At 38.0% G+C, this 72,089-nt stretch overlaps 1 protein-coding gene across 1 annotated transcript; it reads left to right on the top strand.

Annotated features, from left to right (window-relative positions):
- Nucleotides 1-26,399: 26,399 nt before the first annotated feature.
- LOC148010913 (uncharacterized) lies at nt 26,400-49,718 on the top strand. Its single transcript, XM_087671161.1, has 7 exons — nt 26,400-27,568; nt 29,251-29,588; nt 34,725-34,845; nt 35,150-35,337; nt 35,475-35,606; nt 49,227-49,356; nt 49,471-49,718. Exons 1-7 carry the CDS (start codon nt 26,692-26,694, stop codon nt 49,605-49,607), a joined length of 1,923 nt encoding a protein of 640 aa, XP_087527287.1. The 5' UTR covers nt 26,400-26,691; the 3' UTR covers nt 49,608-49,718.
- Nucleotides 49,719-72,089: the final 22,371 nt, after the last annotated feature.

The following is a 72,089-nucleotide window of genomic DNA, read 5'->3' as shown; positions in this document are numbered from 1 at the left end:
CTCTCTCTCTCTCTCTCTCTTCCAAAGCACTTAGTTTTCTCTTACCTCCACTTGTATACTTCCATTCGAACTCTACCTTTCAAAAATTAGAATGAGATTTTTGAGAATGGAAGGAATAATAAGATCAAGAAATTCTACAATGATTTAAAAAGAGATTTCACTTCAAATGAGATTGTTAACTATTATCAAGAAAATGCCATCAACCACCTACTCATAATAACCTATGCACCTTAGAAAAGACATCATCAATGTAAATATAGTCATTTAGATAGTAAAGTTTATGCTTAAGGGAAAAGGACTATCAAATTCTTTATTTGTGAAGTGATGAACATAGTGGTATATAGTATCAAATATGGGTATCACTAAGGTATTAAGAGAAAATACACCTTAGGAGGCCTACTACAATACAAAGTATTTTATAGCGCATATCAAAACATTTTGATATGATTGTAATATTCATAATAAAATGGATGAAGCTTGGTGCAAAGAGTAAAAAGTTTAGAATTTGTAGGTAGAACAAAAAATCTAAAGCCTATTTGTTATAAGATTGTGAGGCTAAGAAGGTAATTGCCTACCACCATGAGTAATGTGGTGTTTATGGAATAACCGCATGTGCTAAAGAACAAGAGATTCTCTGTGTTATCAAAAACCAGAAAAGTAACCCAGATGTATCTTTTTCATGAGAAATATATTGAATATGCTCAAATATATATCCATATAATCTATACAATACCTTATTTATTGTATGATCACTAATCTTTTGTATAAAATAAATATTTTATATAAAATTAATTATTTAATATAAATTTTTATTAATTATGAAAGAGACACTTTTCCTATATAAGCTCAAAAATTTGTACTAAAGACAAAATTCATATATTCACAATTTGAGCTCATAGCACTACAATCTTTAGTAATATTAGCAAACCTGTACTTGAATAAAAAAATAGTTTTAATTTTATATTTTCTTAAAATATATTTAAACTAAAAGTAATTAAGAAATTAATTAAATATAAAATGTATATATACTTAGAACAAAATTCACTCAAAGCAATGCAAATGTTCATAAAAAAATTCCCCCATCATCATTAAACGTGTTGCTATCAACATCTCCATAAAACTGTTGCTACATGCATTGCAATTTTTGTCGGTTTTGCGATACATATAGCAACAATTTGCGACACATTGCAATGCCAATAACGACACGTGTAGTAAATTTGCAACGCTAATAGCGATGATTATAGAGAAAAAAAATTGCCACATAAAGCACCATGTGTTGTGTTTATATTCCACAAATGAATTACATGTTAGGTGCGCAATGGTTGTCAAGATGACCTCACAATGTACATGAACCCCAAGAGTGATACATAGAATAAGTAGAAGATTGCTCATGAAAACTCATGAAATTATGGCAAGATACAAAGGATGATAAGTACATAGTACATACAAGATGCCTGCATAAATTACCAGATCAAAAAATAAGAGGATATGCGCTCCAAAAATCCAAGAACGAGCTATAGATCCTCGCCATCTGAAATCTTGTCTCAAAGCAAAGGAGCATCAAACGGACTTTGCAAAATGAACAACTACACATTAGTCCACCATACATAATGCATTTTTTGAAAAAATAGTAACTATGGACAACAAAGTTGATTTACTTACTGGGGCGCCACGTGCATATAGTCTATCGATCAATGTAGTGAGATTGTTTCTCTCTGCATATCGAGTCTCCAAGCCGATGGGATTGCAGTATGTAATGGATTGCTACAAAGAAAATAAAATACAACTGTTAGAAACGCAATTGTCAGTACAAGTGATATTGCAAATAAAAAAGCAAGAAGAACAAAATAAAAACTTACAAAGTCCTCAAAATAATTCTTGTGACCGCTTCTCCCCAAATGATGCATGACCCCTGCCTCTAATCATGCCCTTGCTACCTCCTACTATTGCCAACGTCCTAGAGAATATGTAGCCTCCTCCCTGAGTCTCCACCAATCATCTACGTCTAGCCACTCGGGATTTGAGAGACACCACTTGTGAGTGCCTTGCATACGTCTGATCGTCTATGTGACATGTACGCATGCATACACTCCATCATCCATCGAGTGCAAAACCTCTCTTTCGTGGTAGGTACTGAAAACTCCTCGTGCAAGTATGCTACTATATAGTCCTTGCTCCCCTCAGGTATGTTCTTCCAATGGTCCAAGACATTGTGCTGAAAAACTTGTTGGCACAACTCTCTCATGCGAGACATCACCCTCCTCCCCTCATCATTCATGATCAAAGCTCTTATGTTGTCATCTATGAGGTATCCATACCTCTCAAGGGTGTGTCTAAGGTGTGTCCTCTTCCACCTACAATCGCACTCCTAGGCATAACCAAGAGACTCCTATACACCTGGTATATCCACATGGGTAGTATCTCTTGAAGTAGCACTCATAGGGGTCTCACCTATAGATGGCTGAGCAAAAGCTATAAGCAAAATCTAGAGTCATTGGTGTAGATGTCCCCACAGGTGTAACAAATCCTACAGGTGACATGCCTCCATTAGAACGACAAGACAAAGACATTGTATCAGTACCTCCACAACACCCACATAAGCCACCCTCTCTCAAGCATGTACAAGAGTGAGGAGTACTACCCCTATCTTGAGTTGAGTGTAGGCTCACAGTATCCACATCTCCGCAGTATCCTCGAGAATCACTCGCTCTGTCTGGGCCTAGTCTAGAGCATCGACCTCATCTACTAGAAATTGAAGCATCAAAGCGTGCCAAAGTAGATATGATGGAATGACCCAATGATGTCCAAGATAGCTCCTAGTCTACCATATCTCTAAATTAGGCCATCTGATTTGGAGACATACATATGAATATCTCCTACAACTCCTCATTGCTCATTCCTCGACTTATCTTGCTCTCCAAATATCGTCAAAGGTAACTTGCACAGATGGAAAATCATATTGGAATAATCAATATAAAGATTCAAGTAAAGCACTATAATATAACTCTTAAAAAATGATGTTACTTAAAATGCATATTCTAGAGTACCCTTATAATCGATTCATCGTTGAATTGAGTAGGTGGATGCTACAAGTATGACGTAGCCTATGGTCCCATGTCAATCTCTTGGCACAACTCCACATACACTAGAAGTTCTATAGATAAGTCACTACAAAGAAGGAGTCCACTTTGTTCTCAAAGAATTCGTGGCCTTCTATCTTTCCGTCTTGGTTACCCAACTCTACCTCCTCTACATGCTCCAAGCCATCTTTGACCTCCACCCCTTGTAATATCGGCCCCTCCACATGCATACTCTCCTCATCTACGATGGGAACATTTCTTCTATCATACACTCTCACACTTCGAGAAGCTGACGTCACAACATATGACCATAGAGGTTGTTCGGGGTTTGGATAGAAAATTACATGTTCAAAATCACATATAAGAGAGACTCAATATTTGTGACTATTTTGTGTCATGAAAAGTTAAAGAAAAACAGTTCATACACCTATTCACAATGGGCTGGAAAGACAAACATGTTGTGCAGATCCATCCATCTTTTCTTGGAATATATTTTGAGAAATCTAGATGGACCTCAAACCGAATGGTTTCCCCGGCTCCTTCCAATATTAATTTGAACCATTGTACAATATGATCATGGAGAAGCTACGGTAATACACTGAGATAACAATTTGCAAGTTTCCAAAATACTCCATCTCATATATAACGGTGTTTGGATGCATGGCTCGCCGTCGACTCTCTTGCTCAAACTTTGCCATGACACCACAATCTGTTGTGGAGCATATTTTATCGATACACTCGTCGCAGAAATATTGACCATGCAACCACGCCGCACTGTATATTTTGTAATTTAGATTGAAACAATTAGATTAGTTTTCACATATAAAATCTAGATAGGATAACTTATGACACATGTGGTCACCTTCTGACTACAACCCCTCAAGAATTCCCACTCCTCATGTAGAGACCTCAACCCCTTTGTGATAAGTTGCGATCAAAGCTCCATGTAACCATCACATAGACATCAACTACGACATCTCCTCCATGCCCTTAGGATATCGAACTGATCCATGGTGCATACTACGTTGAAATTCTAATCGCACTTCTTTCCAATCTTTCTTGGCGTGCTCATACCTAGCGAGCCAGTCTCCATGGATGCATGATGCAACATACAAAAACAATTTACTTTTTCCTCCATTGCAGCATCCATCCTTTTTTATATCCCATTTCCAACCACCACATATCCGATCATTCTATGATCATCCTTCAGCGACCATAGCATATTTTGTCTAAATCCACTGTTGGTAGCCATTGTGAAATATGCACTAACGCCTTCGACACAAGCCAACCTTCAACCATGCTACCTTCTGGCCGACCTCGTTGTCACACAAAGCCTTTCAAAATTATCATAAAGTGCTCCAAGAAGAACATCCATCACATATGGACGGGTCCCGCAATCTCCACTTCATCTACAAGATGCACCAGGAGGTGTGTTTGTATTGTGAGCATGATAGTAGGCAAGTACTTCTCAAAGAGACAAACCATCTCCACTACTCCCCGCCTTCGAATTCAATAGAGGATGTCTTGATCTCTTTCTATGACATCCACTGCACTAAAGTCAACAACTTGTAAATCACCCTGCATATTTCTGAAGTGAGGCATCCCGCGAGTACAAACTTTCACAAAATGAAGAAGCATTACCAACACTAACTAGAGACAAAATAGAAAAATACGCAAGACACTTTCAATAAATTCCAATACAAACCTGACATCTTATACCAATCATGGGATTTTAGCCCTAATAGTTCGTCGTCTTTAGAAAAAGCAGATCTCACGAAACACATTATACTCATCTGAGTGTAGATAGACCTGATCATTTGCTTCACAATATGCTCTTCTTTAATGGATAGAACCCAAGGAGCGTGAGGTAGTTGGCAAGTGATCACCATTAGTGCTCGACTGTGGCTAAAGCACCTCCATCTTGCCTAGCTCCTTCAAATCCATTCATGTCTCTACAACATGACTCTCTTTCCTATGATGTGGTCCCATAATAAGCTGCCCACATTCTTGAAAGTATGCATGGGATCTAATAAGTGGTTGATCTGTAAGTGGGTCCAATATGGCAATTCATAGAAAATGGAGGACCAACGTATTCCATTTGGATGTGAGTCCATGTGGATGATTTTAAACTCATACCAACTTTGGGCGTTCATTCGTGTTGGAGGTCGTCCAAGAAAACCTTCCCTTAGTTCATGACCCACCGGCAAGAAAGGAGCGTGTCCTTAATATACAATCTTCTTCATGGTTTGTGACCTTTGCAAGTCTAAGTATGGCCCACACACTGGACATGCATGATAACCTGAGGTAACCAGACCTGTTCCATTACCCCTATTTAGTCAACACAAACTTGAACGAGCTATATTAGATATCACAAACAAGGAGAACAGAAGCCTACTTGCTTGAGCACTCCCTGAATCTTGAAAATTCATGCATGGTCCACATGAGAATGGCTCGTATATTGGCGGATCGTCGACCATCACACTTACTCATATCTTCCATGATGATCTCCTCCTCCCACAAAATCTTAAGCTCATCAACTAATGGATACAGATAGACGTCCATATTCTTGACATTGTAGCACCCAAGAACAAGCAAACTAAGGATTAGGTGTCATTTCTTTGTAGAAAGCCATGGTGGGATGTTGTAGTTAACAAGGACTACAGGCCACATTACAGTATAAGAAGTTGAGCGGAGACCAAATGGGTTCACTCCATCCATAGTAAGACCAAGCCAAAGATTCCTTAGCTCTCGTGCAAAGCCAAGAAAGGTAGAGACAATGTGGCTCCATGCATGTGAATCCGCCGATATTCGTTGGACTCCATCTATGAATCTATTATGTGTATGCCACATTGTCAAGCTCACCATGCCCGATGTACAAACATGTGACATATACATGGGATAAGTGAAAAGTGTCTAAGAACTTTCTGAGGGATGGTTTGCCCTTGAAAGTCCTATTGATACCTGTAAGCACCACACTTTGGATGTGTCTCCATAGTCCCGTAGTCCCCTCAAAACAGCACTCAATCATTGACACATACATGGATGTTGTTGTAGTCCATGCCAAGCTTTTTTAAAACATGTTGTGTATCACAAGACTCATGCATGGTACTTCCAAGTAGTAATATATGATACTTTAGTAACCTGAAAAAAATCATAAAACACCTTGAAAAAGCACAATTATTTTTTATAATGGAGTTAAAAAAATCAACAGAGCGTACGTAGAATGTACCTGAACAACTCATTCACACTCTCATCGCTCCACCCATGGCATCAATGCATTGATCATTACCTCCATCTCAAGCTCCAAGATTGGAGGAAGGTCTGAAAGATTGATTGTCTCCTCTGGTATTGAGGGTATAGACTAAGCGTACCTTCCAAGTGGTGGATTTTCTCAAGCACTCCATCCATCACACACCTTTGAACTCTTATAATGGGCCTCAATAGGTGCATTCCTCCTTGGGATGAGACGTCACCTCCTTGTATAAATTTTACAAGCACGTCTAATGTTTTTGTATATGATATTCAATTCCTTTGTGAATATAAGACATGATTGATACAATCTTTTCTTATCATTCGCTCAAGGTTTGAGATTGTCTGATCAATGATCTTCAATTGGAACTTGCCAAAGCAGCGTACGTATTCTCTAGACAAGCGAAGCTTTCATGTGATTGCTAGCTTGCATTGAGAGCAAGGACACATGACATATTGATTAAGATACACCTTGTGATCTTGGACATCACAACCATCATCGTTTTCCATTTTGTCTACATTATGACAAACAATAGGTTTTTGTTCTCTTTCTCTTTTTCTTTTTTTATTTGCATCCCTTCATCCTTCTTTGCTTCTCTCTCCCCCTCTATTTCTATAAATGTTTCTTTTCCCCCACCTTCCCTCACCACTCTCAATTCTTCTCTCTTTTCCTTTCCCTCCCTTCCTTTCTATATGTATTTCTCTCGTTTCCTCTTCATTCGCACTCCATGCATTTCGCTAAAATCAAAATCAAATATAAAAAATAAAAAACTCATGAAACAAGGCATCGAAAGACTCTCTTTCCCCACCCCTCTTCGTGCCTCTCTTCCCCCTCTGACATTCTCTTTCTATAATTTTTTTCTCTCTAATTCTCTCATTGTTTCTATTTTTCTCTCTCTTTCTCTCGCTCTCTATTTGTTGTTTTTTCTATCTCTCTTTTTCTCCCTCTTTTTTTCTCTTTTTCTCCAAATCTCTCTCTAGCTCTCATTTTTTTTCCCACTATCCTTCTTCTCTTTACTTCACCCTTTTATCTACCTCTCCCTTCACTCTCAATTTCATGTTCTCTTCCCCCTCTCTTTCTTTCTCTCTTTCCCTTTCTTTGTTGCCCCTCTCTTTGTTTCTCTCCACCCCCTTGTTGTTTTCTCACTCATTCTCCTCTCTTCCCCCCTTTCTCTCTCTCTTTCTCTCTTTTTTTGTTATCTTTCACTCTCTCTCTCTCTCTCTCTCTCTCTCTCTCTCTCTCTTCTCTCTCTCTCTCTCTCTCTCTCTCTCTCTCTCTCCGTCAATGCATCTCATTCTCAAGAAAATAAAAAAAAAGAAAATAAGAAAGCATAAGAACAAACCAAGAGGAGGCAATGTACTTACAGCAAAGACTTGAGGATTGATTCTTCATCTCCTCTTTAGGACGTCCCCTCTTTCTCTTTCATGCACTTCTCTCTTCTTCGCACATACGGCGGCAGTGGTGAGAAGCTCTCATTCTCTCCCTCTCTCCCTCCAAAAGCCATGATCTCTTTCACTCTCTCTCAAACTATTTGCGAAAAATGTCGCGCTCAAGTTTTTACTACTTTTTTTTTCTCAGAGCAGCATCGCTATTGGTGTTGCATTTGTGACCCAAATAGCAACGCTGCTATTTTGCATGAGAAACCACTCTCGCTATATCCCCATTCCCTTGTAGTGATTTGTTAGTAAGCTAATCAAGATAACTATTAATGAGCCCTTAATCAAGGCACCCGCAACTTTTTATAACATTAGCACTGCTTGATTGCATGGTTGGGGTACAACTTTTGTAATTTCTCTTGTCTCAATGTGTACTTCTCTATCCATTTTACATTTTTGAGCTATAGCATCCAATTGATTGAAGGTCCAAGCAATTAGGATGTGGCTTTCTTAGTGTTCTCTTATTTGGACTGTGCGCCTGTCTTTCCACGTCGCATTTCTTGAATGCAATAATCATTGATCAAAGGTCTAAGTACTACAATGTGCACTTGTCTTTTCACTTCACATTTTATAGCTAGACCAACGCCATCGATCAAAGGTCCAAGTACTATGGACCTTCAATCATTTTGATGCTATAGCTCCAAGTGTGAAATGGATTAACAAGTGAACATTGAAATAATAGAAAGTAAAAAAGTCGTACCCCAACTAGGCAATTAAGGAGAGCTAGTGTAATTGAAAATCGAGAGTACCTTGCTTAATGGTGAATTAATAGTTTTATGTACTAGTCTACTAACAAATTTCATTCACCTAAATATATTTTAAGATTCTTTACTTCAAATAGAAATTAACATTAACTTATCGATTTTTAACCTTAAAGTTTTAATTGCCTTAATTTCTTAATCTTATTAGCCCCAAAAGTGGCCTTTGAGCTATATTTCATAAAATAGATGATTACATCTTGGTTTTCTAAATTTCTTTACCTTTGTCATTTCAATACCTTGGTTCGTCATGATTGATACCACATAATAAGCAGATGTGTCAAAAGTAGGCAAGATTAGATACCAATGATTTTGTATATAGACTTGATCATAATAAGATTTCATAAGCATCGAATTCAAAAGACAATAACAATGTAGATATCTTCGTTTGAAATGATTGTATCATGGCTTAGGCATTTCTCATGAAACATTAAGAAATCCCAAAACACTACAATATATGAAGGGTATATCAAGAACACTTTCTATGAATTTAGTCACATAAAACTTTTAGAATGTCAAGCCCTACACGGATGTATAAGTCAAACTATGTGTCAAGAAAAATGCATAAGTACCAGGTTTGGAAAGATTGTTAGAATGCTCAAATTATATCAACACATCTACGAAACTCATATACTAGCAAACTTAGAGAAGCTTTTTAATGAATATACCAAAAATTATAGAAACAAACACTTTAGATGGGATTTGGTCCCCTTGCAAGTGCCAAAACCCTTGTGTCCATGTCTCCTATCTTGTCAAACATGAAATAGTTGTTTTCGTGTACAGTATCTAAAAACATTTGGTCTACTTGAAACAAAATGCAAGACTACTTGAATGAACTAAAAAGAAAAAATATATATACAAATTAATTCATTCACTCCACCATTAAAGTAAAGTAGGGATGTCCTCTCTCAAAACCAATTTTTGGATTATATACGAATGAGATATTGGATGTACCTCTAGGGGAGGAGATAGAGCAATTCCATTGGCAAGTACTTAGATACCCCTCTGCTTTGTAGATGACATTGTGTTGATAGTTGATTTTGATGAGATGTAGAGAGAGAATATATGTAGAGATGTGTGTGTGTGTGTGTGTGTGTGTGTGTGTGAGAGAGAGAAGAGACACACCATGTACACTCCCAAAGACTATTTCATATTGATCACAATCTACATATATATAAGTGAGATGTATTCTAGATAGGGTGAGCTATATATAGCTCCAACACCCCCACTCAAACAAAGGTCTCTAGTTGAGGATGAAAATCCTAGGGGGCACAAGGGAAAAACCCAAGCTCCTATAAAAAAATGTACAAACATGATCAAGAAGGATTATTGTGTGCATGTAAAGTAAATCTGTGCATGTGAAGTAAAATCTAATATGTATGTACAAAGATGACTAAGATGTTTCAAGTGTATGGGCATCTGTGAAGTGTATGATGTCTACAAGGAGTATATATAATGATACTACAATGTCATAGTAGATTAATTCCCAAATATTGAAGTTGAGACAACTCCAAGTTTTGAGTGAAAGAGAGCCAAGCATGCTTCATTGAGTCCTTTGGTGCATATATCTACAGTTATCTGATCACTTGGACAATGTTCAATCATGATTATGCCTTACTTTACTTCATATCAAACATAATGATAATGCACTACTGCAATATGTTTAGACTTGTTATGTTGAACACAATCTTTAGCAAGACTAATAGCACTTTGGTTATCACATCGAAGCAATGTGCTAGAGAGAGGAGGATGGCCAATAATATGATAGAACTTGTCAAAGCCATACTAACTCTCAAGCTGTTAAAGATGCATCTACATATTCAGCCTCTGTAGTGGAAACAACAATATAACGTTGTTTCATGCTAGTCCAAGAAATTAAATAACCATTGATAAAGAAATAGTTTCCACTTGTAGAATGCATAGATAAGTGAGAGCTTGCCTAATCTACATTTTTACAACCCAAAAGTTGAAGTGAATGTAGAGAAACAAAGTTTTGTTGGTGCTGATAAACCAACCCAAAATCTTTAGTGTCTTTAATCAAATACTTCAAAACTTGTTTAGCTGCAATCCAATTTTTAAGGCATGGAGAACTAAAATATTTTTCAAGAAAATTTGCAGCAAAAAGAATGTTAGGGTGAGACTTTAAGCCAACAAATTGAAGACATCTAACAAGATTAGTATAAGATTAATGTAAGGCTAATTTTCCATCATTTTGAGAAAGTGAGTTTTTGGTAGAGTCCACAAGAGGAGTACTAGCAGGATGTGTAGAATCCAAACCAAAATTTTGAATAATATCTTCAATGAACTTTGTTTGACATAGTAATAATGATTATGATTACAAAGACATGAGTATATGTCTCCAAGATCCACCATGTCAAATGCAAAAGATAAAACATTATTTACTTATTGATGAAATTTGAGATTATTAGAAACAAGAATGGTATCATCCATATATAGAGCAAGAATAACAAAACTATCATTGCACCACTTAACATATAAGTTAGGATCTGAAAAATAAGAACAAAAAAACTTATTTTGTAAGGAATAGATCAATCTTTTGATACCAAGCTCGTGAAGATTGTTTGAGATCATAGAGTGCTTGATGAAGTCTATAAGCAAGATTTTCCTTATGTTTGACTCCAAATCCCTCTGGTTGCTCCATGTATATTTCTTTCTTTAAATCACCATTAAGAAAAGCAATTCTCACATCCATTTGGTGAGCCTCGAAATCAAACTCAACAACAAAAACTAACAAGACCCAAATATTGGTAATACAAACAACAAGTGACAAAGTTTAATCTTGATAATCAACTTTTGCAATTTGTAAGAAACCTTTGGTAACCAACCTTGCTTTGAAATTTTCAAATGTTCCATCTACTTTGGTTTTAGTCTTATAAACCCACTTGCATTTAGTAGGAGTACATCCAAGTGGTAACTCAATTAGAACCCATGTATCTTTAGAGAGAAGAAATTCATACTCAGCTTCCATGGCATCCTGCCATTGTTCCTTTTGTGGGGATGACATGGCATCACTATAAGAGTAGGATCTTCACAAATATTGAGGGCATTCTCAAGAATACCAGCATCATAAAATGGCAGGTACAATGCTCATTATTGATTGGAAGTTTAATGCCAAGGTCATCATTAGCAATAATAGATGCAAGTTGTGAATCATGATTTGGAGAGAATATTGTTTGGTGAAGGAGGTTTAGCATCATATAGAAAAGGAAAAGAACTTAGTAATGACTTTGTATCATCAATGTCCCTCTAGTGACAACGTCCTCTCAGTATCCTCTTGAGACCATGTGTTGCCCATAAGTTGCTCATTGAAAATAGCAGCATGACTTATGATTACCTTCTTGGAGGATGGATCATAAAACTTGTATCCCTTAAAAATTTTTGAATATCCAATGAAAATAGCTTTCAAATTAGGAGGATCAAGTTTTCTACGAGTCTCTTTGGGTACATGAATATAAGTAATACATCCAATGGTCTGAAAATATGAAACAAAAGGAGTTTCACTTATTTGAGTAGTAATCGGTATTTTACGAAAAGGAGTAGTCATAGAAAGATGATTTTGTATAAATATTGTTGTTAAGACTTCTTTAGCCCATAAACATCGAGATAAGCCTAAATGAATGAGCATGCATCACATTACATTGAGGACAGTCCTATTTTTACATTTACTAATACCATTCTATTGAGAAGAGTAGGGATTGTATACTCATCATGAGTACCCTAATTATTGCAATAATTATCAAGTTCATTTGAAACATATTCTCCACCATTATCACTTGTGAAGTTTTTTAATGCAACAAGAGTAGTATGAAGTTTTGCAACTCTTTGATATTGCTTAAAAGATAATAAAGCTTCTAATTTGTGTTGCAAGAGGAAAACAGTCGTGTATCTTGAGAAGTCATCAATAAAAGTCATGAAATACCAATATTGAGAATTCAATGAATGAAAATGTCAATAAATATCAGTGTGAATAAGATCAAGCAAATCTTTGGAATAAGGTGTGGTAGAAACGAAAAAGGGTTTGTTAAAAGGCTTTCCAAGTACACAATATTTACAAATACCCATGTGAAGATGAACTTTGAATTCCATACATTGAACAAGGTCATGCTAATAAAGATTAACAAGCTTAGAAAAATTAGAGTGAACAAAGTGATGATGCCATATTTTGATGTTAAGATCTCTAGGAGCTCTAACAATATTTGCAACATCTTCATTTAAAGGAAGATAACTAAAAAATATTACCATTTTGAGGAGCCACAACGATGGTTTGGGGCCGTCTTTCTTAATGCGACACTTAGTACGGTGGAAATTTACAAAGTTACCAAGATCCACAAGTTTTCCTAAAAGAAGATTCATTTATAAATTTGGGACATGTAAAACTCCACGTAGAATTCTTGTTGAAGAAAGAGTACCAAGATATTAATCACCTAGATCTTTGACCTAACTCATTGTGTCATCAGCAATATAAACTAATTTCTTGACAGGAATAGAATGATAATTATGTGACCATTGGGAGTGATATGTCATGTTTCTAGTAGCACCAGAATTAATAACAAAAGGAGATACATCATGAACATGAAGTATCCTTTCCGGAGAGATAGAATAACTCACACAATTTTCTTCTTTGGTAGTGTTGTTATGTATAGCAGCATATGCTCTATTACAATCTGGCAAAACACATCTTGAAACATAGATGGGTTGGATGATCACTATTTTTGCAGTAGTCACAAGGACAATAATCTATGGACAAATATGGTTGTTTATTTGTAATGCCATGTTCTTCATCATATTGTTTTGTCCAGAAATCATATGTAGTGTGACAATTTCTATTGCAATAAGAATAATGTCTATTAGGAAACTTGATGACCGGGAAATCGGTGCAAATAAAGGCATCAAAATGTGCTCACATGGAAACAAATTTTTGTAAAATGACTCATTGCAATTGTACCCTTTTGTCAAAATTTCAAATATGAAGCAATGTAAAATGTGTAGTCCAGAAGAGACACACTATAAAATATTTCTAGGAAAAGGAAAGGTCAAACCCTTTTGTCTCATGCTAAAAAAGAAAGGTCCTTAGACCTTAGTCCATGTATGCAAATTTGAATTTTATAATGCAAGAAAAGGAAAAGGGTGGTTGCAGCTGTGGTATTTGGGGAGGTGGGAGGCTGAGGTGGTTACACCCTCTCTCTTCCTTTATCTTCTCTTGTCACGGTTCATTTCCCTCTCTCCCATTTTGGCACAACTCTTGCCTTCTTGTTCTTGTTTCCCTTTGTTGTGATCCTTTGCAAGATCTCATGGAGAGTGAGGAACAGGAAGAGGGTGAGGATGGAAGAATTTCTCTCAATTTCTTGTGTGCCTCTTTCTTTTGTGTTTTAAGGATATGGTTTCTTGGTGAAGAAGAAGATTTCTTGCAGGTTTTTGTGGCCAGCAAGCCATTTGCAGCCTCTACTCAGCCGGTTCGTAGTTCATTTTGTGCCGTGGCGGGCAGGGTGCTCTTCAAAACTTGAGATGAGAGAAGTTACCACCACAATGACTCCTATGTGTAAAGCATGGAAAGGAACGCCTTCTTCGAGCAAGTAAATCTTAGTCGATTTGTTTTGACTATATGTGGTGCATAGATCGGATGTTATATGCTCGCGTAGTGAATGCCAGAAGGTCCCCAAGAACAAAAGAACTCTACTTTTTGCACAAAACTCAAGGTCGAAAGCATGCACAACATGAATAAGAAACCAATTGGGTGCAATCTCCTCCATGCCTTGTATGAGCACTCCACAAAGCATGTATTTTATATATTAATCATCTTCAAGCTCAAATAATAGCCCAAATTACAAAATAGCACGCTTTTGGCTTTTGAGTTTGCTTTAGCACAAAATAGAAATAAAGCTAATGGGCGGGCACCCAAAGAGTCAGGCATACCTAATACAATGTCCAAATACAAATATCATAATCATGCGCCCATGCGCATACAAAATAATTAATAAATATCCAACGCCTTAATAAATAGGCGCGACAAAATATGGGCGCCATGCCTAAGGTATGCGCCCATCAAGATATAAGTGATAACTCGAATACACGCTATCCTCCAATGCTTTCCTCCGCCACTGCTCTTATCTCTACACATCAACTAAAGCATTCACAATCGTTAGTAAAATAATACAATTAAACCGACAAAAGTGAATACCTAGCAATCTTCAGCTACATAAATAAATCAACTGGCTAGAAATCAATCCTAACATTAATTTATCACGAGTGCGCACTCTAAACTCATAAACGTTTATTAATTTAATATGTATTTTGCAGAATCACTAGCTATGGAATCACCCATGTACACACTAAATTAATGAAACGCCCGAAAAGGATAGACGTCCCCATCAACTTCTCGCACAAAGAATCCACTTTGCGTATGAGCCCCGGTCAACAAAGTTTACAGAATCCACCGTAAAACCTCACGGAATCCACCGTGGCACGAAATCCACCGTGAAATATGCCTCCTGGCATCATACCCCCGGGGTGGGATAGCAATTTTCCTCAATTGCTATTAGCTCAATGTGGAGCTAACAAAGTGGGGAAAGCATTTAAGTCTCTAGCGTGCATCCATTGGGCCTCTTCAACATGATGGTTTTTAAACTTGACCAAATATCTAGAGTATATATGGCCAGTTCTAGTGGTCATAAAGTCAGTATCTATGATAGCTTCAGGTTCAAGTATCTCAGTCTCTTCATCTAACAAAGGTGGGTTTTCATAAACAGGGTGTACAGGTAATTGGCCTCTAAAGGGTGGTAATAAATTAATGTGAAAGGTGTTGTGAATTTTCCAGTGAGGTGGTAGTTCTAACTTGAATGCATTGTCATTGATTTTGTGAATGATCTTAAATTATCCATAGAATCTAGATGCTAATTTCACAACTGGGTGTTTATCTACACTTTGTAATCTATGTTTTTCTATTCTTAACCAAACATAGTCGTCAACTTTGAAATTCATGGCCTGTCTTTTCTTATTGGCTTGTTTTGTATATGATTGCTGGGCTTTGGCAATCATGTCTTTAACCTCATCAAAAATAGTAGCGTGCTTGTTAGCAATATCATCACCACTCTGAATTCTATTTGATAAAGATGCAACAGGTGTAGACAATCTATAACCATAAATTACTTCAAACGGTGCTTTCTTTGTAGCTATGTGTGGTGTATTGTTATATGCAAACTGCAATAAATGTAAATGTGTGTCCCATGTCTGTGGTTTAGAAATAGTGTAAGCACGTAAAAGATCTAAAATAGTACTGTTAGTGGCTTCTGTTTGTCCATTAGTTTCAGGATGAAATGCAGATTAAAAATCAATCTTTGTTCCTAGGTTAACAAACAAAGTAATCTAAAAATTATTACAAAATCTAGAATCACGGTCAGAAATAATAACTTTTGATAATCCATGATTAGTGAAAATAGTTTTCAAAAATAATTGTGCTGTCTGAGATACTGTTAAAGTTTTCTTACATGGAATGAAATATGCTTGTTTACTAAACATGTCTACAATAGTCCAAATCATGTCATGGTTAGCTTTAGTATTAGGTAAAACAGTAATAAAATCCATAGAAATATGTTCCCATGGTCTTGATGGAATAGATAAAGGCATAAGTAAACCATACTATTTACCATGATGTCTCTTAACTCTTAGACAAATCAAACATTCAGAAACAAAGTTAGATACATCAGTGTCCATATGTGGCCAATAAAAATCTTCAGTCAATATGCGTAAAGTAGATATGATACCTCTATGACCTTGATATGGAGGACAATGAATCTCATTCAAAACAAAAGATCTAAATGGTATTGTAACACATAATCTCTTTTCATAAAACATGAATCCATCATTGTAAGACAGTGAATCAATATGAATCTAGTTATTTCCAACTAATTTATTCCAATCAGCATGAAAAGCAATGTCCTGATGATAAGTATCTTTCATAGGGGTTAGAGAATCAAATGATATAATAGAAATATTATGAATGGTCGGTCTTCTACTCAATGCATCGGCTACTACATTTTCTTTACCTGGTTGATATTGAATAAGGGGATGAAAACTCTTAATAAAAGCTACCCATTTGATATGTTGGTCAGATATTTAAGGTTGACTAAGTAAATGTCTAATACTTTGTTGGTCAGTCTTAATCATAAACTCAGAACCCACTAAGTAATGTTTCCATTGTCTTAAAGCTTGTACAATAACTAACAATTCTTTATCATAAGTGAAATATTTAAGTTCGGAAGGTTTCAGTTTACAGCTAGAATAGGCTATAGGATGATTATCTTGCATAAGTATGGCTCCTATTCCAGATCCGCTAGCATCAGTAACTACTAAAAAGAATGGTCTATTAAAATCAGGTAGTTGTAATACAGGAGCACGGGTTAATGCATGTTTCAATAAATCAAAAGATTTCTGTTGATTATTGGACCAATGATAAACAATACCTTTCTTTAAAAGTTTAGTCAAAGGCAAAGCAAGTAACGAAAATTTTCGCACAAATTTCCTGTAAAAACTAGCAAGACCTAGAAAAGAACGTAACTCATGCACATTTTTAGGTATAGGCCAGTTCAATATTGCTTCTATCTTCTTAGGGTCAACCTTAATACCTTCTGATGACACAATATGACCTAAATATTCAATTTTTGTTTGAAAGAACTCACTCTTTTCCGGATTAGCATACAATTGATTATCTTTTAACAACTTGAAAACCAAAGACAGATATTCATAATGTTCTTTCTCATTTTTATCGAATACCAAGATATCATCAAAGAATACTATAACACAATGCTGATATTTCAAAAATATGCGATTCATCATTCTACTAAATGTAGCAGGTACGTTAGTCAATCCAAAAGGCATCACTAGAAATTCATAATGACCAAATTGTGTTCTAAATGCAGTCTTAAATATGTCAGATTTATCTAATCTCACCTGATGATAACCAGGTTTAAGATCTATTTTACTAAATATAGCAAAACCTTGTAGTTTATCCATAAGATCATCGACCCTAGGAATTGGATATCTATTCCTTACAGTAATCTTATTTAGGACACGATAATCTATGCACATGCGATAAGTATTATTCTTCTTTCAGTATATTCACCGATTTGAATTTCTAAATCATGCACCTCTTGTGTTCCATTATACCTTGTGCCTAAGAATGCTGCTTTAATGCGATAATGCATAGGAACAGTTTGTAATTTCAATTCTTTCACTAACTTTGCAGAAATAATCATGTGTACTACCATCATCATGCAAAATAATCTTTTCTTTTCCATGCACTAAACATTTCATTGTCAACAAAGAATGTGGAGTTGGCATACCTGGTAAAGTATCCGAAGGAGTAGTAACGTCATCCTTTTCTTTCGTAAAGTCAGGCATTTCTTCATGTTCTTCATCTTCCATTGCTCCAAGATAGTTGATATGGACAGGTGGCTTCTTCGATTGGCAATTGGCTGCTAGATGTCCAGATTGATGGCATTTGTAACACATTATAGGTTTGGCTTTAGATACATTGTTTGCAATGGTAGGAAGTCTAGGAATATTAGGATTTGGCTATGAAGATGGCTTAGGGTTTTGATTGGTATTTGATGGCAAAGTAGGTGGTTTTGTCCAAGACTTACGGAAAGATGATGAAGGAAATCAACTTTGACTAAATCTTCTAAAATTTGAATTGAATTGCTTAGAACCATAGTTACCATTTGTTTGAAATTGTTGTGGACGCTTGTCTCTTCCTCGAATCTTGTCTTCAGTGTCATGAGCTAAAGAAATTGCATCTTCAAGAGTTGCAGGCTTGAACATATTGACTTCAGCGTAGTAATGCCCAATTAATCCAGACATATACTTGCACTTGTGAGTCGCTTCAAGTACATCTTCAAACATGCGTAGTTGGAGTAAGGCATTCCAAAAGCGTTCGGTGTACTGAGAAATAGGCTCACGATCTCTTTGCTGAAGAAGGTCCCATTGCTTTATGGCTTTTTCATGGAATTGTGGGGGAAGGAAATTCTGCATAAACTTCTTCTTGAAACTCTCCTAGGTAGTGGGACAATCTATGCTCTTACAAACCACGGTCCACCAAAGAGATGCTCTATCCACTAAATGATTAGTGACACACTTGATTTTATCTTTTTCAGCGTATGTTTCCTCATGAAAGTAATCATTGAACTGACTGATAAATGCAAGAACAGTTTTTCCATCTCGAGTACCATTGAAAGTACGGAATTTGAAATTTCTTTTATTTATCTTTGTTTCTTTGCGGATGGATTGAGCTTCGAGAGTCGCATTGATGGTTCGTCGGATAAGATCTTCAGGTTGTGGTTCCTCTTTGTCGGTATTCGATCTTTGTAAATTGGCCAATTGAACTTGCAATGCTTACCGGGCTCTTCGTTCTTCGTCCAACTGCATCATAATTAAATACAACTTTTGTTCCATGGTAGGTTCAGGAAGATCACCTTCAGCCATTAAATCATCCATATTTTTTTCCATCATCTTGTAAAAATTCAAAAGACCTCACACTCTCAAAATCCAATTAGCGGAATGAGCGTAGCTCAAAATCGGGTGTACAAGGCTTATAGATTTTTTGTTTGGCTTTCACGGTCTTCGACTTTTGCAGTTGCGGGATTTTAAATCTTCGTGAAATCTGCGTATAACCTTCTGCATGTACTGAAACTGGTTCAGCATGTCTGCGTATGCGAACAGAGTCTTCCAGGGAACAATTTTGTAGTTCTGTGCTTTTGTGCAGGAACAGTCCTTATGGGAGTTTTTAGCATAAGTTAGTTTTGACTTCTGGGGACTTGATTGAATTGCAGAGTAAGTAAATTTAGACTTACAAAACTTGCAGGCTTTGGAGACTTGCAAAACTTAGGAGTTTAAGAAGCTTAATAGCTTAATAAAATCTACATGATTATCGTGGACTTGAGGACGTCTGATGCTGTTTTGACGCCATTTAGTACATACTCTTGCCGTTTTTTGACGGATTTAATTCCTGAAGCTTTTTAAAGCTTCTAACTAAGCTTTTTACTAAAGCTTTATTGACTTTGAAGTGAAACTTGGAGATATGGAAGTTTATCTATTCTCTATTGAAAAACGACTTGAAAGGAGAGATATTGACATGGTCCTCCACTTCCCAAGGCCGGTCCTTTGCGGTCAGAGGTTGTAGTCAGAGGTTCTTGACCACCAGGAATCCACCCGTATCGACCGTTTGCGATGAGACTGACCGTAGAGCTCGATCGTTCTAGGAGCTCCGCCTTCACACAAGATGGATAGCGATTAGAAGCTCTCGATCTCAGCTTCGCTCTGATACCACTGGTGCACAGATCGGATGCTGTATGCTCGCGTAGTGAATGTCGGAAGGTCCCCAAGAACAAAAGAACTCTACTTTTTGCATAAAACTCAAGGTAGAAAGCATGCACGACATGAACAAGAAACCAATTGGGTGCAATTTCCCCCCATGCCTTGTGTGAGCGCTCCACAAAGCATGTATTTTATGTATTAATCATCTTCAAGCTCAAATAATAGCCCAAATTACAAAATAGCATGCTTTTGGCTTTTGAGTTTGCTTTAGCACAAAATAGAAATAAAGCTAATGGGCGGGCGCCCAAAGAGTCATACCCAATACAATGTCCAAATACAAATATCATAATCGTGCGCCCATGCGCATACAAAATAATAAATAAATATCCAACGCCTTAATAAATAGGTGCGACAAAATATGGGCGCCATGCCTAAGGTATGTGCCCATCAAGATATAAGTGATAACTCGAATACACGCTATCCTCCAATGCTTTCCTCCGCCCCACTGCTGCTATCTCTACACATCAACTGAAGCATTCACAATCGTTAGTAAAATAATACAATTAAACCGACAAAAGTGAATACCTAGCAGTCTTCAGCTACATAAATAAATCAACTGGTTAGAAATCAATCCTAACCTTAATTTATCACGAGTGCGCACTGTAAACTCATCAACGTTTATTAATTTAATATGTATTTTGCGGAATCACCCGCTATAGAATCACCCATGTACACGCTAAATTAATGAAACGCCCGAAAAGGATAGAGGTCCCCATCAACTTCTCGCACAAAGAATCCACTTTGCGTATGAGCCCCGGTCAACAAAGTTTACGGAATCCACTGTAAAACCTCACGGAATCCACCGTGGCACGAAATCCACCATGAAATATGCCTCCTGGCATCAGTATGTCCTCCTATGAGATCATAATTGTTTCTTGAGTTTTGTCTCGTCATTCATGTCATTATGAAAATTCAATCAAAGATATACAAGATTGATCAAAATTGATCCCATCTTTGTTAGATAATATGCTAACAATATTATCATAAGCACGATCCTTTATAGTGTCAAAAAGCTATGTTACCAATTGCTTTCATGGAATGGCATCACTAGCAAGCAGCAAGCTGATTGATAATGTTCTTGAATGATTCGATATGTGTTGCCAGAGAAGTTCTGATATTATAGTGTAACTCGATAAGCTGGCTATGAAGATAAAGTATTTGTATAATAGATTTCTTCTCAAAATTTACTATCAAATACTCCCATATAACTTGTGAGGTTGAAAGATTACATATATCAAGCATAAGAGATTCTTGAAGAGCAAAAAGGATATACCGAGAAGCTACTCTGTCACATTAGACCCACTCATTATAAATAGTTTGCCATTCTTCAAAGATAAGCCCTTCAATTACAAGGGTATTATCATGAGCCTGATCAATTGGTTGAGGTAGACATTCATAATTACCAAGAACAATATCATGCAAGTCATCACCTTCAAGAATTAGCATCATCTTGATTTTCCATCTGAGGAATCCTCATCCTTGAAAGTGAGAGACATAACCTTGTCTAACAATTATAGAATTGGATATATTTGGCTAAGAGAATACATGCAATATGAGATCACTAAATGTAAACACCATATATGAAATGATGATGAAAGTGTAGCACAACAAGCATACTCCAAAAGAAAGAGACCCAAGATAGACAAATGTGGGCAAGAATAAAGCGATCCAAAATAAACAAAACATATGTAAGAATAAATCAGCCTAATATAGATGAGAAATATAAATAACAATTAAAATATTATCACGTTACTTTTTGGCCAAGGATAGATAATGATCTAGCAATTTTTGGCAAAAACTTAAGAGTGAGTAATCACGATGAAACCTGTGTCGTTGAAGTGTGCACGAAAAACTATTGTCCTATTTGTTTTCCTATTTCAAGTCCAGATTACCTTAATTGACATAACTTTTGACACAGAACTCCAAATTGAGCATGGATTTGCTAGGAAGAAAGCTTTTGAGTCCTAGCACATCATAAAACTTTAGTTTTCTTGAGAAATGTATTTGTTTAAGAGTTTCCCAAGTAGAAACTTTTAGGGTATCAAAGCAATGCATAATTATAAATCAGCATATCTACAATCTAGATGATGATCGAGTGAACTTCTTCTATGCTTAAATTTCATAACATAAGATGCTCATAACATACACAATACATCAAATCTAAGTATGAAAATAACAAGAATCAAGAATTGAAGAGATACTACATAGGTATACTTCCTGATTGTCTTCTTCAAAGATTTGGTTGTAGTTGATTGTGATAGCTCTAATATCATGTTGAGATGTAGAGAGAGAAGACATGTAGATATGTGAGAGATAGAGAGAAGAGACACACCATGTACACTCCCAAAGACTATTTCATATTGATCACAATCTACACATATATAGGTGAGACCTAGTGTAGATAGGGTGAGCTATATAAGCTCCAACAGATTTTCCATAGAGGCTATAGAGACATATTATGAGTGCACTATATTCCTACGCATCATAGTGGACACTCAACCAACCCTAGCAAAATGTAGTTCTATTCCCTATCACTATATTCTTAGTTTTGATAGTGGACACTCAACCAACCTTGGCAAAACATATTTCCCTTCTCTATCACTAATCAATTCTCACTCCTATTTCTAGTGTCTCATCATGATTCTAAACTTCCATACCTTTTTTTGTTGTTTCTTAAATGGAGGAATTAATTCTAGGACTCTACTCTTGATGGACATGGCTTCATTAGATTCTACTCCTGGAAAAATGTAGGAACAAAATTTACCCTAGTGGTTATTTTTTGTACTTTTTTTGGGTTGATGGGGCTAAATTTTTTGCCTTAAATATTCAAAGGCTAGATTAACTAGATTTTCACCCTATAATATTGAAAAAAAGAGGTTTTCATAACTGTATGATCCCATTTTCTAAACTCTTGTCCTTTCATCCACAAAAGATTTGACCACCTCATGTACACTCAAGAATCGTGAGGGTCCAATAATTCTTACTATAATTCCATTTTATGTTTGGCATGAAGTCTCTGTTCATAGTTCTATGCATTTATTCTATTTTGTTGTGCTCTCATCTTCTATAAAAGTGCAAATGTGGTCCAACATGTCACTCAAGGTGATGTAAGCTTTCTAATTCATGAGCCCCTCTGTAAAATCAAAGATCAAATGAATCCTATGAGGAAGCAATCTCTGAGTGAAGATATTTTTGGGATTCATCTACCCTTGGTGTGCGGCTGTTGAGCTTGTTCATCAATGCAAAAGGGTGCTTGGCCCTAGCTAGCTATTATGCATTTTTTGTCCTTTTGTCAAGGTTAAGTTCTCTGATGCACCTCTTTTCTCCTAATCTCCTTATAGGTAGTTATTGCTTCTCAAGAGTAAGAGGTAGGGTTGGGTCTTTTCCCTTAAATTGGGCTATCTAGTCAAAGTCATCTATTTTTTATCGATTAGAAGGTCCAATATGTTTATAAGTCCCCTTTAGTTTGACAATACAAGGTTGGAAATCTAGTATAAGAAATTGGAATTAGTCTCTACTAATGTTTTGGGTCAAGACCATTAGTTTGGTGTCTAGTATCATTGGAAATCTTTTAGATAAAAAATGAGTACTTGATAGTAATCATGTATGGTTCAAGTTATTATTTGTACGTAGGAGGTGATCTAGCATTCCTAATGCCTTCTCAAGGATCTTTATGCTCATTGTACACTACTTATAGGGTTTAGATCAAATAAAGGAGTTCAAAAGTGTATTGCTAATTCCTCCCTATTACTAATTTGGTCAAAACCTTGAGTGTATGCCTCAAAAGGTTGGTGGGTCATATTTGGAACCATATTTTAGTATTTTCTTGCATTTTTCAAAGGTTGGATAGTCCTTAAGTTGGTTATGTTAGTTTATCCTTAGTGGCCACACAAATTTGGAGGTCTCAATGTAGATATTATCCATTTGTTAACAAATTTTACCTCTAATGTCTGCAAGGTAACAGCTTAAGTTTTGATCATTAACATATCAAGGCAAGGTACTTGTTAGGAGAAGGATACCAATATTGATGGACATTAACAAGTATTAGAAGGTTGTGAAAAGTCTTACCTTTTCATGTGACACAATGTTCTCTAACAAGGGCAAGAGAGCATGAACATTGCAATTGATATTGGGAAATATTTAAGAACTAGTTACTAGATATTTCTCTTTACGAGCTCTTCACTTGGTTTGGGAGTCCTCTCTTAGATTAGTCAGAAGTACTGATTCACAAACACATTAGTACAAGGCATCATTCTTTACTACTTCTACGGTAGTTTGGTTAATGAGTACTTTGAAAAACATGGGAGCTCTAGTTAGAGGGACAACAAATGTAAGGTGTGACAATTAAAGCTACATGGAGATCGCAAAGAACCTATCATGTTCCACACTTGCACAAAACATGTACAGATCCAATATATTACTATGTTTGGAAGTTCATTGAGAATGGAGTTGTAGAGATGGAGGATTTATCTATAAATAACATTTTTTGACATATTAATTGTACTTAATATGGCATATTCACTGAGGCTCTTTGGAAAGATCAACATGGTCACTCCATTTGTTGTTGGGCTAGCCAAGTAGTTCCGTTTTAAATAAAAATTGGGTCGAGGGGTGTGTGAGTTCATTTAAATTTTTGTTTATTTATAACTTATGCATCAAGCACCCAACATTATTAGACTCCCACATGAGGAGAATCCATGAGTGCACATGACATTAGTAGGGCTCTTAGATAGTCACTAGAAAGGTTCTAACCTTTTGTAGACCAAATAGTCTAGGTGGACGTGGCTATTGGGTTAAGCTAAAAGAGTTAATGTAGGTACTAGAGTATACAATCAAGGTACTTTAGGTACACCTAGTAAATGGGGTACTACATAGCTAGTCATAGATAGGGTATTGAATCATGGAGGAAATGGAGGAGGATATGCTTGACATACTTTGCACCAAGTAACAAGTTATAAAAAACATCTACCCCATGCAAGTTTAGCAATAGTTCAAGATAGGCTCCAATGCAAAAAACCCCTAGCTTGATGTATAGGAAATGTTCTCTAGATTGTCATATGTCATAAATGTAGATGGTGGTGGTTGGTCCACACAATCAAGGCAATCCTATGTGTCTTGGACTAGCCAACCTCCAACACTAGGTTAAAGGGGCTGGTACTGTGGTATCTAGGCAATCCTATGTGTCTTGGACTAGCCAACCTCCAACACTAGGTTAAAGGGGCTGGTACTGTGGTATCTTCTGAGGCTCGGCCTCAATATGTTACCTAGATGAAGATTTCTATCACCGAGATGAAGATTTCATTGAATCCTTTGAAACAACCTTTCCCTTGAATAAATTAAAGGATTTCATTGAATCCTTTAAACCAAGATGTATTTGGGACAAATGAGATGCTTGGAGCTACGTGTTTATACTAATACCGCAAAGGAAAATGAAGGATGTTCAAATGAAATGCTTGGAGCTTCGTATCTTTTCTCGTACGCGTCAAGGAAAATGGAAGGATGTACAAATGAAGTGCTTGGAGCTTCGTATCTGTACTAGTACCGCAAGAAAATGAAGGATGTACAAATTATGAATTGAAGGGTTGTATCTTAGGAAGGCATGTTTTGTAACCATACATGCTGGTGTTATTAGTGTCATGTACTGGTTGGGACACGTAATGGTACCAAGTATTGGAAATACCATGATGCCTTGCATCATTCCGAGTCCCGACAAGAGGCTCATGTAAGAATTAAAAATACTTTAGTCTCATAAAGTTAGAAACCTAGATAAATCGTGCTACGCATGTCTTTATATCTCTTGTAAGTATGTCTCATTCAGAAATTAAGAAGGCTGCAAACGTCACAATTTTACTCATAAACATGTCCAAAATGGTGGTGCGTAGGCATGCGTGCAGTGCAGTCACTTTGGTGCTCACCTCCCCTAGGAATGTCGTTGTAGAAGGAGGCTCTTGAATAAACGGTATACCCCTGGGCCCTTAGATTCAAGATTGGAAGAAATAAGAGGTTCTTTAAACGAGGAAGTAAATGGCATGTAGGATGGTGGTACACCTTCAGTAGGAATTTTCTACAATACTTAATGGGGGCAAAGGAGGCTCTTAAATATAGGCTTAGAGGTAAATTTAGGCAAAGATAAGGTTAGAGGGTGACGGGTGGATCTCAGTGTGTGTGACAATAGGCTTTAAATTTAAAAGGTGGAGGTTTTGTGAGTAATCAAAGATCAGACAATAAAGAGAAAAGGAGAACATATCCGATGAATATGAATGGAATGGTACCTGGCTGGCGAGTGGCCACTTCCAGTCTCCCCGGTAGTTTAGTGAGAGTGTGTTCCGTGAACCTTCTCTTCTGGCCGAGAGATAATGATGGTTGGTGCGAAAGGGACCGACTGAGACTCTGACTTCCTCTCTCTCTCTCTCTCTCTCTTTTTGATCTCGTTCTCGTGTCCATTTAAACGCTTACGAAGCTGCGCCTGCAGCAGGCTTCCAGCATCCTCCCCATCGCCATTTTTGCAACAGAAAAGAAGGTGACTAGCTGCGGTGAGAGCTCAGGTTCTTTTGTTCTTCTGTATGAAGAAGCTTCTTCGGTAGTTTATCAATATACTGCATATTACTTTAGCTTCCCTAGTGTCAAACAAGATCTGCCTCTCGCTGCCCTAATTTATACCAAATAACGCCTAGTCCATCAGAGCAGGCACCACATTATCATAGCCTACTCCTGCAGATCATAATTACGATTACACAATATCTCGCCTAATCCCCGCCTCCTCCCCTCCTTCCTAGATCATGAACAAGATGGCAGCTAATCCTCAGGATATTGACCGTAATATCACTGCCAATTACGATACCGAAGGTCGCAGCTGCCATGAATATGATCCTGACAATGATCAGGGCGTGAGCTGCCGCGGCGCTGAGGATACAACGAGCCGCGACGATATGCATCGATCGGGGGGCTTGAATATTCACGAGCGGCGTCATCATGGCATTACGACCGCAAGGCTCGAGTCAAGCCAGCCAGCAGCTGCATGCGCTGGTACTGTAACTAGCCAACTGAAGCTGATCTTGCATGATGATGATGATGATGATGATGAGTTACTATATGCTGATGCAGCTCATACCCTCTCGGCTGCTGATAAATTAACAAACAGTAGTGCTGTCGCAGCAAAGCAAGGCCGTCACCATGACGATGATGACCCTCATGGCGGGGGGTTTACTATAGCTAGTGTCACTAGTGCTACTGGAGCCGCTGCTGCCGCCAGGTTGGCCTCAAGCGCAGCTGCTAAAGATAGTAATGCCACAAGCTGCCAGGACGATGATGTGGCCTCTGCTAACTATATGGCAGCTGCCGCCAAAAAACCGCCCCGGCTGTATAAGTGGTGTGGATGCGCTGCCTCCTCCGCTTGCTCTCACTCCTTCGTCCATATAAACAACACCACCACCCACCACCACCACCACCACCACAACAACAACAACAATGAGTACGTCGCTACCACCCCTCATCATCATACCTCCCTCCATCGTCCTCATCAGCTCCCCCCTCATATCGTTGCTCCTGCCAAGCCCCCTTCCTCATGCCCACCATCCTCCTCTCAGTCCCTCCCCCATCACCCTCTCATGAGCCGCTACCTCCCACACCACCACCGTCCATCTCAACATCAGCAAGGTATGTCATTGAGCCCTTAGTACTTTTACATCAACATCATCGTCCCACCACACATTTTTATACATCATCCAAACACCATCACTAGCATGCTCTCTTCATTGTGACACTTTGTACATTAGGAGTATCATCATTCCACGGTCTTTGTTTTTACTATCATCATCCGTGTCATCATTAGCATCATATTCATCACCATTGTCATAGTCGGTAGTGTCGATCTCATCAAACCATCTCTTTTATGACTATCATAATCACCATCATCTTGTCATCATCACAGGTCTTATCAAGTGGTTTCTTCTAGCCATCATTCTTATAACTAAATTCATGCAATTACTATGCATCTTATGATCACAACATCTACACTCTAGGGCACCAATAGCTCTTTCAAACAACATGAACTTAGTCTTTATATAGTTGGAGATGGATACAAAATCCAAGCTAGCCAACTATAAAACTAATGACAAAAACTTTATTTTCCCGACTTAAGGATGCCAAATAAACTAGCCATCTATGAAGCTAATGACAAAAACGTTCTTTTATCAACATAGGGATGTCCATTAAACTGCATCCATTTCTTTTCTAAGTAAAACCTATGCACATATGCCCACTTTAGTAAAAATCTCATCCTATTTTCCTTGTATAGGTTACCAAACGACCAAGAATATCTTTCATGTTACTATGCACATTATGATGTTAGGGTATTTTATACTACTAAATTTTCCATTTCAGAATGGCAGGAGTTATAATAAGACCTTTACAAGGAATATTAACATGTTTTAGAACATTAGGAATCGTTATTCTATGGACATGTATGCCATTGATCATAGCGTTGTTAATCCTAACAAAATTATGTATATGTACATGAAGAATATATTGTAATAAGTACTAACTAGTTACACTCATGTATTTTTGGTGTATGTGATATTATTTGCCTTGATAGCATGTTAAATTAGGTGTTACTACTGCAATCCCTTGTCATAGTATAATATGTAAGACTAATAAGCAAGGGATGTGGGCATTTAGACTCAACACATGATATGCCTTGAGCTTCACATTATGGCTCAAATGCTTAATGCATTTTTTGAGTTCTAAATCAAAGCGCTTCCAAAGCATGTGTGAATCATGATGTGCATAATATTGCTATCAAAGGAAACATGATGATTAGCTAAAAATTGTTTTAACATTGTGATGAACTTTGAAGTGGTAATGTGTGTATGGTCTCTTAGACATTCTTTGGACAAAAATTTGAGACTAGTTTTTAAAAAAGGTGTAAATTTAGGGGGGAAAAGCGTTACAATTTTCATATCTATAGGATGTTTTCAAGTTGTCAATCTTGAGTTAACCTATAGCTTTGTAAATTCATTCAAAGACTTGGAAAGGAACCTATAGTGTTTTCTAAAGCTTTTCGCTTAGTTCTCAAGCTAGGATTTCATGAGAATTGCTCTCAAGAGCATCAATGTGTGGTTTCTTTTTAGGGTTCACGAGAGATATTCTTGAGAACATATACAAAAACCTTTAATTCAAAATTTTGGAGGGATTTTCTACCCAAATTTTCTAATTTACATGTATTTGGTATTTTCATAACTAAAATTGCTGCAAAGTTCATAGTTACATGTTCATGATAACTGAATTTTGTAGAGAAAGGTTTGAAACCTCGTTTTTCCGTGAATACATCGTTATTGCAGGGTGGTGGATGCATGAGGGCGGCATGATGAAGCCAGTCATTAGCAACTTAATTAATGGCGGTTCGTCAGTGGACAATCACGATCTTAATAATAATAATAATAATAATACGAGAGCGCTGGCCAGGCTGAAGGCGCACATCTTGGGCCATCCCATGTACGAGCAGCTGCTGGCCGCCCACGTGGACTGCTTGCGCGTGGCCACACCCGTGGACCACCTCCCAGCCATCCAATCCCAGCTTTCCAGTGTCCACCACGTGGCGTCACGCTATTCGACAGTAGCCCGCTACGACATCGGGCCTTTAACCGACCAAGAGAAGGAAGAACTCGACCGCTTCATGGTACGCCTGTAGGCTCTCTCTCTCTCTCTCTCTGTCTCTCTAGCCTCCTCTCTCTCTGTCTCCATTAAAATCACAAATATGCCATTTCCTACCTTTGTACCAAGCTCTTTATGATCATGTGTCCCTTCATGCAAACTTCATAGTATATTTACTACTAGTTGCAGCTAGTCCTTATAGCTATATTACTTTTGGTAGCCTAGTGCTCACATGAAGGATTTTGCAATATAGCATTGTCCTCCATCACTTCTCTCGCCTTTCAATTTGAACTCGATTGAGACCATCTAGAATGGGTTTAGGATACCCTAGGTCGTGGAATTTATTGGACAAAGCAATCACATCCAATGCAGATTTGACTAGTTCCCTTCTTAATGTTTGACATATGTTACTAGTCCAAATATTACTAAGTCCCTTCTTAATAAAAGAATTATGGTCCCACCTTCCCATCTCACTTGACACATGAGGTTTTACATCTCCGTATCACATAAAACCCAATAACTCTTCCAAGGGAAGTCAAGGATTAAAAAGCAATTCAAATGTACCAATTATGTAACACAATCTCATGCCATTGTCCAAATTTCGCCAAAGTGATAGTGTGGAAAGTTATAAAGAATATTCGCCTTTAAGAGTTTATATCAACTCCTCAATGCTCACATTTGCTTCAAATGTTGGAAAGTCTTTCCGTACCAAACACATGGATTCTAAGGAGCCATAATTACTTTTAAAAGGATTCATTATTACATTCCAAATTGGAAGTGGTCAAGTTGGATACCTATATTATAACATATCCTAGGTTTCTTTGTTCTTATCTATTAAAAACCCTTCCTCACATTGCTTTAAAGGCAATACATTGGTCTTTATATACATAATTGCTTGTGGCATGAATGTTTGCATGGAGAGGTTTGAAAATGTGTGAATTCTTGCCATTTTCCATCTTCCCTAGTAGGTTTCTCTACTTCTTACCAACTTGTGTTTGTCAATATAGGCTATTCTAAGGATCATAGTTCCTTTTAATATATAGTTGGACTCTTCACAAGGATTGTGTCTGTGGGTCTATGTGTGTGTGGATACATACATGCGTGTGTGCATGCATTCATGCACATGTGCATGTGTGCGCACATAGTTGAGAAGGAAACATAGACATGAAAACAAGTGTTTGTTTAAGAGCCTTATGCAACTCTAGAAAAGTGAGCCATTTGTGGTACTAGTCAATTGATAAATTTTAGGACTCCATCATGGTAGCATCTTGTGTATCTTTAAACATTTGCTTAAATATGCACCTCATGAGCCCTTTCTTGCAACAAGTAATCTAGAGGTGAATATATAGAATTAAGTGCAGATGTTAATACATACATAATTTCCTTTTACTGAGATGAAGAATGAAAAATGAATACATATTATAACATATTCTACCTTTCTCTCATTTCCTACTCATCTAAATGAAAATGCACAATCCTAGAATATATAGTTTCTCTCATTTCATGCTTATCATCACAATGATAAAAAGTACAATTCTATAGAATAATTCTATGCAACCAAATGTATTTTAAATTCTCTAATAGGGGCTATCTCATATTAGATGAATTATGATGAATGAAAAATGTTGCAAAACTTGAAATTTCTAATTGACTTGACAATATAATTTGAAACTTCATATGCAAAAAGTTAGATGTGAGCAATTAATTTCTTTGAGCAATTTGAGTGTGTCAACCAATTTCCGTAATTCTATCTAGATAAAAGGTACCCACCTATAATATTATCATGACATTGTCTTTTAAATGTTTTTAAATCTATCTTAAGTTGAAAATTTTTATCATATGTAGGGTCATAAAATCTTCCCCTATTGTATGCAAGTTTTTTTTTTTGGTAATCTCTTAAAAAGATAAGTAAAGCAATGAATTATCTTATAGATATTTGCAATAATATTTGTGGTGGCAATTCCATTTATGATTTCTAGGCATTTCTACTCAGAGAACCAACTTTCCAAAGTAGTCTCTTGTTTTATAATATTTCACAAAATGTTCATTGAAATGTTAAGAATGACTTTCTCAACCCAAAGAAAAGAAAGACTTTCTCAACCTAGAGAAATACCTTATTTGGTTCTCCCTCATATGAATAATACACAATCAATATCACAATGCTTGTCAAATAGAAAAACTCACATAACTTATATTTCATGTCCACATGTTTCCCACCACTTTACCCTCACTCATACTTTAATGCTTTAAACTAGTGTAATGAATGATTCATTATACTTTTCGTGATTAAAAACTCAAGGGCCTCATTATTTAAAGGGAAACTTGTACTAACTTCCATTTCATATGTGTTTAACCTTACTAATACATATATTTGTGTGCTTCACTTATAGTTGTCACATGACCCTATTTAGTCACCTTACTCTATAATGAAACTAAGACTTCAACCACACATGCTTGAGATATTTTCTACTTTATCTTGTCTACCTATCATAATGTTGCTAGGAAACCATGGTTATGCTAGGAATGATGACTTATGACACCCTATTACTCCCACATTTAAGTGGTAGTCTTCCCCATTAATAAGAACACTCTCATCTCATATATTTAAGTGGTAGTCTTCCCCATTACTAGGAACACTCCACTCTTCCATAGTTAAGTGGTAGTCTTCCATGTTATGAGAAACACTCCACTCTCCATGTGAAAATAAAACTACCTAGTCACATTTTCTTACTATTCTCATGAATTGCACCATATTGCACCTTGCATTTGTGATATACAAATCTAGAACCTTGGTCAAGTCTATCTACCTTGTTGCCTAATAGCAAATTTCTATTGTGTCCATTCTTAGATCGTACCATAAGATGCTTGTATAAAAATTTGTGTTGCTCATGTTAAGGCATTCAAACTTTTTAAATAACTATGCAAAATGGATTGTGTAATACTACCCTCTCATTTAAGACAACGTCATTTGGACTTATTGAGGGCCTATTCAGTTTAAAATACCTTCCATATAGCAATTAATGACCATTAATATTTTTCAATTGTGTTTTTAGGGAGGTTCCATGTGTATGACCATTAATATTTTTCAATTGTGTTTTTAGGGAGGTTCCATGGACTTTATTAAGCACATTGACCTTGTGCTTTTATCATATTTAATGTCCCAATAACAAGCACAATGTAGTGTAAAACACCCGACTTACATATATTGAGGCTAGGTAGACCCCTTACACACCTCTTTCCTTGATAAAGTACCCTAGTATGTATGGAATATCTCTTTCAAATTAAGAGTACATTTTGACCATATACATTACTTAGATCTTGCATGTAACTCCATAATCAAAACCCTTTGATGTGTTGCGTACCTTTCTTTTTTTAAAAACCATTAAAGAATGCAATGGAGGTTAGTTTTTGTGTTTTAATGTCTACAATGCATAGTTAAGTCTCTTTTTAAAGATCATTCATGCCTTTCCTAGTTAAATTTGTACCTATCCAATAGTGGAATGTCAACATGTGTCATGGTTTGTGTAATTGCATATATCTAATGGTGTATATAGATTATTCATGAAAGAATAAGAACTAAGTGGGTCACTTAAAATGGAAGTAGAATTTGTAATGTTCTAGTCACACATCCTATTCCATATCTCGTGTCTTTAGCTTTCTTGTTTTGTGAAATTCACGCCTTTATTAGATCTTTGTCCCATTTTTCATAATTTATAATTTGTGATGCTAAAATCACATGTTCTTACTTAGATTCTGCATCATGCCAATCATACCATACACATTTTTAAAACTTTATTTGTGTAATGCATGTGTCATGTGATGGTAGGTTAGCATTTCTTTATATGATGTAAACTCCTTTATTTATTCGTATTTTTGTTGTCTTTCACTATTTCCGCCATGCTACCTTGCATGTATAACACACACTCTCTCATTATATCATAGGATCCATCAAAGCTAGAAGCAACAATGACCCAAAAATGAGCCATTTGTTTATTTTATATATGATCTAAAGCAACTTCTTGATCAACTACACTTAAGATATTATCCCAATCATGGCTAGATATTTAATACACAAAACAAATGGTTCTCTTTATTCCATCTTAATTGAGACAAAGAGACTAGAGTAGACCAAAAATGCTACAAAATGTATGTGATCCTTCCACTCTAAGTTGAACCTAATGTTTTCTACCTAACTAAGGCAGTATGATTAGGAGAAAGTGATGGTGAAGTGAAGGTTAAAGTTCATAAGTAAGAAAAGAGAACCAAGTTTGGAAAGAGTTTGTCACATTATCAATATAAACCAAATAGTTTGCCTTTAACTCTCAAAAACGAGGCCACAACTTGGAGGAGTCATTCACAAATATGTAAGTGCATTATGTAGGTTCAATGAAAGGGATGTTTGAAATCCTTTAGAAAAAATCTTACGCATATAAGGGTATCATTTAATATGGTTGTTCATAGCTTGAATAGAAAAAGGGTATGTTTTATGCATTAAAACTCACGATTAAGGGTTTTTACACTAGGCCTTGAACACACATGATAGTAAGGCTTATATCGACATGTTGAGGGAAAAAAGAAGTTGGATGCTTGTGTCACCAATGTTAACTAAAGAATGGGATCCTCAAACATTAAGGTAGATTGATATTTTTTGGGTTATTAATTCAATTAACAAGAAAAATGTAGGTAATCATGGCAATGAGATGAAAATGGAGGCTCTAAAACCTCATAGAATTAATTACATCTTAATTACTACGCATCTAGCCTTTGTTTTCTTGTTTTCAAATTTTTATATGTAGTTAAAGATAAAGCCCTCATGCATATTTGTAATCATATTCCTACTAAAATTTATTATATTGAAGTAATGTTTTGGCTATGGTTACCCTTGCTTTCTCAAATAGAGAGGCCCAAAAAATTTATCCTACATAGTTCCTTACATGTAGGGCTTAGCAACTAACCATGTTGTAGATAGTTGGTTGTTATACTCTTGTAATAAGACACGGAGGAGAGAATATAATAACTTCATGCACATTAGTTTCCTTCATTGTTCTGCTAATTACTTAGCAAATCACATAACAATATAATTAGACCAAGGCCTTAAATAATAACCTTGATCATCTCTATGAAATGGTTTACCAAATAATGTATTTTGTTGATATTTTAGGCAAATTATATAAACATACTCCATTCTTTCCGTGAACAATTGGGAGAGCATGTACGAGTTCAAGCTATGGAAGCCATTGTTTCTTGTTGGGAGTTTGAACAAGCATTCACAAGTTTGACAGGTAACAACTTAATTTTTGGCTTGGATATGGAAGGATAAATTTGATTAGTATACTTGTAATAGATCACTTTACACTTGTGAGTCTATAAAGAAATGTACTATCATATTTAAAAGAGTTGTTTGTCCTTAATAGTATAGTCATTTGGAAGAGAAAGCATGAGAAAAAACAATCTTTGAATAGGATTTATAAATTCTATTTTCATCTTTTGAGTTAACTAAATGAATGTTTTTTGTGGACAAGAGTTATCATGACAATAGAGACCACACCTAGTTCTCTAAAGGGCATGATGGTTTTTGAAGTGTAGGAGTGTTGTTGGGGGACATAGAACCAGGAGCAACAATGTCAGATGATGAAAATGAAAGAAAGGCAAGATATAATCTTGATTTTTTGGAACGACTTGACAATCTAGGACTTGGACCTCTTATCCCTACAGAATCAGAGCGCACTCTAATGGAGAGAGTACGCCAAGAACTGAAGTCAGAGTTGAAGCAGGCAAGCCCTTATGAGCCCCTCTTAAATAAAGTTAATGGTATAGAATCTCAAAAAATAAGCTAATTTTGCATCTTGTGGTTTAGTCATTTTTTGGAAAATGTTTAAAGAATGGTGTTTCTATCCTTAATGATTTTTAGGGCTACAAAAATAAGATCGCTGATGTTAGAGAGGAGATCTTAAGAAAGCGACGAGCAGGAAAATTACCTAGTGAAACCACTTCAATCCTTAAAAAATGGTGGAATGCACATTCAAAGTGGCCATACCCCACTGTAAGATCTCTCTCTCTCTCTCTCTCTCTCTCTCTCTCTCTCTCTTTCCCCCTCCCTCTCTCTCCTTGTGTGTGTGTGTGTGTTAATAAAGTGGTAAATTCCCATTTCAAGCTTGCACACCCAACAATGAAAGTCACAAGATGCAACAATGGGAGTCCTTGAGAGTTAGAAAATCCAAGTACAAGACAAATTCCATATGAAAGTGTAAGGGAGAATCACATTTATGATACACTTGTGCTAGGGAGCATAGTCAAATTTTAAAAGTAGATATCATGAGTCCGCACACACACACCCACATGCACATACATAAACATACAAAAAATGGTTGGGCAATTAGACATTAACATTTACAAAAGAAAATGAGAAGAAATTACAAGAAGTAGCTTGTGCTATTGTAATTAAGTTCTTGAAAAGAATTTAGATATATATATTTTGAGATATATTTTTAATAAATACTTTGGTGCTACAACTGCCCAAGTATAAAAAGATGCAAGAGACTCATTTTCAACTTTACCACATTAATACATTGAGAAATCTCTTCATCCTATACCTTATCCAAGCTTTCATGGTTTCCTTCTACTTTCTTTCTCTTTTTTGGTATTCTTTATCCTCATCTAGTCTATGTCAATCCTCTTTCTCTCTCTAGCACTTATATTTTCTCTTTGTTTAATTATATTTCCTAACAAGTGGTATCGAAACTATGCCTTTGATCCATTTTATCCACATTTATTTCATCTCTACATCCCATTTTCAATATGAATTCAGGAAAATCTAAGAATAAAGCTACACAATTCCATTTATGTTACATTTTGTGGCTAAAGGATCTTTTACACTTAACAAAGCACAAGGTTGGAGCTACTTAGAGTAGATTAGATATAATAAAATATGGAGAAACATGGATAATTTTAGTAGGCCATGACCTATTTTTAGTTATTTTTTGTGGTCATTTTTATAAAAGAAGGTTAACTAGACTTGAAAGAGGATTTTGTCTCTACTATTGAAACTCCATACTTCTCAAGCTTCCAAGGGCTTTCCAAGCTTCTACCTATTCATTCTTTCATCTTTGGCACAAACGGACAACACATAAGCCTTCTAGGCATCAAGCAACCCATTCACACGGTATTGAAGATATTCAATCGGGGATTCAACAAATTTTCTCCATCAATCAACTAACATGATTTGCACCAAATCTCAATCCTATTTTCTTCCCTTTTTTAGTAAGAACCACTCTTTTTAATCATTTCTCAACCTTAGGCATCAAAGTTGGCATTTTTGGCCTTCATTGGTGGCCATTAGTATTCCTTTTCTTGGCATTCTCCCTCTCTTGACAACCCAAAAAGAAAGGGCATCCATGGATTATTTCTTTAATATTCAAGATTCTTAAGGAAGATCTATTTCTTGGTTATACACCTTCTCTACATCAAGTACATTGAAGGAGGATTTAAGATTTGAAAGATTGATGTAATGAAAGAAGCTGAGAGGAGAGAGAAAGAGAGCAAGAAGAAGAAGGAGGAAGATTAGAAGAAGAGAGAGAAAGAGAGAAAAGAGGAGAGAAGGGAGGAAGCCATGGAAGCTGGAGATGAAGGTGAAGAGTATGATCTTGTTAATAATTGGTTGCCCTAATCTGGGCTTCTTACACCTTATATACCCCGGTCAGTGTGACGGGGTGTCTAAACCCTTGTCGGTGTGTATCCCGCTTGTTACAATCAATCCCCACTCAGAAGGTTTTTGCCCTAAAAAACAAGGAGAAATAGAGGGTGCCCTCAAAAACAAGGAGAAATAGAGGGGAGTGATGGGTGGGCTAAGGGAGTGTTGCAGAGTACTACTCAGAGCCCTTTGACAATGAAAATTGGGTGGGAAGAGACTAGGGACAACATGCAGTTCGGGACCAGTCTGCTGAAGTAAACATGTCATAAATTTTGATATGCTGCTCCAAATAGGGCATACCATGTCAAAACGGAGCTTATCACGAGTATGCTCAGCCTATGTAGAATGCACATGCTTGAGATTTGAGTAAGTAAAAAACTTTTCTAAAACAATGTGTAGTCTATGGGCAGAGGGTGGTCAATTGGGGCATGACCGGCTAGTCTTCCAGCCATTGGGCCTCACACGGAGGTAGGGAAATTCATTGATGATTGTTGTTGGATGCCAAGAGGCTTCTTCCAAGGGTAGGCCTTGCCATTTGATGAGGTATTCTTTAATGGATCGGGACCGTAAGTGCTTATCTCGTTGTCCAATGATTGCTTTAGGGATATATTGAGTGATGACTTCTTCATCTATGGGGGGAAGCTCTTCCATATAGTCCACTGAGGAGCCTACAAAGGGTTTCAACTGGCTGACATGAAACACATTGTGGATTTTGGTGGTAGGGGGGAGTTCTAAGCATTAGGCCAAGTCACCAACTCTCTTTAGAATTCGGTATGGGCCATAGAAGCAGTGGGACAGCTTGTTACTTCTGCCCTCTCTGAGAGTTGAGTAGCGGGACTCAGGTATTTTCAAAAGGACCAATTCCCCTTCTTGAAATTCCAAATGCCTTCGTTTCTCATCAGCATAGAGTTTCATGTGTGTTTGGGCCTTTGAACGTTCATTTTACATTGCTGAAGTAAAGCTTGCATGTGATCCAACTCAGCCTAACTCTGAGGATTGATCTTATCATTAAATAAGACTATGGAGAGGGGAACCTTATACCCATATAAGGCCTCAAAATGGGAAAATATAATGCTAGAGTGCGTGGAGGTATTATATGCAAACTCAGCCAAGTGAAGCCACGTATCCCAACTATGTTGTACATCATGGCAAAAGTGCCTCAAATATATCTCAAGCCATTTTTTCACTCTTTCCGTTTGGCCATTAGTCTGAGGGTGGTATGCAATGGACGGTCCCCATGGAGGTAAAAAGTGTCTTCCAGAAGTTACTCATAAACTTTGCATATCCTGATCATGTACTATGACATGTGGCAAGCCATGCAACTTGAAGACATTTTCCATAAACTGAGTGGCCACCTGGGAGGCAGTGTATTGGATCTTAGTGGGGATAAAGTGGGCAGCTTTGGTGAGGAAATCAATGACCACATAGATACTATTCCACCCTTTCTTAGTCGTAGTAAGGCCAGTGATAAAGTCCATTGTGATGTGAGTCCATTTCCCTTCAGGGATAGGGAGAGGTTGCAAGAGGCCAGCGGGCCTGAGTGTACTATCCTTGTTCTGTTGGCATGGAACACATTTGATCACAAAGTCCTTGACATCCCTCCATAAGCCTTTCCAATGAAAGCTTTTGGAAATCCTGTCATATGTTTTGAAAACACCCAAATGACCAGCAGCGGGGGAAGAATGCATCTCTTTCATGATCTTCTGCATGAAGGGAGAAGGGTGGGGGATGACAATCTTGCCATGGCACCAAATAAGGCCATGCTTAAGCTGATATTGGGAGTTTTTAGCCATGACCCCATGCTGTAATTTCTCAAATGTGTGGCTGAAGTGATCATCTAACAAGTAAGCCTCTTAAAGCTCTTCAACCCAATCACTGTGCAATTCTAAGATAGAGGACACTCTGTATGCCCACATTCGAGAGAGTGAATTAGCCACAATATTATCATTGCCCCGAGTGTGTGAAATATCAAAGTCATAGTTCTGTAAGGTTGACAACCATTGCCTTTGCTTAGGAGCCAAAGTAGACTGAGTCAAGAAGTACTAGAGGACTCAGTGGTCACTTTTTACTTGGAAGCAGCTGCCATACAGATAGTGGTGCCATTTCTTGATGGGATGGAGAATGGCCAACATCTCCTGGTCATATACATTCATTTGCATCTCCTTATCATCAAGCTTGCGGCTCTCAAATGCAATCACACCATGATCTTGCAACAATACTGCACCAATACCCCGGCCATTGGCATCACAATGAATGGTAAATAGCTTAGAGGAGTCAGGGCAAACAAGGATGGGGGTTGAAGTAAGTGCATCCTTTAACTATTTGAAGCTATGATCCGCAGTGGCATCCCAAAATAATGACTCCTTTTTCAAGCAATCAGTCAAAGGTGTTGCAATGGTGGCATGATGCTTAATCAAGCATCTGTAGAATGAAGAGAGACCAAGGAAGCCATGCAAAGAAGTGGTGGTGGAGGGAGTGGGCCAGTCTCTAACACTTTGCACCTTCTTTCGGTCAGCCTGTATACCTTTTTTACTCACAATGTGTCTCAAGTACTCCACAGATGTCTGCATGAATATGCATTTGCTCTCCTTAGCAAAGAGTCGATGCTCTCTAAATATGTCAAACACCCTCTGAACGTGTGTCAAGTGCTCCATGGATGACTTGCTGCAAATGAGGATGTCATCAATAAAAACAAGCACAAACTTGAATAGAAAGAGCTGTAGGATTTTGTTCATGAGGCATTGAAAGGTGACGGGGGCATTAGTCAACCCAAAAGGCATCACTAGAAAATTATAGAGTCCAGGATCAGTCCCAAAGGTCGTTTTGACCTCATCTCCTGCCCGCATACGAATCTGATGGTAGCTAGAGCGCAAGTCAATCTTAGTGAAAAAGCATGCCCCTATCCAGTAAATCATCAATCTGTGGGATGGGATAGCAGTTCTTCACTATAATTTTGTTCAAATCTCTGTAGTTAATGCACATGCAAAAGGAGCCATCTTTCTTTTTGACTAAGAGGACGCGGGATGCATAGGGGGAAAAACTCGGTTCAATGAAACCCATCTGTAACAACTCCTTGATTTGCTTTGCAACCCCTTCACGCTTACACTTGGAGAGTCTATAGGGGGTTTTATTCACTGGCTTGGAATGGAGCTTTAGGTCAAGTGGGTGGTCCACTTGTCTCTTCGGAGGGAGGGATGTAGGCATCTGAAATAGGTCATTGTATTCCTTAAGTAAGTCCTGCAAGTTTGAATCATGAGATACTCCAAAGGGTTGATCAAAATTTTCCTTATTTAATTGCAAAACAAAGATTTGTGAGCATTTCTTAAACTCCCGTTTAAGTTGCTTTGCTGTAATGAGCTGAAAATCAGCATGATCTTGAACTTGCTCTACGTGGATAGGCTGTCCATGCATCATAAACTCTATGTAAAGCAAAGAGAAGTCCAAAGTAATCTTCCCCAATTTTTTGAGCCAATCATAGCCCAAGATAATGTCAATGGGGTCTATATCTAGGGCAATCATGTCAACCAGTGCCACATAATTTTCAGCCAAGCATAAGGGAATTGTAGGACATACATGTGTGCTAATTTCTTCTTCTCCATTTTCTACTTGGACCTTGAAGGGGCGGTTTAATGCCATAGGGGTGCATTTCAATTGATCAATGGCTGATTTATTGACAAAATTGTGAGTGCTTCCACTATCCACGAGGATAAAACCATGCTTTCCATTGATACTGCCTTGAATGCGAAGGGTACTGGGGCTACGGGAACCCATCCAAGCATCCAAGGAGATCGAGCAAAGGGAAGTGGGAGGAGGATGGGATGTCAAATCAAGTATCTGTGATGGAGCATCACCCGGGTCAAAGGGAAACCCGTCCTCGAGGTTATAGAACTGCTCGTGATCAACATCCTCCGTAGGCTCAGCCTGGTCAATGGGCAGGTCATCCTTCTCAATGTGCCAATCTTCCATGACATACATGCTATGAACTTTGACCTTAGCTGTCTTGTACAGATATTGGGAGGCATGATCAGCAATGTACTTATTTCCACACTTAAAGCATGGGACCTTTTCCTTTTGTTCCTTTACAACATTTGGGGGGATGAACCGTTGGTTACTGGATCCATGGTACGGTGATGTCATGGAATGTTTATTTTTAGCATACTTATTCTCAGCATTAGAGCCCGATGTTGTCCCAAAACGCCCATTTTTCTTTTAGCATGGAACACGGGGTAAGTGGGTACTTTGGGGTTGTTATTAGGCATAGAAGTGCCTCAAAAACCACCTTTTTATGGGGCTGATCATGAAGGAATGCGGGGTTGCCCAACACCTTGCTGAAAATGCTTATTCTTATGGTACTTTCTTGCATATCTCTTAGCCAATTCAATTGCATCAAACAGTGTGGTAGGTTTTTGGGCCATGACATCTGTCGATAGGCTCGGTTCCAACCCATAGATGTACTTATGCAATTTAGCATCGTTGCTAATGCTCTCCACATACATGGTCAAGTTCATGAATTGATTTGTGTATTCACATACAATGAGGTTACGTTAGTCAAGAGTGTACCATCATCTTGCCAACCATTTGTTTTCCATAGGGGACACAAAAACTTGGACCATATGCATTTTAAAATCTTCCCAGTCACAATGAACTACTGATCCTCTCAATTGATATAGTGACACCATGTGTGGGCAAACCCTTCCAAGTGGAGAGAAGCAAAAAGTATTTTCTGATCGTTAGTGCAGGGGTAGATATTGAAGTAGCACTCCAACTTGGACATCCATTCCTCCAAGTTAGATGATGAGGGGGATTGCTCATTGTACTTTGTTAGGATGACCTTGTCACGCAAATCATTGGAGCCTTGCTGCCCATGAAATCCTTGCTGTCCATACATCCCATGGTGGCCATACATGCCTTGCTATCCATACATCCCTTGTGGTGCATTAAGCCCATTTTGTCCATTATAACCATGCTATCCATGATTGCCAGGCTGGCCATTTGTACCATTTTGTCCTTGATGGGGTTGATTCATATGAGGTGCATGGGGGCTCCTAGGGAGAGCGGGGGAAATCCGACCCAAGGTGGGGGAAGGCCTCAAATGGATGTTGGCTGCATGGTAGACAAGGGAATTCAATAGGGGCTCATCATCCGTATGAGAAGGTTCCCCGATCTCATAGGTAGAAGGGGAAATTCCCTTAGCGGCAATTATACCATGTGGACCATGCAACGATTCCTGATGTGGAGGATGCCTAGACTCATGCCTAGAGTCATTGATCTTCTCTTGGGATGAAGCGGTCGCTAATTGAGCAACAAGAGTAATGAGCTGCTCCAAGGTCTGTTGAGTCTTTGAGTTTGAGATAGCCATGTACTTGATCACTTCATCATACTTGGACATCATTTGGCGTGGTTGGTGACCATATCATTATGTCGTTCCATATGACGGAGCTCATGTTGGTAGAGGGCGTGATTGAGAAGGGTGTATGTGTCCGTTTCAGGCATTTCCTCTTGTATATCACCATGGTAATCTTGCACCGAGCTTGGTTCATCATTCATGGAGGTTCAGGAGTCTCTAATCTCCCTCTGAAGTTCCTCTTGGGCCTTTCTTTTGCCTTTCTGGCCAGCCATTTGGATGCAATCCACAGGACTTGCTATCAGTAAAAAGGGGTGTAACTCTTTGTAGGAAACTCCAATTGGTGAGGTTTTGGTCTCAAGTCAGAGGGGACACAATTATCTTCAAGATGAGCTATTAACCTTTGTGACAGAAAATGATCAAAATTTTATGTAATGGGTTTACTATGCCTGTCCTCTGGAGCGGTCTGCACCCTCTCCACAGTGACCCTAGTGCACAAAAATTGGCATTACTTTCAAACCGTAGCTCCCATTAGGGAGGTTTTTGATTCAAACTTGAGGGGGAAAAGCCCTCTTTGAGGTGAGATGTAGGGTTCACTCCCAGATTCAAAATAGAATTTTTTGCAATGGGATCTTCTTGACTCTCCTGTAGGACTATGACAAAAAATAGTGCATGTTCCTTATTAGTACCAAGGTCTTACATGGATAGAGCATAGTTCAAGGGGCCTGATCAGCCACATCAATAGTATACTGAGCATACTGAGCATAATCACAAGCATCATTGCATACCCATTGACTTTGCCATTAATGCATAAGTACATTAACTATCATACATCTCCTTTGACTGCATGCACTTCAAGTGTCATACATGGGTGCCATTAGCATTGTGGGGTATCCAAGAGGGATCATTGGGGTAGGGGAGTGGAGCTCATGGAAGTACGTACACCAGAATACAAGTATCAGCTCCGGATCATTGAGAGGTGGGAAAATTTCCCCTCGGGCCGGGTTGTGCCCCCCTTTAGGGTCTTAAGTGGTAAGGGAGGGTCGTCTCTCTTTTCTCTTACCATCTCACCTAGTATCGGCCTTTTTCCTAAGTCAGAGTATACATGGCAGACATTTTTAGTAAGAAATCAGCATGAAATGCATTGCAAAGAAGATTTTTGGCCTTTTCATGAGATGCAAGGAATGACAAAGATTGGGGTAGGGGTTACCTTGGCAATCCACTGACTCACTAGCTACTACTTACCCAATTTACAATGGCTATTAGTCATTTTGGGTTCATCCAAGATCACAAGACCAAATAGGGGTTAATGTCACCCATTATAATAAATTTCAGGAGAGGTATGATGCATGCACATAAAGAGGATTGAACTATTAAACCTATGCAATCTTAAATCTCTCCAGCAATGGATTAAGCTTAGCAAGTGGCTAAATTGAGAGATTAAGATCAAATTGGCATACCTCTTTAATACTCGGGAGGACCTTGAAGCATGAATCATCGATTAAGTCCGGTTGGTTGGGGCATCCATGGAAGATTACTTCAACATTCGAATGCTCCTAACAGATGAGGAAGGCTCCCATTCTTGTCCCCAAGCTTGAGCTTTAAGAATGGGAAGCTTCAAGTGAAACTTTCATGGTTGCCCCCACAAAGCTTCCATGCATGTTGAACTCCATGTCTTCATCCAGGTGAGAGGATTCATTCCTAGGCTAAAGGGCTTGTGGGGGTTGAGCTCTGAGGGTTAGAGATGGATTTAGTTTGAAGAATCCATGGCTACCCCAAACTATTCCAAAGAGTCCAACTGTTGTCCACCTTGGGGGCTGAATCCTGGCGGCAAGAGTTTCAAGGAGGAGAAGGTCAGTGTGCTGGATCAGGAGCCTAGAGTGGCAGAGGGAAGCAAAGGGAGGAAGGTTAGGGCGGAGGGGGGGAGGCAGGAGGAGTAGGGAATAGCATCCCAACATGCATCACAAATTGCAGGCTATTCCCTGAGGTCTCTCCTGACCTGCGACCCTTCTCAAGGGTATGGCATGTGGTCAGGGGCAAGTCTTGAAGGCTCTTGGGGCTTCAATTTTGCACTCCCATGGCTGCTCTAAGGAAAAAGAGGAGTTATCTCTGTTGTATTGCTATGGCAGCTTGCCTAGGAGTAGAGGAGAAAGGGGTTGGAGCAAAAAGTAACTGAGGTTTTTCCCTCTTCCAACTCTTGGGACTCTAAACTTGGCCTTGAACCCTTAGAATTTGCATGAAAAGAAGTGACAACCTGCTATTTTAACCATTTTACCTTTAGATATGTCTGAATCTCCAACCATAGCTCCTACTTGTTCCAAAAAACTGAAGTTAACTATAGTCCTTCTTACTGTACTTGTACCTATAAGCTGAGTAACTAGGGTTTTTGGGATTTGAAAAGGAAGAAAGGGGAAAGAGGAAAAGGACCAAAGACTGAAAATCTGATACCACTTGTAATGAAAGAAGCTGAGAGGAGAGAGAAGAAGAGCTGAGGAGAGAGAAAGAGAGCAAGAAGAAGAAGGAAGAAGACTAGAAGAAGAGAGAGAAAGAGAGAAAAGAGGAGAGAAGGAAGGAGGAAGCCATGGAAGCTGGAGATGAAGGTGAAGAGTATGATCTTGATAATAAGTGGTTGCCCTAATTTGGGGCTCTTACACCTTATATACCCTGGTCAATGTGAGGGGGTGTTTAAACCCTAGTCGGTGTATATCCTGCTTGTTACAATTGAAGCTCCAAGTTTGCAATAGGCATTAATGGTAGAATCTTCTATTCTAGCCCATTCTTTGTGAAAAAGGTGTTCAAACTAAAGGAGGAGCATTCAAAGAATGCAAGGAAGGCATATCCAAAGTCCCATATCAATGAAATTGTTCTACATGAAGTGTTTTTCTCTTACAAGCTTTTCTTGGCTTCAATAAGAGAGGTATCCTTCAAGTTATTCCAATTAATATCTTATAATCCACATTTTGAGCTTTCCCAATTGTTGAAGAGAGAGAGAGGTATTTCAAAACATATCTCTTACTTTAGCCCATTTGATTGTCTAATCACTCTAAGCATCATTTTAGAACTTCATTGTATAAAAAAATTTAAATTTTCATTCCTAGTATGAAATTTCATCTAGAAATTGGCTTAATGATGCTTATATGGATTTATTTAACTTTATTAATTGTGATTCCTTCTCTTCTTTGAGGCAAAATATGATAAGAGGTCAGTAAGTGATTAGTAAATATTTCTAAGGTACATTGTTATCCTTGCCATTCCAATATTAAAAATATGATTCCCATTGAGTAAAAAGGTGGATGATGGAGGAGATAGTGAGATAAAAGAGATATGACCCTCTCTTTATCTTTAGGATATCGAAGGGGTATGAAAAATTTGACCTAGAGAGAAGTTTGTATACCTCTTAGTGATTTGGAGTCTATGTAGAGACCCTTTCCCACCATTTGATCCCTCACACATGCACATCCATGTTGCATATTTATCATGATTAAGTTTGGAAATATAGAGGTCAAGTAGGGTAGTTGATACTTTAGATAAGGAAATGGAGAGCTTTTATTAGAAAACAAAACAAAAAAACTCATTTGATACAACCTTAAAAGAAATTATCATATCTCCTTAAAATCCCATACATATAAAGGTGGACAATCATATAAAGGCCACAAATGTAATTCATCTCTTACATTATCATGAAGTAGTAAAGTCCATGTAAGTTTCTATAAATGATTGAACTAGTTTATGTATACCAAGATAGGATTTGTTTCTATTTAAAATATTGGAGAGAGAAGGAGTAACCTTACTTTGTAAAGCTATCAAGTTTTCAAGGGGAATTATATCTTCCTAATCATATGTTTTTCTTGTATAGAGATAATATGCCACCTTTTTTGTGTCTTTTAGTTTCTAATCTTGACCCATAATTTACAATTCATTTGCATTTTCCATGTCCAATTTTAGAAGCAAAATGTGTTGATCTTAATTCATACATACTAAAGATGTGTATTCTTCTTACCTTCAAGGCAAAAAAACATTTTTCATGTTAGGTTTCATCTTTTAATGATATAGAATATACATAAACTTGGTAATAAAAAAAACCTTGTTATATGAACTTTCTCAAATGTAAGGAGCCTTAAAGACAAAATTATCAAAACTTTGTCTATAATATTCAAAAACCTCCAATCTTTAGAGACTTTCCTCTTTGGAGGTATAGTTTTATCCTAATAAGGTAGATAAAGCATTTTCCTTTCCATAACTTCATGATTTTCTCTACTCTTTGAGTACCCATTTGTGATCCCAAGATACACTCCAATAGTATTCAAAAGATAACTGCAAAAAGATCCACTAATGGTGTTGTCATCAGAAACCACATTACCTAGCTCACCTTGAACCTTAGAAAGAGTATCTTGGGTTCTCCTTCTTTAACCAGTGAATTCTAAAATACTTGGAGTGTGACCTTCTCTTGCTTCTCCAAATACTTAATTCAACAATGAACAATGCAAAAATAATATCTTCTCCTTATAGCAAATCTAGCATTCCCATATTCCTTGGAAGCATGTGTCATACCAAGAAAAAAAGTAGTAGTAATCTAGCCTTAAGGGGTTTCCTAATTATCAATAACAACCATACATTTATTCTACAAGACCAGAATGAAGGTGGATAAGAAATGGAATGATTCATTCCCTTAATTTTCCACACTATTCTTAGTTTACTAGTCAAAATCTAATATCATTTATGAAGATTTTCAAACTACAGCAATGCTCTTTACATTTATACCAATAATGAAAATAAATTCTAAGCTTTGTGTGGACTATTTGAGTACTAGGGCAATTCGACATGGAGTATATTGGTCTTGAAAAAGTATTTATGCTACCCTATTGGAGTTGCTATATTAGTGAAAGAAAGCTATTTCTAGGTATTGGATAAATAAAAGGAAAAATAGATGCTTGGAGACTTTGTCATGGGACAAAGAAAATGAGGTTTTAGAGTCATTGAAGGTCATTATTGAAAATTTTTAATGGTGTGAGAACATTGTTAAACGAAAATTCGCTCATGACTCTTAATTTGGATAAACAATTTGGTATTTAATGATGCTATCTCTCATATTGTTACCTGGCCCAAACTATCCAAGACCATACATGATAGGAAATTAAATAGTTGTCTTGATGTATGAATTGGAAACTCTCTAGATTGGAAAAGTCTATAGTGCCTTTCAGGGACACATGCTAAGGAAGAATATAATTGGCTTTAGAGAGTTTTTTAGAGGAAGAAAGCCTACAACTTACAATGTGAAATCACATCATAAATTCCTAGATAAATTGAATACCATGGTTTTAGGGCCAAATCATTGCTAGATTAATACAATTAGATCTTATTGGTCAAATTTTGGTAGGCTATTACAAGAACTTAGGCATATTGAATAATAGTTAGAACATTGTGGAAGGTGACTCCCTTTAGCAACTTGAATTTGTTATGCATGAGGTTCTCCTTTTGAAACTTCCAACTAGGAATAAGCTATGTAAGTGGATGCAAATTCCCACATTATTGTCATTTTTCCATGTGGAAAATAAAGATGTTTATCATATTTTTTTGGGCTACAAGAATATTTAAGTATTTTCAAGGAAGGTTAAAGAATGGTTGATAAGGAAATTCTACATGACAAAACTACCTATAGGAAACTTCTTTTGGGCACTAAGGGTCCAATATTTCTTGGTATTTTAGTCTTTTGGCATATAGTTAAACGTTTAATACAACATGGGACTATTAAATCTTGATTTTATTTAAAGTCTTTACAAGTATATTTCTTTTTGACAATAGTCTAAGCAATTTTACAATTTTCTACATGATAGAAATATCTAGAGCATAAGGATAAAGATGCATATAAGCTTTAGAAATATTTGAAAGCTTAATTGTCTTTTTCACTTTGTAGATATATCTTAAATCAATGCAATCATGTTTTTGCATTTAGATAAATAAACTTGGTTATTTGTAAATGAAACATATTAACCATTAGCTCTCTCCATTCTTGATCTATTTGCAAATTTGTTTTTTGACTTAATTTAGCTAGACCAAGACATCACAACCTTATCTTCCATGATTATGTTATAGAAGAGGACCATGTAAGTCTTTCCAAAGCTATCTACTTATGCATATGCCCATTAGACTTTGGCATAGTTCACATATGACTTAATACATCCAAAGTGTTAAAAATGAACATACTAACTTACTTCAAGGTAGCTACAAAATATTATGACATTGATCTTTGAGCATCATTGAGTATTAATAGCTTTCACAATACATATGTGGGTTACAATGAAAGACATTCAAACATTTAAGGGTTTCCAATAGTAGAAAATGTGTCTTTTTAAAATCTTGCTAACAATTCATAGATTCTCCAATGAGTTTATGTTTTTGTGTGTGTGTGTACTCTTACGTTAGTTCAAAATAAAAATTTTGAATACCAATATGGAGTGTTGTCATTAGTAATACCAATATGGAGTGTGCTGATAGTACCAATATGGAGTGCCTTTTAAAAGCTCCCATGAGAAATGCTTGCCAGTAGTAATTTTGATGTGGATTTGTGAAGACAACTTCTTTAAACAATGATGTTAAGGGGCCTTATGAAACTTTTTCTTTTCTTGAAGGAAGAAGAGAAAGCGAGACTAGTTCAAGAAACTGGTTTGGAGCTCAAGCAAATAAATAATTGGTTCATCAACCAAAGAAAGAGAAATTGGCATAACCATGCAATGACAACCACATCATCTTATCTTAAAAGTAAGGTGAAATAGCATACCATGCAGAACAAGGAACTTGAATTTAGCTTCCTTCTCCTTTTTTACATTAAATCATCAAAAATGCAATATTGAATCTTCTAAATTGTGTGGTTAGATGAGACAAGTATGGTTGGTGGAGCTACACAAGCATCGAACATGTCATTAACTTTGAGTTGCGATACTACTGAGAGATTGCAAAGTGATGAAGATAAAAACTTTCATATTGTCGAGAACTATAAAGAGAGCATATGAATACAAGTATTGTAGCCTTGATCATTTCTTCTCTTTCTACCCATGATTTGTGTTTTATCATGCTTGTATTCCACGTTAAGAAGCTTCCATTTTTAAAATTTTAGATCAACATCACCAATTATGTTACAAGCTCTAGTGCATATGTATATAATCAACCATACTTTCCAATTAAAAATATAACCATAAAGTTCAAAATTTCTCAAATCACATATAAGTCATGTTCTATGTCTTACATAACATGATAAACATTTACAACTAATATCTATTACTCAATTTCTAGCAATTTATAAACAACCACAAACTTGGTGATCATGCATACAACTCTAAATTTATGAGCTAAAGATCTAGGGAGTCCACCATAGATAATTTGTGGAATCACGTAAGTACAATGGAGTAGATTTTTTTTTCAAAAGTTCATAAGCATATACATTAGGGGTAGCCTCCCGTTAATTTCCCCCTTCAAACTTAAAAATAAGGAGGGAGAGGGTTCAAGGATGGAGGGGGGATGAGGTTTCGGGGGGGGGGGGGGGGGGGGGGGGTGATTGTGGGGGGTCAATTGCATAAATATTTCCATACTTAATATAGCCCTTTCTTTCAATATTTACGGGCTTATATATTAACAAATTCATAGGCATTATCATTTTTGATACCTTGTATCACTATCGACCTATCCTTGGCCTCAATGAGTCATGCAAGAACACTCAAGATCATGTCTCATAAACATTGTTATGTGTAATTTGATTGCAGCACTAGCATAAAAGATATAACACTATATTAGGAAATTTGGAAATTTCTATGCACATTGGGAACCCCCAATACCTTTATTGTTTGACCACATGATCAAATCTTGTTGTTTTACTTAAAGGTGGAGCTTTACCTAAATGCTATATAAGCTACCTTCCCAAATCCCACTTTCAAATATGGATCAAGATTTAGCCATGTGGTCAAATATTTATCACTTATTTGAAATCGGAACTTGAAAATTTTCCAAATTCTCTAATACAGTGTTATATGAGAGTCCAAATTTAAAATTCCTATATTTTAGAATGTATGCCACCTACCATAAAGATTTCATGATTAAACTTTTCATATGTTGAATAATAGTTACCATGTATATAAAAATTGCTATAAAGAAGAAATTCAATTGAGACATTGATATGGGATTGATATTTTGAACAATGCAAATGAGAGCATTGTATATATCTTGTTGTAATACTTTGAAACTTTGATACACTCTTATGTTTTGCTTGCACCAAAATTTAGTGTGGTAATATAGAGAAATCTTAATATAATGTACATGTCCATAAGTTTTACAAACATATAGTAAATTTTTTTTAAAATGAAGATAATGCATTTAATTCATGTTTAAAATACTATCTTTTTGGTTTTCAAAATAATGTACTATCATAAGATACCACTTTTAGAGTGACATGACAATGTATCACCTTTAAAGTGTAATGTGTAAATCTTGTGTTAGAAATATTCTAGTCTTTTAGTCTTAGTCAATATAGAGAAATTGAACATAATAGATGATATTATATCTAAAACATGAGGTGCATAATGAGTTTTTTTGATAGATCATATAAATGTAAAAAGGGGAGGCCAAATCACTCTTGCATGACTCTTAGATAGAGGGTTTTCTAGGATTCTTTACTTACACATGGCATGCCTTTTTTACAAAAAGTGAACTCCCTAGGCCCAAAGAGATGTACCTTTATCAAAAGAAATGTATTTTACAAATATGTTACTAAGTATTGGTAAATCTATGATTTTCAAGGGTTTCTTCTAACAACTCATGTAGGGGGAAAGGGGGGGGGGGGGGGGGGGTAGGGGGGCAGTGCGGGGACACTCATATATATATGACACTATCACATGATTTCAATTGATGGGATTTTAAATATCTCTATTTTAGGCCTTTTTACATACAAATAGATATTATCTCCTAGGGATATTCACATGTTCAATAGGAAAATGGTGTCTCCTTCCAAAATATGAGCTAAGTTTCATAATGGAATCATAGTTCACTAGTTTCAGTGCCAATCGAGTTCATCACATGCATGACGTTAAACCCTTTGGCGTACATCTCCTAAGACATACTATGAATATCTAGTAGCACTGAGTATATGAGCTTACTTTGATTGTAGCACTGTGTATATGAGCTACTAAAGCATAGTCTCTTTTCACATCTTTAGGCAAATCCTTCTCTATTTCTACTTATTAATTTTGTTTCATTTCCACCACATTAAAATATTCATAATAAGTACTTTGAAGCACATAAATGAATACCCTCATAGAGTATCCTCATGATCAATGTAAATTTTATAGAAAGTTATATCCATAAATTTTATCATCAACTCTTAATATTCACTAATTATGCTCTAAAAATATCCCAAAATTTTCATTTTCACCCTTAGAAAGTAATTATCTTCATATTCAAAAATCTATTATGACTCCATATTTATTAATGGGTTCCTATAAACATATTCTAACTCGTTTAATAATCTCTCATTAATCTCTTAATCATGCCTAAGTACCATAAAAAGTATATTTTTTATTACTAAATCTACTATATCTTTTAATGTATACATAGTACATGCATGGAATTTTTTTCTAGGTCTATCTTAGGTTGATTCCTTTATTTTTAATACTTTACCCAATAAAAATCCATAAATCCCTTATTTTTCACTAATTAGGGTCTAAAATTACAAATTTTTGACAATTTCTTATCATTTTTTTCATTTAAACCATTAAAATAGAGAAAATAAAATTTCTTTCATTTTTTTATTTGTAAAATTAAGGAACACTCATTATACTAACATTTCTCATTCAAGCACATGCTTTTGCTTCAAATTCAACTATACAAAAAATACCCAATTAATTAAGAGTAGAAAAATAGAAGACAATATTTAATTATGCACATATCTTTTCCCTCCTCTTTTGTGTCCAAATCTCTTCACTTCTCCCAATCTCCCTGTAAGAGAGGGCAAATAAAATAATGAGGATAAAATACCAACTACACTAGCCGGTATAAAACGTGTAAGGGACTGGATTTTTGACCATCAAATTATAATAATACAAGTCTCCTTCATCTTCTCCCTCTCTCTAGCTTTCATGGTTGTCTTCTCTCTCTTCCTATCTTTCTCTCTCCATTTCTAGTCATTTTCTCTCCTCGTCACACACACACTCTCTCTTCTGCACTTCTTCTCTCTCTTTTGCAGTCTTCTCTCTTCTCTTTCTCTCTCCCAATCCTCTCCTTGACAATTGGTATCAGAGCCATAGGTTCTTGATCCAATTGACCAACATTCCATTCAGTTATCCCATTTCAGTCACATAGATTTAAGAGCCACAAGTACACAAGTACAGACATGACATGGAGCAGCAGTGCAGTTATCAAGGAAATTTGGACCACAAGGACTATAGGTTTGGAGCATTCTTGGACCAAGTTTGGAGGCTGGAAGACCAATTTAGTACCTCATGGGTCATTTTTGGCCAATTTTGAAGGTATTTTCTTAAAAGAAAGTGGTAAATGGAGTAGAAGAGGAGAAAGTCATGGTTACTTTTCAGGAACAGTCTTCTCTCTCTTCATTCTCAAGCTTCAGCCAAGCTTCCATGGAGGAAAACCACCCTAGATCTTTTCTCTCCCACCTCCATTGATCAGATGGCTTCTACCAAAGCTTCCCAGGGACTTTAAGCTTCATTTCAAGTAGCCATTTGGTCATTTCCACTTTGGCTTTTCCTGCTTTGAATTATTCAATTGCAAACATGCAGTCAAAGATGTTTCTTGTCTTGGTGGTGTTTGGTTTTTAGTAATAGGTTGATCTTGAATCTCAGAAGAGGACTTGTGTTTTGTTGAGGAGTTCTTCTCCTGGTTGGAAGACCTAGTGCACTCCATCGTCTCAAAACAACCTTTCCAGTTGTATAGAAGATTCATCAACGGATATGTTGAAAGAGTTCAAGGTGGACATGAAGTGCGACGGATGTGTTCCTTTTGTTCAGGAGAAGATAGAGTCACTTGCAAGTGTGACGAATGTCTTTCTCCTGTTAGGTGAAAGTTGGTTGGACTCACTTGCAGGTGTGAGGAATACATGATGGAAGTACCATCTAGGTGGCCATCAAATATTTGTGCCAAAATTCTGGTCCAGAGAAGGAACAAGACCAGAAGTCAGGTTTACCAAGAGGTTGCATCCCTCTTCAGAGAGCACCAAGATTTGCTTCAAGAGTTTACTAGCTTTCTTCTTAATCAAGGAGCTGTTACGGGTCCATCTCCAAAAGTGTCTGGGAACTCAATGCCTCATAAGGATGATAAGAAAGGGAGATGGTTGGGGCTCTGTCAGATCACAATTGAGATGTCATTCATCAAAATAGTTTGAACAAGATCATACTGAGCACTCTTCCCTCTGCAGGCTTTATCCACCAATAGCCAGAGATCGAGGACGCTTCATTTCCTCCCCGTAGGATCCAGGTATCATCAACATTTTCTTTAGATCAGTGCTACAGTGAGTGCCTACAACAGGTAGAACCGTCGACATTTCCTTCAGATTAGTGCTGTAATGAGTGCCTCCAATATGTAGATCTAGATGGTGGCATCACAATTAAGGAACTAGGGACAATTATGCATTCCCTCAAACAAATGCACATGGAAATGGCACCATTAATTTCCTTGAGTTTCTCAACCTCATGGCCCAGAAGATGAAGAACACTGACTCTAAAGAAGAGCTAAAGGAGGCATTTAAAGTCTTTGACAAGGATAAAAAAACACCATATTAGTGAATTTGGGAATCTCCCAATTCCCATTTTTGAAAACTAAAAAAGAGGGTTGTGGATAACATGTTTGTAACTTTCTCAAAACCCTATCATGTGACCTATCATTGGAAATTACTTGAAAAATGGGATCTAAAGAGCCATAAAAATCTCATTTTGGAGAAATGGTGTTCAAGTTATGGGAAATAAAAGTTTTGACTACGTGTCCCAAACTTATGGGAAATTCCCATATTTCCTAATATGGTGTTAAAATGGTTTTATTTCAACTCCTGAGCTTTGACATGTAATGACAAATCTTAAGGAGAAGCTCTGATGAGAAAGTTGATGAATTGATACATGAAGCAAATGTTGATAGTGATGAACAAGTGAATTTCGCAGAGTTTGTGAGAATGATGCCTTCAAAATGATGCTCTATCTGAAGCATCGTTTTTGCTGATAGAAAGTGATACAAAAACAGAACCTATTACTTTTACTAGTTTATTAGATGAGAACGCTGTGAACGCTACTCTAGGACTAGAGGCCTCGCGGAAACAATCAAGAAGTAAAACACTAGCTCAAACAAGGTATCCTCCAGCACTCTAGGTTTGAATACCAAAAATCTTGATGAAGAATTGAAATTCTATCCAAGAAGAGTACTGGCTCCAAGAGTAGATGAAACAGTTGGAGATCTGTCGTTTGTGGCTGTGAGAAGTTGTCTCCCTGCTCAACTTAAAGGAGAAACATGAATGTCCATTCCACCTTTATGTAAAGAGCTCTTTATGCTTGTTTCCCCTTCCCAATTGTCAAGTTGTAGAAGTCAGGATTGCAGAAGCAACAACCCCTTAGATGCCATGATGGCAAGCCTCAGACTTTGAGGTCTTAACAGTGCTCCAACAGCAAGCTCTGAGTAATCAACTAGTCTTCCATCCGCATACACTAGCAGATGAAGAGGATCTGTTAAGCCAAATCCTGGGCGAGATTTACAAGCATCCTTCCAATGCAACTTTTGCAAGTTAATCAAATCCTTTGCAACAATGTCTTTGTTGGAGATGAATGTCAGACTAGATGAGTTGGAATTAGAAACAAGAGTTAGGTCCCTTGTAATATTGTAACGTTGCAGGGACAATGGTTTTTGAGATGATAGCTAGGCTGCTCAGTATGGAGATGATCTCTTTGGGCTATGAGCTGTGTGAGAGGGCATAGCTGGGTTATTGCTTGCAGCTTTGTTAGATTCACCAGTACCAATAGTGGCTTTGGTATCCATTGCATTAGGATTGGTGTTTGTACTTTGTGAATTGGCCACTTTCATCACAGCTTCATACTTGATATTGGTGGATTTTTTTTTGGAGTAGACCCATTCAAATGAGCAAGCTTTAAATTCCCAGACTTGTTAAGTGGAGGAAATTTAACAACTGAATTAGGCTGTGGAATTGATTGAGGTGCAACATGAAGACTATCTTTCTATGTTGCTTTTGGTTTGGATGGCTCGATCCAGGCGGGAGAAGATGCCATAAGAGTGTGAGTAGGGTAAGTCACTACCACTAGAATAGGTTCTGTCTCAGCCAAATTTGGTGGTTATACAATAGTAAGTGGATAACTAGGCATGGGCCCCCATAGCAATGGGAAGTGGTGGACCTGAGACCCATAGCAATGGGAATTAGTGGACCTGAGACCCATAAACATAGCCATTATTCCCTGGTCTTGTGTACTACACATCCATAGTCATTGAGGTATACATGGGTTGGTTAACATAGCTAAAGTCCAGAATCGATGTCGGATACTAGACACTAGACTCCTATGCAGCCTCATCAGGGAAGTCTGCTGTCTTTTTTGCACCCTCATCAGGGAAGTCTACTTTGTGGGCATTACAAGTTGGGACAACTGATAGATGTCAACAAATGTTGTTCACTGATCAATGTTGTTTGCAAATTTTTGTGAAATAGAAGGAGGAGTAATGTATGCTTGTGATGGATATGAAGCCTTTGTAGTTGCTGGAAACAACTAATGCTTTGTGTGGAGTTGTAGCATTGATACGCATTGGTCTATCTGAACACTACACACCTTTCTTGATTGCTCAGGGGTAGCAGATTACAGATTGTCCATTTCATTGGTTGAAAGTTACTTTGCACATGAAGACTTGGATTTTGCTAGTTTTCTTGAGAGAGGTCAATTGTTGTGGTTAGTTCATGCATTGCAGGATTACAGATTTGGAGCACATGTGCATGACGGTAGCATAACTGAAGAAGAAAGAAACTTAGCATAACTAAAGAAGACACATAAACACTTCTTCCACAATTGATGATGATGCCCTCATACTTGCAAGCTCAATGTTAGATTCAGAGAAATTGATAGGTTTTGAATCATTACTGCTATGATCGAGCATGTGGGAAAGCTAGACAGTTTACATGGCCAGCAACTTACTGAAGGTTATGAAGGATTGTTGAGATGGCTACCTGTTTCATTGAAATCTACGGCTAAAGCAGATCCCTGAATTCACGAGCACAGACAAGAATCGGAACATGGTATCTCTTGTCTGTAAAGCTTGGTACAAGAACTACAAGATACCTTTGCATTCTTTGAGGATTCGTGATCACATGATATTGTTGTTATTGGCTTCTACCATGCTTTGGAATATTTTGAAAGAAACTTGATTAGAATGGCACGTGAGATAAATAGCTCTAGCTCTATTGAACAAGGTTGGCTTCAAACACATGCTAATATTGATAAAGTTGGAGCTTTAATTGATCACTATATTGCTCTTATGAAGGTCGATAGAGAAAAAGGAGCAAGACTTGAATCAAGTATGGATTCTCATCACCCTAAGTATTATCAACAGCATGATGAGTATCTTCATGGGCATTATACACCAGATACTTATGCTTATCGCCAACATGTATATGCTGATGGTACACACTATGATTTACATGTATCTTATGAATATGGACATCAACAACATGCAAATGAACATGAGCAGTATGCAAGTACATTTGGGCACCATGTTAATGCTTATAGATATGATGTACCATGTCATAATGCAGAGTATCATTCCATTGAACCTTGGCAGCAAAATAGCTATTATAGGCAACATGCTTATGCTTATGAGCATCCACCTTTTCAGCAACATAACAAAAACATGATTATACATGCGAACCTTCCTTAATTTAGTAGACCAATTCTTATGGACATGAAAATAATGGTCATGCTTATTAGTACTCTTCTAGCTTTGATGAACAACAAGTTCATAACTACCATGGTATCCTATATCCCAATCAGTTTATATCTCATGATCACCCAAATGTAATGATGAGTTCTTTTCAAGGTGTTGATGATGAAGAAGAGAGCAGTGAGCAAGATAAACAATAAGAAGGGGATAATGAACAACACGATCAACAAGAAGATGTACACAATACAAAAAATCATGTTGATATGATGAAGGAAAATAATGCTGAGATGATGAAGGAAATGCATCACATGAGGGCCACCATGGACACACTTAATGCCAATTTCTCTAAGTGATTGGAGATTCAACTGAAGGGAAAAGAGAAATAAGACCAAGAAGATGTACAATAAGCAAACTGTGAAGAGCAAGATGTACAAGAAGGGAACAATGAAGAGTAAGATGTACAAGCTCATGACATATTAGCTGAAGAATCACATGAGGCACTCACAGAAGTAGATGGTCATGCTGAAGGTTTTAGACTTTTGGAGAAACCTCATGGTGACCTTCTTGAGTATCAATTTACACTTAATCAAGGTTTACAACAGCCATTGAACGCATTTGATAATGAGTACCTTGATCATGGTTACAATGATTGGTATTTGTCTAATGATGATGTAATACATGATTTCGGCATACATGAAGATGAAGATGGCATTGTGCTTCCCTATGATTCGGGAGATTATGGATATGATTATGGACTTGATTATGGGGATACTTCCTTGTATCCATTTGACCCGGTTGGATTGGGGTATGTGGTTGATGGCCATTCTCTTCTCTTGGACAATCATTATGACAGAATACCTTTTGATCCAGGAGGTTAATGGATTGCTTGAGATCTCATTTAGACTAGCATCCATCTTGCCCGCAATTTCTTTTTTTGGGTAGACTCTTTTGGTTGAAGATTGGTTATCTATGGCCATATTTTAGTGCAAGGAAGATTGCAGACAACTCAATGTTTTACACCAGATCTTACTCTAAACTCTGAACAGCCAAACCCAACATACATGGGCTGAATGCACTTACCAAGAGCTCCATTTTGATATGTATCATGCCTTGATATCAGATTTCTCTACAGAAAGTTATCTTAGATTTACTACAGCAAGGTTTTGTAGTAGACAGCACACTGTCCACTTCCTACAGGCTTCATCTTCTTAGAGAATATTGGTCAAGATTTAAATTTTATCATTCCCCAATCATCCTTGTATACCATACTTGATCAATGACCCTTTATACGTCAATTATTACCCATAATTCCATTAGATAGCCCTTGTAATGTCTGTAGTAGAGTAGTACTCTAGTCTACTCCTACCTTGTCTTTTTGTAATCAATGCCCAACTTGTTTTTGAGGGCAAAAACCTTTGGGTGGGGATAGAATGTAAGAGAGGGAAAATAAAATAATGAGGATAAAATACCAGCTACACTAGCTTGTATAAAAGGTGTAAGGGACTCGATTTTTGACCATCAAATTATAATAATACAAGTCTCCTTCATCTTCTCCCTCTCTCCAACTTTCCTGGTTGTCTTCTCTTTCTTCCTATCTTTCTCTCTCCATTTCTAGTATTTCTCTCTCCTCATCACTCTCTCTCTTCTGCATTTCTTCTCTCTCTTTTGTAGTCTTATCTCTCCTCTTTCTCTCTCCCAGTCCTCTCCTTGACACTCCCTTGTTTGATACTAATCTAATATTCCACTAATCTTGATGAAATTTTCTCCTTCTATGGTTTGTGAAAGGCTTTAAGAATGGGTTCAATAGGAATAGAAGGAAGAATGGAATAGATAAAATATAGAAATGGTTGAAAATTGTTTCATTTGTTGGATCTCTAGCACTCAAGAATGTTGGCACTCTATTGTTTCTTATTGTCTTTCTTCTTGATCAACAATAACTCTTCCTATGATACTCCTCCTTCAACTTCTTAATTATCCACTTATTCAAACTTACTATTTTCATACTCAAATTGATTCCCTCTTGCACCTTTCCACAACTTCGTTTTTGACCTTGCCTAAGGTTCTTTCGCTCAAATTCCATGCATACATATTAAATTCTACTTGCATCTTCTTCTGTCTCAAAATATCCACCTCTTCTCTACCCATATAAGGCTTCAAAAGGGGAAACTTCAATGCTATAGTGCATGGAGTTATTATAGGCAAACACAGTCAAGTGGAGCCACGTATCCTAACTGTGTTGCACATCATGGAAAAAGTGTCTCAAATATGTCTCAAGCCATTTGTTCACTCTTTTAGTATAGCCATCAGCCTAATAGTGGTGTAATATTTCTGTTAAAAAAATATTAGGAGCCCGCGTGAGTCTCATGCTAGGACAATTCTGGCATGGAAGTTAGGGACAGTGCAAACTTTAAACGGTACACGACATATCTCCACCGGCCAAACGGATCGAGGTTTTTTTGTAAAAACCCGCATATCTACATGTGAACCTCCTCTTGGGAGGATGTTAAGAGGGTAATTGATAGAGTTATTGAAAAAATATTATATTATCCCTTCTTTCCCCCCAGCCAAAGGGCCATGCTGGAGGAGAGGGAGTGAAGCGCGGATGAGTAAGCGCTAGTGCTGGAGGTTGAGGGGGATATGGCCATTCAACACGCCGCGTTGGGGAGAGAGGTCTCCTCTCCCTTCACCTATAAAAACCCCCTGTGGGGGGAAGTAAAAGGAGAGGGTCATGAGGCTGATTGAAGACACCTAGGCGTGGAGGAGAAAGAAGTCGTCGTGACGCTGCCAGGCCGTTGTCGTGAGAGGAGGGGCTGAGAAGGCATCGTGTGCCGTGCTGCCACTACCTGTAGCCTGAGCCGCCGCCAGCACTGTTTGGATTTGCAACCGCCTGGCCACGTTGGCCGCCGCCATCAAAATCCCATCTCCCTGCCACGTGTAGTAGCTAGAAGCCTTAGAAGTTTCTTAGAAGCTTCTAAGGGGGGGCTCTTTAAGCCCCTTGCATTCCACAAAGCCATTTAAACCCCCTTCTCGTGGATTTCCCCCCCACACAAGTTCTCTAAAGCCATTTAAACCCCCCTTCCCATGGATTCACACTAGCTGGGTTTTTAAACCCCTTTCTTCCCACTGAATCTCCTTAAGTCCACTTTACCCTCCCCAGTTTTCTTTAAAACTCTTTTCCATTGCAATTCCCACAAGCACACAAGTCCTTTAAAGACATTTTACCCATCCCGTGGGTTTCCACCCAAGTCCCTATAGAGGCCACCTTACCCCGGGGTTTTCCTTAAATCCCCTTCCCATTGCGACTCCCATAAGTCCCCATTAGATCCTCAATTAAGCACTCACAGCTTTGAAGAAGAGGGGTTTTCTCTAGGGCCCATTCCACTCGAATTCCCCCATAAACCCATCCCTAGTTTTCCCCACACTCCTTCTCCACAAAGATCCTTGACTCCGGAACTTCCATGAAAGGAGGGAGAAGTTCATAAGTTCCCATTTCCAAAGCCCAAATTCCGCAAGAAGGTGCTTCGGTCAAGGAAGCCGTACTGCAAAGGGAATTCGTGCGTACAAGGGAGAATGGGCCAAGATCATAAGTTTGCGGCCAAGGCAAGAAGGTTGAATTCAGGATGGCCCCTAAAAAGGCACAAGGCGCAACCGCAGGAGGATCATCTCCTAACATTCATGTGGACATTTCAACGATGTCGGCCTAGTGCAATCAGGAATGGATTGGATATGAAGACACCCTAACTCTATTTCCTATCTAATCATGATTCTGTGATAAGAAGACACCGTTCGATGGGTAAAATAGTTCCATGGATTAGATGCGACACTTGTACAACAAGTTGCAGAGTTGCATGATCTTGTGGTTTGATCACACGAGAATGACCAATTCCTCGAAATGAGATTGGCAGATTCTTGTGCAAGTTTATCTTGCAAGAGGATGAGTAGTCATCCTGTTATAGCACCTTTCTTGGGAAAGGTGACCAAGATAAGGTAATTAGATATTTGCTTGGAAGCAAAGGACCAATCAATAGTTTGGAGCAATATATTTATTGTTAATAGAACTTAAGGTATTGGTTAAGTTGGGTTAATAGGGTATGGCCCTAACCCAAAGACATAAGGGTTAACAAAAAAGCCCTTGGGGATCTTGTCGAGTCACAATTGATCCCATATCGAATGCTGGATGCATTCGGAGAGAAGGATTCACTCCTTAGCAGTTTGCCAAATAAACGACCACTGGAATTGATTGTGCTTGTAACAGTTTAGAAAGCACTATTTGCATTGTTTGCTCAAGGAACTAAAGGATGAAAAAGATATTTAATGCTTCAAGTTGAAGGCCTGAAGGGAGAGGGACCTTCAGTTACCCCTGACTGTCTGCCTAATCCTAACCAAGGGGGTTGTTAGCCGCACCAGGAAGGTGGATCGAACCCGCTGCGTGAGGTCTCTCCATTGAGCGCTACTTGGAGCAGGAGGATGCTTGGGTTCCAGGGGGGCTTTGGCCAGTAAATCCCTCGCCTTCCGGGCCCTACACAAGAGGCCAACGTGACTCTAGATTGGATCTCGAGGCCTGCATACTAGTCTATAGGCGGAATCTTGGATTAGTAATCCCTTTGGATTGCTAGATAGCCTTCCGGAAGATTATGGATAAGCCTACGGGCTGGACTTTATAAATGTATTCCAAAGATAAATATGATAAACTGTTGAAAAAGAACTTGTTTGACACTATTTTTCTATGTCAAGTGCTATGATTACGTGAAGGAATCGGTGTCTAACAGACTAATTAAGGAAGCTACTTGATGCATGTTCAACTAAATATGGTAGGTAATTAGACAACTAAAACAACTTGAGGAAAGTGCGGTGGATGTGGCCATGGTCCGACCTACGGATGGGTGGTCCCAGTTGGCCGGGAACTTTTCTCAATCATAATGGACAGCAGGAAGATCTTTTTAAAGGAAATGAATAGCAAGCGCGCTAACCTAGAGTCTAGGTTATAATAACCCCGTTTTACGCTATTTTAGGGGAATGGAATGGGACTATGCCTTATGGCAGAGAGGTCGAGCCTTGCATCCCTTTTGTTTCCCATTCTCCTTGAACCAAGTGCAATGTGAATCCGCTTCGGCCCTGGCGTATCTGCGTAAAGTAGTTTGCTTGGGGTTCGATGCTAGTTGCCGTTTAGGAAATGACCATTAGGGGAAACCCTGATCCTAAGTGGGAACGGCCAGAATACTTTTGCTACGTGGCAGATGCGAGAAGTCCTAGATAGAAACCCCGTAACATTCCATGGGAGTGCCGGGCGGAGCTTTCTAGATCTTCTTTCCGATGGACTACTAAGACATGCCCTGAAGGGAACAGGTGGACACGTTACAGTTGGTATCAGAGCGAACCAACGAAGGATTTGTTTTTAAGAAATCTTATTAAGATGAAGTAAAGCAAGTGTTGCTATTTAGAACATTTCCTTACTTTCAATGCTGTCTTGCAGAATTATGAAGCATGGAATAGGTTCTTAGTGTTCCGGGTCATGTTTATGATCATGATGCATTCCTCGGATTATTGACAAAGGGTTGATATGATGAGCATCCTAGACTGTATTTATAATCCATCGCCTTTGTACGTGGAACGAAGATGGACAGGTGACTCACGAATCTACTACATAGTTACCCACCAGTTTGCATACCTTCAAACCATCCTAAAGCGGATCAAGTGATTGGAAGACTTGAAGATCGTGAAGCTGTTCATTTTTGTGGAGGCTCACGTAAACTCAACTCTACATATTCAAGGTTGGAGGGTTGGGCTGAACTCATATGTATATGACGAAGTGACCCATGTAATCCCCAGTGATAGGATCAAGGTGTTGTGGCGCTATGAGAAGAATGGGTTCCAAAGGAAAGGATACCCTAATCTTCCGATGACTTACTGATTCCTGAAGATCCATGACTGGAAACCATACTATTATCCAGTTCCCGTAGATAAATATAATATAACATTATTCTCCCCAAACTAAATGTAACAGTTGCTCTATCATCTCAGGAAATGTTGTACTCCGAAAGGGCTATGCCCATATAAATGCAATAAGACTTCTTTTTATCAATGTCAGTCTTGTCCATGAGAATTGATAAAAAGCTAAGTGGCTAGGATTCTTGGTTGATAGTAGCTGAATTGGATATGAAATATAAATCATAACAATTAGCGAGTTATAACGTTAAGGATCCTTTATTTAGGCACAACCCCAGGTATAGATTCCCAGCTCGCCTCCTACATCAAGTACTGCTGTGATCCAGGAGAAGAAGTTTCTTCTCAAGCAGATTTAAGCCGCCTAAATTTGACGGGAAAGGTAGGACTGTCCAAGTGGATGCTAAGATTTGGATAGAATCCATAGAGGATTACTTTGAAGCAGCCGGTACTGCACCCGCAAAAAAGGCTATGTTCACCAAGTTGAAGCTCACCGGTGAAGCCAGGCTTTGGTGGAAGCAATGGTGCAGAGATCAAGGAATCGTAGAAGGATCCATTACCTGGGAAAATTTGAAGAAAGCTGTGCAAGGAAGATACTTACCACTTGTGTATCGCACACAGAAAATGAACGAGTTCTACGAGTTGAAACAACTGGGACTCACTCTTAACGCATACTACTCAAAATTCGTCTCACTTCTTAAGTATATGCTACAGATGGACATGACACAACAGATGCCAAAATTTTATGTTGGTTTAAATCCACCAGTTAATACCCGTCTCGAATCAATGTGCCCAACAGATCTACAGGACGCACTCATTCGAGCTGCATCTATAATTCAGGAGGTGCAGGCTAGGCCAAGAAGTAACAAAACTTGGTCTTATAATGACCCGAACAGAGGAGTATATAGGCCTCAAATGAAGAAAGTTCAAGGTCAGAATCAGGGACAAAGAAAGAAGGCAAGGACTAATAATGTCAACAACTTTGTCCCTACTCAAAGCAATGGCCGAAACCTGCATTGTTTCCATTGCAACGAGCCTCGTCATTTCAAGAGGCAATGTCCCAAGCTTGGAGGTGGACATCACCAAGCACCTTTCCAAGGAACTAACCATGGCCAGGGAGCTGCTACCCAGGTAGAGGAAGAACTGCCTGCATTGCCAACATGGAAATGTGTGAAGAAGAAGATTCGACCATGGAAGTAGAGTTTGAAAGGGCGACAATCCATGCCTCTCTTCACAAGAAAGGGCCGAATCGCTAGTTTTCGGCGATTCAGGCACCATCGGATTATCAAGGTAAAGGTTTCAAGACCTTGATTGATTGTGGCAGTACACATTCCTTTATCTCACCAGCTTGTGCAAGAAGATTAGGAATAGCCACAGTAGAAGCACCTACCTTGCTTGTGGAATTAGCAAATGGTCGTGAGGTCATTTGTACCAGGCAAACTACTAAGGTGGAATTCTTTATGGGAGGAAAGACGACTTTGGTCAAATTCAGAGTCATGAACTTAGGTATCCATAAGTGTCTACTTGGGATGGATTGGCTTAAACCTAATGATGCCCACATTCATTGTGGAAAAGGCCAAATTTCCTTTCGAAACTCTGAAGGGGAATTGGTCACAACTCAAGGTGAGGCTGGAAAGCCGAAAATTCAATTGGCCAAAGCATCTCGGATTATAAAGGGAGTTAGAAAGGGACTACCTGTCTACCTGATTAATCTCAATAAGTTAGATCAGAAACATGAGTCTAGTGAAGAAGCTTCATGGCTAAAGGAATACACGGACGTATTTCCTGAAGAGTTGACAGAATTCCCGCCTCAAAGAGAAGTGAATCATGAGATCAACAGGAGCTGCACCAATTGCAAAGAGACTTTATAGAATGTCCATCCCGCAAGCAATTGAGCTAAAGAAACAACTCAAGAAACTGCTAGATCACGGCTACATCCATCCTAGCAGTTCACCATGGGGAGCTTTAGTACTGTTCCAGAAAAAGAAAGATGGAACGCTTCGTCTGTGTATTGATTACAGAGGGTTGAATCAATCAACTATCAAGAACAAGTACCCTATTCCTAGAATAGATGAGCTTCTTGATCATCTTCAAGGTGCAAAGATCTTCTCCAAGATTGATCTCAGGTAACCATAGATAAGGATCAAGGAAGAAGATATCCCAAAGATGGCCTTTAACACAAGATATGGACACTTTGAGTTTCTAGTTATGTCATTCGGGCTTACGAATGCACGTGTCACCTTCAACAGGTTAATGCAGGATATCTTTAGGCCACATCTTGATGACTTCGTACTTGTCTTCTTCGACGACACTTTAGTCTATTCTAAATAGGAAGAAGATCATGAACCCCAACTTCGGATTGTCCTTGAGACAATGAGAGCACATAAGCTCTATGCTAAGATGAAGAAGTGTGCATTCTTCAAGCGTTAAATTGAATATCTAGGATTCATCGTATCAGTGGAAGGAATCTTAGTGGATCCGGCCAAATTTAGAGATGTTCTAGAATGGCCAATACCTACAACTGTCAAAGAAATACGTAGTTTTCTTGGATTGACAGGATGGTATAGGGTCTTCATAAAAAACTATGCTTTGATTGTAGCACCTCTGGCGGACTTACTGAAGAAGCAAATATCCATTGCATGGTCAACTGCCAAACAAATTAGCTTTGATAGATTGAAGAAAAGTTTAGTATCAGCACCTATCCTAAAACTTCCAGACCTCAGTAAGGAGTTTGAGGTAGTAACTGCTGCTAGCACGCTTGCCTTAGGATCTGTGCTCATGCAAGAAGGTCAACCTGTAGTATACTCTTTAAGGAAACTCAAGAGCCATGAGAAGAATTATGCTTTCGTATTCACAAGGAATGCATGCTCAATGTGATGCATCTATGGTTCCCGTTGCTTACAATACTTTCCAACTTGCTAGACTGCTATAGGATAGATCTCATAAGGTGTGTCTTTCTTGGCACTGGCATAGTTTACATTAGTGTCAGAGTCGGACACCTCTTGGTTATTCCTACATGTGTACTCCATATGTTCCATCCCATTTTTCTTTGACCGCCTGCTCCTCTTTGTGGAAGCAGTTACATCATCATCAAAATCATCTTTATTCCTGCCAGAATGCAAATAGACCCAAAGTTTCTTCTCTCCATCATAACGTACACAAGGATCCCTTTCACAATGCACCCGATCTAGTGCCTTACTTATTCCAAATCCACATCTAGAGCTTCTGGAAGCTGAAGCTATCAGGCGCAAGCAATTGCAGGATGTTGAGTTGTGCCTCCACTACGTTGGACAATCAAACTAATCAGGGCAAGTCCAAGCTTGTCAACAAGGTCATTCGTGCTTCACCCATTCATCAAGTCTCCCAGTCGTCCACTTGAAGAGCATTCTTTTTTTTTCTTAGATCCGGGATTTCTTATACCGCTTTGACAGCTTCAGCAAACTACCTTAGCATCGGTTCAATATTTTTGACACACACACACATACAAGCATTCATTCACACACACACACAGATAAATGCACACATATAATATTATTTACAATGGAACGAAGTCCCGGCACACACATGGGTTTAAGACGATAACTCGAAACACACTCACGGGAAAACTAGGGATCATACACACACAAACACGCAAGCCACACGTAGAACAAAATGCAAACACAACGACTAGGTATACACAAAACACGAATGTCACACACACAAACTTTTTGGTGGATTCCACACCTCGGATACGCAGCAGCACGACATCCACCCCCTCTAATCCTGTGCATCCTCCGGATGGGCCAACTACCCATGATCATTGTCGTCAAGATCCATGTACAGATCAATCTCTTCATTGTCTATTTCCAGTACATCAGCAAGGTTATCTATCATATCATCTGCCTCTTCTACTGGAGTTTCTTCTCATTGCTCTTCTCTTGCAAATTCTTCCAATGCATAATCCTCATCATCTCTTTTCTTGAAAAAGTTGATTCTTTTTCTTGCAATGGGCACTTCAAACACTGTCCCATCCAATTCTGTCAGCTCATATGTTGCATTGTCAAAGATATGTCTGACTATGTATGGCCCAAGACATCTTTTCACCATCTTCCAAAGTGTAGTATGCTGATTTTCAAGGCTACTATCAAAGACTAATACCCAGTCTCCCTCTTCTATTGCTCTAGGCCGCAAGCGATGCCTGCTGTTAAACCTGTCCTTATTTCTAAGTCTAGCAACCTTCAACTTGTCAATAGCTAGCTGAATATCCTCTGGTCTTCTCTCCAACTGCCAGATCCGAAGAGCTAAGAGCTCCTCTCTTGTCAAATCCTCTTGCTAAGGTAAAATTGACCAAGTCAAAGCACAAGTCTCACTCAGCATAACCGGTTTCTGACCATGCATCAACTTTGCGGGCATATATCCTGTGGTAACACTGTGAGTCGTATGATCAGCCCACAAAGCAAATGGTAGAAGTCTTGGCCATTCACCTATCCGTTCTCTGCATGCTTTGGCTAATGCTTTCACTATCGGCGGATGCCCTCTTTCACTCTTTCCATTTCCCTCTGGATTGTATGTTGTGGTTAGAGCCAACCTGATTCCTAGTTGAGAGAAAAACTCCCTAGCTTCATCTACATCTAATTCACCACGATCTGCAGTGATCTTACCCACACAGCCATACCTACAGAAAATTTCTTCCAATAAGAACTTACACACTGCACTAGTGGTCTTCGTTCTCAAAGGTCTGTCCTCAACATGATTGGTAAGATTCTCTCTAGCCAATACAATATATCTCATTTGCCATAGACCCATCGGCATAATAACCAATTCAACTACCCATTTATAATGAATGCATAGCAGATAGGTCGGGTGAAGCTCGTCTCGATGATGCACTACGGAATACATCTGACAGTCTCTACAAGTCTCTATAAAGCGAGAAACATCTCTGTACATGCCTTTCCACCAATATTTTTCCTCGATTTTCTCATAAGTAGCCCACACTCCTCTATGACCAGCCCAAGGACTCTCATGAAACTCTCTCATCACTTGTAACTGGGTCTCTTTATTGCAAACAACCTGCAAGGGTAATCCACCTCTTTTCTTCGGGTGCTTCCAAAGAAATCCGTCCTTGAGAAAATAACCATAGGCTTTTCTTCTAATCTTCTTGAACTCTTCATCTGTCCATTCATCTATTTTGCTTAGTGTACTAAGGTACTTGCCAATCTGCAACCAATCTCCAACGTAGAGTTCTTCTATGAAAGCCACAATATCATAGACATGGCAAACATGATCAACCATAGCGACTGAAATTTCTGCATCATCCTCTTCTGCAAGTAGTGTCTCCTCATCATCATATCTGGCTCTAGACAGCATATCGACCACTGGATTATCCTTCCCTACTATGTGTTTAAATTCTGGATCTAATGACTTGATGTATGCGATCCATCTCAGCATAGCTATATCCGGAGTAGAGCAACTTGTAATCATACCTATCAATGGCAAGCAATTTGTCTCTCCCACAACTGGGGCTTGAATAAAATACTCCTTGTCGCATTTGAGCACTGTAACAATTCCCAGTAATTCCCTCTTGATTTGTGGATACCTCCTCTGTCTCTCGTTTAGGACTTTCGCCCCAAACCGAATAGCGTACATATTTCCATTTGCATCATCTTGACCCACAGCCCAACCTATGCCAATTGGACTAGTGTCAACTGTCAATACAATAGGCCTTCCGCAATTATAATCCGCTTTCCTGAGAGTAGGAGCAATCTGCAATAACTTCTTCAATTTCTGCATGGCTCTAGTGTGGCTCTCATCCCAATAAAATTTTTGCCCCTTTCAAAGTAGCTGATATAAACAATCTGTTATGTGTGCAAAATGGTGTCATAGATTGAACTAGGGAGAGAGATAGAGGAGAGAGAAAACTACAGAAAAGAGAGAAAGACTGCAGGAAGAGAGAGAAGAAGAGTGACGAGGAGAGAGAAAGACTAGATTTAGAGAGAGAAAGACATGAAAGAAGGGGAAGCCATAGAAGCTGTGAGCAAGAAGGGAGAGAAAGATTGTAATTGTATTAATGTGTCAAAAATATGTGAAAAATTACATCTTCTCTCCTTTTATACCAATGTCAGTGTGACATGGCATAATATCAATATTATTAACACTAATTTGTTATTCCCAGCTTCTTACAATCCATCCCTTCCCAAAAGTTTTTGTCCTAAAAAACAATCCTAGAAACAACTAGAAAGAAGATGGATAGAATAGAGTACTACTCTGTTTTACAGCTTTACAAATGGGAAATGAATGAAAAATAACCACTACATGAGCTGAATTTGAAGAACGGAAGTAAGCCCTAGCTATATACATGATTTGAAATACTTCAGAAGCAAATGGAGCCATAAAGTCTTCAACAAATAATCCCAGAACAAAGTAGACAGCTTGCTGAGTAAACAGTCCCTGCTGGACCAAATCTGCCATAACTTTTGATAGAAGTGTCCAAATGAGATGTACCATATATCAAAATGAAGCTCTTGAAGAGTACTTTAAGCCCATATAGATAGCTTAACTCTGAAAATTAGGTACAATAAAAACTATTCTAAAACAGGGTGCTGTCCTGAACCAGTTTGCATCATTACTAGCTCCATAAGCAATAGGCTTCAGCCACCAATGTCTCCCTCAAGTATGGATACTCATCCAATATAGAATCACGTCTCTAAGAAGCCTCTTCAGATGGTAAACCTCTCCATTTGATCAAATATTCCACAATAGAACGTGATCTAAGCTTCTTTTCACGTTGACCTATAACAGCCTCTGGGATATACTAAACAAGACCATCTTCATCAATAGGTGGCAGCTCATCAACTATATCCACTGGATCACCATAATAGGGCTTGAGCTGACTAACATGGAAGATGTTATGAATCTTTGTAGAAGAGGGAAGCTCTAGTTTGTATGCCAAATCTCCAATTCGCTTAAGGATCCTGTAAGGGCCATAAAACCTATGGGCAAGCTTGTTAGTGGATCCATCTTTTAACGTAGAGTACTTGGATTTGGGCACCTTCAACAAAACCAGCTCTCCTTCTTGGAACTCTAAAGGCCTCCTCTTCTCATCAGCATACATCTTCATTTGATCTTGAGCCTTCCTTAAATTTACCTTGCATTGCTGAAGAAGGGTCTGCATTCTTTCCAACTCCTCCTTCCCATGAGGATTGATCTTTTCATTAAAGATGATTGTGGGTAAGGGAACCTTGTAACCATATAAAGTCTCAAAGGGTGAAACTCCTATGCTCGCATGAGTGGAATTGTTGTAAGAAAACTCAGCCAGGTGTAACCAAGAATCCCATGAAGTTTCGACATCATAGCAAAAATGGCGAAGATAAGTCTCCAACCATTTATTAACTCTCTATGTCTGTCCATCAGTTTGGGGATGATAAGCCGTAGATGGAGCCAATTTAGTGCCCATAGATGTAAATACCGCCTGTCAAAAGTTACTCATAAACTTTGAGTCCCTATCATGGACAATCACCTGCGGTAATCCATGTAGTCTAAAAATATGCTCCATAAACTGGTTGGCCACTTGAGAAGCAGTAAACTGAATCTTTGTTGGGATAAAATGAGCTGCTTTGGTGAGTCTGTCAACCACCACATAAATACTATTCCACCCCTTCTTAGTAGTAGGTAAGCCAGTAATGAAATCCATAGTAATATGAGTCCATTTACCCGTAGGAATAGGCAATGGCTGTAATAAACCTCCTGGCTTATGTGTGCTATCCTTATTTTGCTGACAAGGCATACACTTCATAACGAAGTCCTTGACATCTTTCCACAGTCCTTTCCAATAAAAGCTTTTGCTGATCCTGTCATAAGTCTTGAAAACTCCCAAGTGTCCAACTAAAGGCGAAGAATGTAACTCCTCCATAATTTTCCGCTTAAAAGAAGAAGTAGAGGGAATAACAATCTTGCCTTTCCACCAAATAAGACCATTTTTAAGCTGGTAATGTGAGTTTTCTTCCATAAGACCTTGCTGTAATTTCTGAAAGATTTGGTTGAATTCCTCATCTAAAAGATAGGCCTCCTGTAGTTCTTCAATCCAATCATTATGTAATTCTGTCATAGCTGACACTTTGCAGGCCCACATACGAGAAAGAGAATCAGCCACTATGTTATCTTTTCCCCTTGTATGAGTGATATCAAAATCATAATTCTATAATGTAGCTACCCAGCGACGTTGCTTTGGAGTGAGATTTAACTAAGGAAATACTTGAGTACCCGGTGATCACTATGTACTCTGAATCAGCTGCCATATAAGTAATGGTGCCATTTCTTGATTGCATGCAGGATAGCCAACATCTCCTGGTCATAAACATTCATGGCCATCTCCTTATCTGTAAGCTTACGGCTCTCAAATGCAATTACTCCATGCTCTTGAAGCAAAACAACCCCAATGCCACGGCCACTAGCATCACACTGTATAGTAAACTCCTTGGAGAAATTCGGACATACTAAGATAGGAGTAGAAGTAAGGAGTTCCTTTAACTAGTTGAAGCTGCTATCTGTAAGAGTGTCCCAAAATAAATCCTCCTTCTTCAATCTGTCAGTCAAAGGAGCTGCAATTGCCGCATAATGCTTTATAAATCGGCAATAGAATAAAGATAGACCAAGGAATC

This window comes from Lygodium microphyllum, chromosome 29 (genome assembly GCF_053477565.2).
Source record: "Lygodium microphyllum isolate KBCC chromosome 29, Lygodium_microphyllum_v1.1.10, whole genome shotgun sequence".
Lineage (NCBI taxonomy): Eukaryota > Viridiplantae > Streptophyta > Polypodiopsida > Schizaeales > Lygodiaceae > Lygodium > Lygodium microphyllum.
This window is presented reverse-complemented; position numbering and strand designations above follow the sequence as displayed.

What these genes read in the sequence shown, in the direction of transcription:
- LOC148010913 (XM_087671161.1), top strand. Translation starts at nt 26,692, where the DNA reads ATGAACAAGATGGCAGCTAATCCTCAGGATATTGACCGTAATATCACT. An exon ending in TCCATCTCAACATCAGCAAG is followed by an intron (nt 27,569 to 29,250) that starts GTATGTCATTGA and finishes TCGTTATTGCAG; the next exon opens with GGTGGTGGATGCATGAGGGC. An exon ending in AGCATTCACAAGTTTGACAG is followed by an intron (nt 34,846 to 35,149) that starts GTAACAACTTAA and finishes TTTGAAGTGTAG; the next exon opens with GAGTGTTGTTGGGGGACATA.